Genomic DNA, 69,015 nt, shown 5'->3' with positions numbered 1-69,015 from the left:
GCCTCCAGCCCGCAGCACTCACCAGTTGGAACAGCACGCCTGTGATATTCTCCAGCTGGGGCTCCAAGTTGACACCTCCACAGCCACTGAGAGCCAGAGCCTCGGCCAGCTGGCAAATGCACTGTGTGCACAAGGACAGAGTGAGGACAGGTCGTCCCAGCCCTTTCCACAGCCTCGAGGGAAGTGCTCCTTCCTCATGTCTTCGACGTTGGTCCAAGCCCTTACGATTTCACATGACCCTCTCGAGCCTTTGAGGCAGGACCAGGGTGCAGCTCTCCCGTCGCTTGACACAACCAGGACTGGACCGTTCCCCTCACCCAAGACGCTGCCCTTATTTTCAAAGAACCTCATTACTCCAAGAAAACCTTAAGGGAATCCAACACTGCAAGTGTTGGCTGACCTGAAAGAAACAGGAGTCAACCTAAGCATCCATCAACAGACAAATGGATAAAGAAATTGCGGCATATATTAAAAAATGGAATATGATGTAGCCGTTAAAAAGAATAAAAATTCTTTTATTTTTAATAAAATTTTAAAATGCAAATAAAAATCCTACAACATGGCCCTCACAGAGGCAGAACTCTGAGATGGCCCCCAAAATTCCAGGGTCCTGGTACACACACATCTTCTGTCAGTTACTCAGTTACGCAGTAATGGGTGTTGATTGGAAGGGATTTTGCAGTTGGCATTTATATAGGGGGATGATCCCTGTGGGCTTGACCTAACCACATGAGTCCTTCTACATCTGGGTCTAGAGGTCAGAGGAAGGGAAGGCAACGAGACTCAAGGGCGAGAGGGATCCAATGAGGAAGCATTGCTGGCTCCGAAGCTGGAGGTGCCTCGGGGCAAGGAACATAGTTGGCCTCCCTGAGGTGAGCATTGCCCCTGGCTGATATCCAGCTGGAAAACAGGGAATTCAGTCCTACAGTCATGAAGAGTATGTATTTTGGTAATGTGTGACATGTCAAGAGAAAACGGATGCAGCTCCACACTGTGCTTTCACGGCCATCGTCCTGACCGAACCTCGTCTCACTCTTGAGAGGCCGGCACGCTGTTACTGTTTTACAGACGAGAAGGAGCAGGCTCGGGAAAGGCAAGGGATCGGCTCAAAGTCTCACCCCTGGTAAATGTCACTTGAACGCCAGTGGTCTGCACAGGCAGCCTGGCCACACTGCCTCCCATGCATTCTCCTTTCAGGGCTGCTGTGAAGACAGAGGTGTAAGAGCACCTTGCAAAGACCTGCACACAGGAAAAACAGCTCATTGCTGAGTTAAGGCGGTGAGTGTCCTTAGCGAGTGCCCTGGCTCTCAGGGTCACCCTCCAGGAAATGGCCAAGTGGTGCCAGGATTCGTGACAGCTCCATGATTTGTCTCCCCATCGTCTTTTGCAGTTACTGCTGAGAAACGTAGCTTGCTTGTCCATCCAACACACAAGGCATGTCCTATGGAGACGCCCAGAAACTTCTACCCACGCACAGTGGTCTTTGACGAAGGGGGCAGGGTCACTCAGGACACGTGCGTTCTGACCAGCCTAGGCCTTGAGCCAGTGTGTCAAGGTCACACAGAGGTCTCCTGGGTCACACTGCTCCCTTTCTCTGCGCCTCTTCCTCCCTCAGAGCCCTTTCTCACATCCCTATTCCCCGCGGAAATCTGCACTCCCCATCACCCCAGCTAAACCTTGTTCTTAGTCATTCTTTCTTACTAAGGCATAAACTGCAGCGGCATAAAGCAGGAGTTCTGCATCTGGGGATTAGGGATGAGTTTCACAGGGCCTGAGACTCTCTGGGATTGTGTGCAAAATCTTGTGCAAATGTGCCTTCACCTGCTTCTCAAAGGGCCCTGAGTCTCCAAACGGATTGAGAATCACCAGTTAAACAATTTTCCCAAAGTTCACACAACCTGGCTCTTTAGTGCTTCTGTGTGTTTTATAAAACATGACTGCACCCCAGTCCCCGGGCAGCAATCATTGCAGGCTCTGCAGGAACACACAACAGCAAGCAGCCATGAAATGGGAGGATGCTCCAGCCACCGGAGCATTTCCAGAGCACAGGGAGGGCTTTTCTCTGCCCCTTGATTTCACTCCACAGGAGTCAGCACCTTCTCATCTACCCAAAAGGTGGCCCCACCAGCTGGCCCTGCAGTGAAAAGGTTCTCCATGCTCATGCTGTTCCCTCTACTTCGTTTTTGTTTGGGAGCTGAGACTGCACCACTGCCCTCCAGTCTGGGAGACAGAGTGAGACTCTGTCTCAAAAAAAAAAAAAAAAAAAAAAGACAAAGAAAAAATGGATATATTTATGGTGCACAAGGTAGTGTGTTTTTCAAATACGAACACACTGAGTTATGTAACGTGCATGGCCTCACACACTTACCATTTTTTGTGGTGAGAACACTTCAAACCTACTCTCTTCAAAATTTTCCTGTCTGCACTGTGGTGTTGTTAACTCTAATCACCACGTTATACAGCAGATCTCTGGAACTTCTTCCTCCTGCCTAACTCCGACAAGCATCTCCCCAGTTAGCACCCCCAGCCCTTGATAACCACCATTCTACTCTTTGTTCTTATGAGTTCAACTTTTTCAGCTTCCACATGTAAGTGACACTGTGTGGTTTTGCTTTTCTGTGTGGTTTCTGGCTTATTTGCTTAATGTTATGAATGCCCTTCATATTCATTCATGTCACAAAGGTCCTTCTTTTTTTTTTTTTTTTTTTGAGATGGAGTCTCGCTCTGTCGCCTGGGCTGGAGTGCAGTGGCCGGATCTCAGCTCACTGCAAGCTCCGCCTCCCGGGTTGACGCCATTCTCCTGCCTCAGCCTCCCAAGTAGCTGGGACTACAGGCGCCCGCCACCTCGCCCAGCTAGTTTTTTGTATTTTTTAGTAGAGACGGGGTTTCACTGGGTTAGCCAGGATGGTCTCAAACTCCTGACCTCGTGATCCACCCGTCTCGGCCTCCCAAAGTGCTGGGATTACAGGCTTGAGCCACCGCACCCGGCTTTTTTTTTTTTTTTTTTTTTTTTTTGAGACAGAGTTTCACACTTGTTGCCCAGGTTGGAGTGCAATGGTGCCATCTCAGCTCACTGCAACCTCCGCCTCCCCAGGTTCAAGCAATTCTCCTGCCTCAGCCTCCTGAGTAGCTGGGATTACAGGCGTGCACCACCACACCTGGCTAATTTTTGTATTTTTCTCCTGCCTCAACCCAGCCCGAGTTAGAATGTTCCCAGTATAATTTGCCAAAAATGCAATGCCAAAAAAAAAAAAAAAAAACACCCATTAAAGACCTTTACATTTTTTCTTGTTAACTTTGGTGTTACATATTTCTTAAAACATTTATTTATGGCTGGGCGAGGTGGCTCATGCCTGTAATCCCAGCACTTTGGGAGGCCAAGCAGGCGGATCACGAAGTCAAGAGATCGAGGCCATCCTGGCCAACATGGTGAAACCCCATCTCTACTAAAAATACAAAAATTTGCTGGGCTTGGTGGTGCTAACCTGTAGTCCCAGTTACTCAGGAGGCTGAGGAAGGAGAATCGCTTGAACCCGGGAGGCGGAGGTTGCAGTGAGCCGAGATCGCACCACTGCACTCCAGCCTGGTGACAAAGCAAGACTCTGTTTCAAAAAAAAAAATAAAATAAATTGTATTTCTGTACAACTGTAGTTCCAGCAATGAACAATCCAAAAACGAAAATTAGAAAATTATTTCACTCAAAATAACATCTCAAAGAATAAAATACTAGGAATAAATTTCACAAAAGCAAGACTTGTACAGTAACAACTTTAAAACATTGTTGAAAGAAATTAAAGATGACTTTAAATAAATCAAAGCTATTCCATGTTCATGGATGAGAAGACTAGAGATTATTGTCAATATTCCTAATTGGTCTACACGTTTAACCCAATTCCTATCAAAATCTCAGCTGCCTTTTCTGCAGAAATTGATGAGCTGATCCTAAAATTCATATGGACATGCAAAGGACACAGAATAAGCAAAACAATCCTGAAAAAGAAGAACAAGGCTGGAGGACTTATCTTCCTAATTTCAAAACTTACTACGAAGTAATCAAGTGAGTATGGTACCAGCATAAGGACAGATGTATAGGTCACTGGAGTATAACTGAAAGCTGAGTGCTCATACCAATAATTGCAGAACTTTGGGAGGCTGAGTTTGGGGGATCCCTTGAGGCCAGGAGTTTGAGACCAGCCTGGGCAACACAGAGAGTGAGAACTGTCTCTACTAAAAAAAAAAAAAAAAAATTAAATGGAAGTGTGTGCTGGAGAGAGAGCCCTGTGATCCAGGGTTTGGTCTTTGGAGGCAGACTGCCTGAGTGATCGTTTCAGGCAGTCTGAATTAAATTAATTTAATTTTAATCAGCTAATTAATTTTTAAATTTAATTGTAATCAATTAATTAATTTTTAAATTAATTTAATTTTTTAAAAATTAGCCAGGCATGGTTGTGCGTGCCTGCAGTCCACCTACTCAGGAGGCTGAGGTGGGAGGATCTCTTGAGCCTAGGAGTTTGAGGCTACAGTGAGCTATGTTTGGCTGCTACACTCCAACCTGAGCAATGGAAAGAGAACATGTCTAAAAAAAAGTAAAAAGAAATAAAAGCCAGGTGTGGTGTCTTTTGCCTGTAATCCCAACATTTCAAAGGGCCATGAAGAGAGGAGCCTTTGAAGCCAGGAGTTCAAGACCAGCCTGGGCAACACAGCGAGACTCTGTCTCTACTAAAATAAAGTAAAATAAAATAAAATAAAATATTAGCCAGGAATGGTGACGCACACTTATAGTCTCAGCTACTTAGGCAACTGAGGCAGGAGGATGACTTGAGCTCAGGAGTTTGAGACTACAGTGAGATATAATCATACCACTGGCACTCCAGACTGCACAACAGAATAAGACTCTGTCCCCCCAAAAAATGGTTAATTAATTAATTGAAAAGTAATTGAAATCCCAGAAAGAAATCATTACATTTAAAGTCAATTATTTGACAAATGGGTCAAGAAACTTCATTTGGAAAGAAATAGTCTTTTCTTGATTTTGTTTTTGTAGAGACAAGTGTCTCACCATGTTGCCCAGGCTGGACTTAAACTCCTGGACTCAAGCAATACTCCTGCCTTGGCCTCCCAAAGTGCTGGGATTACAGGCGTGAGCCACTGTGTCCAGCCAGGAATAATCTTTTCAACAAATGGTGGTGGGGAAATAGGATATCAATGTGCAAATTATGTCTAACACCACACACAAAATTAGCTGAAAATGGATCACAGATCTAAATGTAAAAACTAAAACTATAAAACTCTTAGATGAAAACATAGGAGTAAATTCTTGTGTTCTTGTGTAAGGCACTGATTTTTTAGATACAATACCAAAATCATAGTTCAAGACAAGACTGAGCAACCTAATGAGACCTGGGAAAGGAGGAAAGGGGGGAAGTGAGAAAATGAAAAAAAATGGCAAGTTGAACATCAGCTGAATTAAACACTTTGGCACATCAAAAGAGACTATATATTTTTTTTTATATATTAATATATATTTATTTATATATAATTTTATATATTTATTTATATATAAAAATAAATAAATATATATATATATATATATATATAATTTTTTGAGACGGAGTCTCGCTCTGTCACCCAGGCTGGAGTGCAGTGGCGCGATCTTGGCTCACTGCAACCTCCACCTCTTGGGTTCAAGCGATTCCCCTGCCTCAGCCTCCTGAGTAGCTGGGATTATAGGCGTGCACCACCACACCGGGCTAATTTTTGTATTTTTAGTAGAGACAGGGTTTCACTGCTGAGACCAGCTCGGTCATAGAGACCCTAACCCAGTGGCACTAGAGGAATTAAAGACACACACAGAGAAATATAGAGTGTGGAGTGGGAAATCAGAGGTCTCACAGCCTTCAGAGCTGACAGCCTCGAACAGAGATTCACCCAGATATTTACTGACAGCAAGCCAGTGACAAGCATTGTTTCTGTAGATTGTAGATTAACTACAAGTATTCCTTATGGGAAATAAGGGGATGGGCTGAAATAAAGGGATGGGTCTGGCTCGTTATCTGCAGCAGGAGCATGTCCTTAAGGCACAGATCGCTCATGCTATTGTTTGTGGTTTAAGAACGCCTTTAAGTGGTTTTCCACCCTGGGTGGGCCAGGTGTTCCTTGCCCTCATTCCGGTAAACCCACAACCTGCCAGCGTGGGTGTCATGGTCATCATGAACATCTCACAGTGCTGCAGAGATTTTGTTTATGGCCAGTTTATGGCCAGATTTTGGGGCCTGTTCCCAACATGCCCCTCCTTCTTTGTTTTGCAAAGCCATAAAAGTAAAGACAGCTTTGTCACAGTGAGCTACTGCTTGCAGGAGTCAAGATCCTCATCTGCAGACAAAGACAACACAGATTAAAAGCACAATCATCATTGAAATCACAGAGCTTCTAAGGATTTTTATCCATTTTAATGAGTTACTAGCTGCTAATCCGTCTGCAGCTCCTTCAAGCACTCCAGTTCCTGGCATTAAGGTCAGGTGTGCCTGGGATGCTTTAAATACTTGTCCTTTTAATTTTGCAATATCCAAAGACAAATCTGTAGAGTGTCCTTCTAGATGCTTTTTTATTCTTTCCCAAATTTTTGTCTTATTAAGAGCTTTTAATAGTTTCACAAATCCTTATGTTTAGCTCCTAGAGTGGGCCATATCATTTGAGGTTGAGGTGCCACTATACCGCCATGTTTACAGACAATAGGAACTCTTGCCATATTTCTTATCATTTCTACCATCTGACCATTTTATTCAGACCAGCTGAGCATAGTGTGGCAGACTGAAAGGTGCAATTCAAGCTAAATGTCCCCTTAGAGGACCAATCAATAATGATTCCATAGGAATCGTTGTGTAGCACCTCTGCCTGTTCTGCAATGCAATCTTCCTAAACAAGTATGTTCATTTTTTCTGGTCAGGTCCAATTCTGTTTACAAGTAGGTTTTTGAGGGCTGTTTACTTCAATTACAGGAGCAGATTTATTATGGTAAATACTGAGACCAGAAAGCATGTGTAACTGCGTCATAGAGTGATTACATCCAGGCATTATTGCCAGCCAAGATTGATAAATATGCCCAATAAGTATAATTGCTCTCTGTGTCAGCCCTTGTTGAAGGAACACCCAGGGCAGTGGTGATCACCACTATCATAGCTACCATTCAATTATTCATTGTGACTGGTTGTCCCGCTTTCCTCAGGCTTTCTCCTGCTCTCTGTGACGGCTTCTTGATCTGTCCCCAGCTGGGTGGCTGTGTTTGACGGGTGTTGCTTGTGACAGCTGGGGTCTTCCTCAGCATCAGTCTTGACATGGCTACAACCAGGCAGTCTTCAGGATCCTCCTGGAGTCTCTTCCTCGGCATCTGACTCATGATAAGGTTTCATGTGTCTTGATGATATCCAAATTGGCTGTTGATTTTGGCCTGGAAAAACACAAGCATAACCTCTACCCCAAGTTATTATTTTACCTATTTCCCAACTTTTTGTTATCAGATCTCTCCACCAAACCGGTTGTTCTGCTTCTGTCTGCAGCTGGTTTCTGTCGATGCTGTTCAGCTGCTGATAACATCTGGCCTTTGGGCAGGCTCAAAAAATTTAAGGTTAATAATGCTAGATTCAACTGGATATGTGGTGTCCCATCATCCCTGTTTCTCCCCCTTTGTTTTTGTCATCAGTTGTTCAACTGTATGAAATCGTAACTGAGCATTTTCAATTAACTGTGTGGAATGAACCACGTATGAAGACTCAGAAATCACATTAATAGGCATATTAAAAGCAGGTATAAGTTCTGTAGGCTTAACAATGGCCGCCATCAAAAATCATATCCTAAACCTCGGCAGGAACTTTGTCCTTCCACTCGAAGAGATTCCTCCAAACCTTGCAAATTTTTTCCTAGTCCCATACCAGGGACATACCCCATTTCATGCATCATATGTTGACTTTGAGGGCTGTGTAATTGCTCAGGAATTAGAACTTGTGCTCCCCATTGTTGTAATAAATCTCTTCCCCATAAATTTATAGGTACAGAAGTTGCAATTGGCTGAATAGTCCCAGGTTGTCCATCGGGCCCTTCACAATGCAAAACATAACCACTTTGATATACTTCAGGGGCTCTACCAACTCCAACTGTGTTAAACTGAGCAGGTTGAATCGGCTACATGGACGGCCAGTGCTGTAGAGAAATGATTGAACTATCTGCTCCTGTATCTACCAAACCTTTAAATTTCTTTCCTTGAACAGTTATTTCACAGGTAGGACGTTTATCAGTAATTTGATTCACCCAATAAGCTGCTTTGCCTTGTTTATTTGTGCTTCCAAATCCTCCTGTTCATTTAATTTCACTTTTCCCCATTTCCACATACGGCACCATCAGGAGCTGTGCTATGCGCTCTCCTGGCTCTGCTTTCCAGGGAACAGAAGTAGATATAACAATATGAATTTCCCTATTGTCATCTGAATCAATGACTCCTGTATGTATTTTTACTCCTTTTAAACTTAAACTAGACCTTCCCAGAAGTGATCCTATCGTCCCCAGTGGCAAGGGTCCATAGACTCCTGGTGGGACCTTTTGCAGGGGTTCCCCAGGCAGAAGGCTCATAGCTTTTGTGCAGCATAAATCTACTGCAGCACTACTGGCTGTGGCAGGGGACAGACATTGTACAGGGTGGAGGGAATGGCCTGAGCCGGAAATGTCCCGGTTTGGAATGCGGCCGGGGACGGGCCCCTCATGGCGTTTCCCAAAATCGGGTTTCCATCTTTATCCAACTTAGAGTGACACTGATTAGCCCAGTGTTTTTCTTTTTTACGTTTTGGACATATTTCAGGCTTAGCAGTTTTCTTTTTTCCCCTGTCTAGCGGCCTGACTCACTGATTTTTTTTCTACATTCTTTTTTAGTATGACCATGCTTCCCACAGTTAAAACAAGCTCCAGGAAATGGAGTATTTCCTTTATCCACTTTCAGTCCTGACATAGTTTGCACCAACAAAGTAGCTTTATGCAGATTGCCTCCAATACTGTCACAGGCCTTGATATAATCAACTAAATGTGCTTTCCCTCGAATAGGTTGCAGAGCAGCCTGGCAATCGGGATTAGCATTGTCAAAAGCTAATAACTGCAACACTATATCCTGAGTAGCTGAATCTTCAATCACCTTTTTAAGAGACTCCTGTAACCAAGCTATAAAATCTGCATATGGTTCTTTGGGTCCTTGTTTTACAGCACTAAGGAAGGGTATTGTTCTCCTCCTGAACTGATTTTTTTCCCAAGCTCTAATGCACACAGGAGAAATGAGCTTGACCACTATATTCTATGGCATCGACCTGCATGACCACTTGTGCATCTAAACCAGCCCAGCCACCGACCCCCAAAAGTTGGTCTGCAGTTATATTAATTTGAGGTTGGGCCTGGGCGTTGTGAGCAGCCTGAATGGAAGCTTCATCTGCCCACCAAGTTTTAAATTGTAAGAACTGAGCAGGAGTTAGACAAGCTCGAGGAAGAGCGTCCCAGTCAATAGGAATCATCCAACTGGAAACAGTAACATTCTTTAGCAGTCCCATTACAAAAGGAGAACCTGGTCCATACTGATTAATAGCTTGTTTAAATTCTTTGACTAATTTAAAAGGAAAAGGCTCAAATGTAGCTACAATATTTCCCTGTTGATCTGGAGGTTGTATTCTAACAGGGAACTGCAAGCCTCTAAATCACCCTCTCTTCTAGCTTGCTGAATTCCTTCCTGAATAGAACTGAGAGCAGTAGCTTGAGGTGCTGCTTGAACAGTCACTGGGGCAACTCCTTTTTGCCCAGCGTCCTCTGGAAAAGAAAGATCTGGAGGGTCAAGCCAATCTTTTTCTTCAAAATAAGGAGGGGGTACAGAAGGGTAGGGATGAACCTCTTCCTCCTTTGCCGCTTTAGCTTTAGCTGGCAAAAAACCCTGCTCTGTAACCTCTTCTGTTACTTCATTATACTCTCCTTCCTCCTTATCATTAGTGTGAAAAGGTTCCAAGGTGGAATGAACCAAAGCCCACACTTGTCCCATTGTTACCCTGATGCTTCCGAGCTCCCCTTCTTACCCACCACGGGGATTGCTCAAGAGTACTCAGGTGGAGGCCGAGACGGTGGATCATGAGGTCAGGAGATCGAGACCATCCTGGTCTACATGGTGAAACCCCGTCTCTACTAAAAAATACAAAAAAAAACTAGCCAGGCGAGGTGGCGGGCGCCTGTAGTCCCAGCTACTCGGGAGGCTGAGGCAGGAGAATGGCGTGAACCCGGGAGGCGGAGCTTGCAGTGAGCCGAGATCGCGCCACTGCACTCCAGCCCGGGCGACAGAGCGAGACTCCGTCTCAAAAAAAAAAAAAAAAAAAGAGTACTCAGGTATCCTCCGGCTTAGTGCCACATTCTCCAGCCATTGCTCCAGCAACCCTCCGACCCGGGTTTGAGCCCCACATATGGGTACCACTTGCCGAGACCAGCTCAGTCATGGAGACCCTAACCCACTGGCACTAGAGGAATTAAAGAAACACACACAGAAATACAGGGTGTGGAGTGGGAAATCAGGGGTCTCACAGCCTTCAGAGCTGAGAGCCATGAACAAATATTTACCCACATATTTATTGATGGCAAGCCAGTGATAAGCATTGTTTCTATAGATTATAGATTAACTAAAAGTCTTCCTTATGGGAAATAAAGGGCTGGGCCAAAATAAAGGGATGGGTCTGGCTAGTTATCTGCAGCAGGAGCATGTCCTTAAGGCACAGCTCGCTCATGCTATTGTTTGTGGCTTAAGAATGCTTTTAAGCGGTTTTCCTCCCTGGATGGGCCAGGTGTTTCTTGCCCTCATTCTGGTAAACCCACGACCTTCCAGTGTGGGCATCATGGCCATCATGAACATGTCACAGTGCTGCAGAGATTTTGTTTATGGCCAGTTTTGGGGCCAGTTTATGGTCAGATTTTGGGGCCTGCTCCCAACATTTCACCACGTTGGTCAGGCTGGTCTCCACCTCCTAGCTCCGCAATCCGCCCACCTCGGCCTCCCAAAGTGCTGGTGTGAGCCACCACGCCTGGCCTAAGAATATATATTAATGTCCTATAAGCACATTAAAAAGTGCTCAACATCATTAGTCACTAGGAAAAAGTAAATGGATCCACAATGAGATGTCACTTCACACCCACTAGAATGACTATAACCAATCAGCAGATAACAGCAAGTGCTGGAGAGGATGTGGAGAAATCAAAATCCTCATTCACTGCCAGTGAAAATATAAAATGGTACAGGCCAGGTGCAATGGCTCACACCTGTAATCCCAGCACTTTGGGAGGCTGAGGCAGGTGGATCAGGAGTTCACGACCAGCCTGGGTCAGGAGTTCGATACCAGCCTGACCAATACGGTGAAACCCCATCTCTACTAAAAATACAAAATTACTTTTTCACAAGATGGCACCGAAAGCAAAGGAAGCTCCTGCCCTTCCTAAGACCAAAGTCAAAGCCAAGGCTTTGAAGGCCAAGAGGGCAGTGTTGAAAGGTGTCCACAGCCACAAAAAACAGAAGATCTATATGTCACCAACCTCCCAGTGGCCCAAGACACTGCAACTCTGGAGGCAGCCCAAATATCCTCGGAAGGGTCCCCCAGGAGAAATGAGCTTGACCACTATGCTGTCATTAAGTTTCTGCTGACCACTGAGTCGGCCATGAAGAAGACAGAAGACAACAACATGCTTGTGTCCGTTAAGGATGTTAAAGCCAACAAGAACCAGATCCAACAGGTGGTGAAGAAGCTCTGTGACATGGATGTGGCCAAATTCAACACCCTGATTTGGCCTGATGGAGAGAGGAAGGTGTATGTTCGGTCGGCTCCTGATTACGATGCTTTGAATGTTACCAACAAAATTGGGATCATCTAAACTGAGTCCAGCTGGCTAATTCTAAATATATGTATATCTTTTCACCATAAAAAAAAAAAAACAAAATTAGCTGACTGTAATCCCAGCCACTTGGGAGCCTGAGGCAGGAAAATCACTTGAATCCGGGTGGCAGAGGTTGCAATGGGCTGAGATTGCACCATTGCACTCCAGCCTGGGCAACAAGAGTGAAAATCCACCTCAAAATAAATAAATAAATAAATAAATAACATGGTGCAGCCACTTTTTTGGAAGATAGTATGACAGTTTCTCAAAATGTTAAAAACAGAATTGCCTTAAATCCAGCAACTTCACTTCTAGGTATGTACCCAGGGAAAATGAAAATGTATGTCCACACAGAGGCTTGTATGTGAATGTTCATGGCAGCACCATTCACAAGAACCAAAAGGTCAAGACAACTCAAAAGGCCATCAACTGACAAAGGGATTAAAACATGGAATATACAACGGAATACTGTTCAGCAAACAAAAGGAAGTTCTGATACATGCTACTACATTGATCAACCTCAACAATGCAATGCCTCGTGAAAGAAGCCAGATGCAAAAGAACTCACATTGCCTGATTCAGTTTATATGAAATATCCAGAAGAGCCTAATATAGAGACAGAAAGTAGATAACTTGTTGCCTAGGGCTGGGGATGAGAATGAAAAGTAACTCTGACGGGCACGAGTTTCTTTCTGGGATGACAGAATGTTCCAAAAGTAGATGTTGGTGATGGTTGCACAATTCTGTAAATATACCAAATACACTAAAAATAATTGAAATGGACCAGGGGTGGAGGTTGACATCTGCAATCTCAGCACTTTGGGAGGCTGAGGCAGGAGTGTCACTTGAGCCCAGTAGTTTGAGACCAGCCTTGGCAACATAGGCAGACTCTATCTTTCCAAATAATTAAGAAATGTGTTGGGCATGGTGACACACACCTGTAGTCCCAGCTATTTCGTCGGCTGAGGCAGAAGGATCACCTGAGCCCAGGAGGTCTCAGGTCTTAGTGTGGCCATGGAGGACAGCCCTCCGTGATCCTCCCCCTTTCTGAGATCCTCCTCCTGCCCCCAGTGCCCTGTGTTCAAGCCTGAGCTCACCCTGTAGTGTCACGCTCAGCCCCGACTCCCCTGCCTGGTGTGCGTCGCCTGGCCTAGGAACCAGGAAAACCTACCTGCTTCCAAGACTCAGCTCAAGCACCTCTTCCTGCTGGCTGTGTGGGGTTTTGTCTGTTTATTTTGAGACAGAGTCTAGCTCTGTCACCCAGGCTGGAATGCAGAGGCGTGATCTCAGCTCACCGCAACCTCCGCCTCCAGGGTCCAAGTGATTCTTGTGCCTCAGCCTCCAGAGTAGCCTGTAGGCACCAGCCACCACATCCTGCTAATCTTTGTATTTTTGGTAGTGACAGGGTTTCACCATGTTGGCCAAACTGATCTCGATCTCCTTCCCTCAAGTGATCCACCGGCCTTGGCCTCCCAAAGTGCTGGGATTACAGGCCTGAGCCACCACGCCTGCCCCTGCTGGGTATTTTCTGATACTCCTCCTCTCCCTACCTCCTGGGGACCCCACAGCCCCTGAAGAGCCTTCTGCCCCAGGGCCTCGCCCCACTGTTTGGACCTGTATGTTTCCATGGCTGCCTCGCCCTCTTAGACCACAGCCTCCTGCAGAGTAGGGCCCCGTATCTCAGTTGGCTTTGCACTCCCAGTGCCTGGCACGCAGCCTGGCTCCCGTGAGCCCTCAACAACCCTTGAAAATTCACTGGAATCCTGGACAGCGCCAAGGCAGCGCAGGGAATGGGGGCGTGATCTGCTGCCCTCTCCTGGCAATGTGAAGCATTGTCCTAAGCACAGACACCTCTCTCCGCTTTGCAAAAACAACTGCAGGATAGGGAAGCCGGAAGAGGAGCTGATGGAGGATGGGGGATATGGATGCTGTCTAAGGAGACAAACTGGAATGAGGGGTTGCTGAGACTCTGCCGTCTCCCACACTTTTCCCACGTTTGTGGATGCAGGGGCTAGGTCAGTGCTTTCAAAGGAGGATGCATCCTCAGAGAGGCTCTGGCTCCCCCCACCAAACCCTAAACTCTTGGATGAGATCTCGCTTGTCAATATATGCTGTTGCCGTGTTGTAACTATCACTGCATCTTTAATTCCCTTCAGTGAGCGATCACGGAGTTTTTTCCACCGTTGTTGTAAAGTGTGTTTTGCTCTTATGTGTAAAAAGACTGTGAATTTAACCACTGGCTTCTCCTGATACTAACTCGGCTTCCTACTGCTGAGAGGATGTCTCTGACATTCCGGGTTTCTCAGCTTTCTATCAAAACCCAAATACAGTCATTCCGCAGTATCCGTGGGGGATTGGCTCCAGGACCCTCTCTTGAAGATACCAACATCACAGGTGCTCAAGCCCCTAATACAGAATGGCATAGCGTTTGCAGACAACCTCTGCACACCCTGCAAGCTCGCTCTTTCTCTTTTCTTTCTTTCTTTTTCTTTCTTTCTTTCTTTTTTTGAAGGAATATAAAACTATTTATTGACCACTGTTCACCAGTATTTACAATAAATTAAACAATATATAGTACAATAACATTCTGCTTGCTACAGAGTTGTTTTTCCTGGCTTTTGCTGAACCAATCAAGAAAATACTGAGTCTACATGTAAGGAATGAGTTGGGGTGTGGTAGCGCTCCTCACACGGGGACACCAGCTGCAGGAGGTCTGTCCTTTGCAGACCCCTGACCCAGGGACAGATGAATGAAGTATACTGACACACAGATCTTCTGCTCTGCCAGTCCAGCTGAGTGTCTCCGAGTCGCTTACAGACTCCAGCAGAGTCCTGTAAACAGCTGCCACTTGGCCCTGACCAGCTAGGGAGACTGGCATTTATTGGTAAAGATTAATTGACAAAGACGTGAGTCAACACCACTAGAGGGTAATTGACATTGTGGACTTCCTGAGTAGAAAGCACTTAAGCTCCCCGTACATCAAAGGTTAGTCTTAAGACCACATGAATAAACAAGCTAGCTAGATAACTTCCCCACATTCTTTTGTTACTACTTTAATTTATTTAACTAAAGGTACAGGGAACAGGCTGCCTTTAGCCAGATGTATTACCAAAGTTATGCAAACTTCTCGGCCTTCCAAGAAGATTTGCATCTATCTCTATAACGATCTCTAATATTTTTCCCACCAGCCTGATTGAATCCCTACACTGGGGTAAAGAAGAAACATGCAGGTCGATAGTTTTCATTCCAAAAGGTTGTTCACACATTTATGGCAGCAGGTCCTAGATTGCCGACACCTCTAACCATCTGAGTAGGTTTTTATGAGCCAAGTCTTATATATTCCAAGAATCATGACCTTTTAGTCAATATAGCAACAGAGATTTCAGCTTTCTTTTAAGGAATGGCCCTCTGGAGAAACTGTCAAATGTCCGTTTAACTCAGTTTTGTTTAGCTAATTAAAACACACTGGATTTGTCTCGTTTTCTCATCTGGATGGGGAAACCTCCAGTGATGGCAGTGAAAAAAAAAATCCTTTTAGGAATTTTGCAAACAAACCATTTCATTTGTGATATAGATGCTTTAAAATTAGCCAATTTAAATGGTCCTATTAAGTAGAATTACTTATTTCACTTGAAAAGTATGGCTTCAGGAAAATTTTCACTTTAACTTGAAGTGATTATCTTGTAGCTTGCTTAGAATACTAACATCTCAGAAACATGGGTTTACCTGTGGTTTTTGTTTTGGTGAATTTTTTTTCAAAAATTTTTTCGAAAAAATATTTTGAAAAAATTTTCAAAAAATTTATATGTGCATTTTATGTGTACACACACACACCAAAAAATAAAAATAAAAATCTAGAATTTTCCTTAGGCTTATAAGAAAACAAGGTCGGCCAGGTGCAGTGGCTCATGCCTATAATCCCAGCCCTTTGGGAGGCCAAGGAGGGTGGATCACCTGAGGTCAGGAGTTCAAGACCAGCCTGACCAACATGGAGAAACCTCCCCTCTACTAAAAATACAAAAATTAGCCAGGCATGGTGGCGCATGCCTGTAATCCCAGCTACTTGGGAGGCTGGGGCAGGAGAATTGCTTGAACCCAGGAGGCAGAGGTTGCAGTGAGCCGAGATCGCGCCATTGTACTTCAGCCTGGGCAACAAAAGCGAAACTCCGTCTCAAAAAAAAAAAAAAAAAAACACAAGTTCTGATGGAGTAATGACTGAAAATTTTCCCCAACATATAGAAAAGTTGTTCTCTAATGCAGAAGAAATAATATACCATGGTATCAAATGTTCTTTTCTAATATAGGAAGCAACTACGGAAATCTTTTATTTGTTCAAAGTAACCAATATTATTGATGGAAAAAAAAAAAACCAACAACTCTTCCAACACTACTTTCAAAACAACATATCAAACTTGATTTTCATTAGCATGTAGTTATTTTGTCACATTAGTAAATCAAAAAGCAAGACCCAAATGTTTCATATTACATATGTGAACAATTATTGAGCTTCATCTTCTGGACAAAAAATGCCAAGTTAGTCTCTCTTCATAAAAAGCAATTACTGGCTCATGCCTGTAATCTTGACACTTTGGGAGGCCGAGGTGGGCTGATTGCTTGAGGCCAGGAGTTTGAGACCAGCCAACCCAACATGGTGAAACCCCATCTCTACTAAAACCACAAAAATTAGCCGGGCATGGTGGCGAGCACCTGTAATCCCAGCTACTCGGGAGGCTGAGGCAAGAGAATCGCTTGAACCCAGGAGGTAGAGGTTGCAATGAGCCAAGATCATACCACTGCACTCCAGCCTGGACGACAGAGCAAGATCCTCTCAAAAAAAAAAAAAAAATTACCATTGAGAAAACTTCACACTTGCCTCTTTTGTCAGCATGAAATCTGCCTCACCTGAATCTTTCCACTTCATGAGAAACATTAATTTTCCACTGCCATCTGTGGCACCAATTATTCTTTCAGGATCAAGACCTATGGCAAATCCTCTTGGTTTGTCAGCAGCATCTATCTCTTTTCTTCTATGATTTGCTGACATCAGATTCACTGTGAGATACAGATTTTCTGGCCAGGCATGGTGGCTCACGCCTGTAATTCCCGGCTCTCAGGGAGGCAGAGGCAGGAGGATAGCTTGAGCCCAGGAGTTCGAGACCTGCCTGGGTAATATAGCGAGACCCCGTTCTCCACAAAAAGGAAAAAAAAAAAAAGAGAGATACAGATTTTCTTTTTTTTTTTTTTTTTTTTTTTTTTTTGAGATGGAGTCTCTCTCTGTCGCCCAGGCTGGAGTGCAGTGGCCGGATCTCAGCTCACTGCAAGCTCCGCCTCCCGGGTTCCCGTCATTCTCCTGCCTCAGCCTCCCGAGTAGCTGGGACTACAGGCGCCGCCACCTCGCCCGGCTAGTTTTTTGTATTTTTTAGTAGAGACGGGGTTTCACCATGTTAGCCAGGATGGTCTCGAACTCCTGACCTTGTGATCCGCCCGTCTCGGCCTCCCAAAGTGCTGGGATTACAGGCTTGAGCCACCGCGCCCGGCCTCAGATTTTCTTTTTGTACCATCTTTTTCTTTACCAGCTTTTTGATAATTAAGAAAAGCTTCAATTAACTCTGGACAAGTTAAATTTTAAAAAAACATTTTTCGGCCGGGCGCGGTGGCTCAAGCCTGTAATCCCAGCACTTTGGGAGGCCGAGACGGGCGGATCACGAGGTCAGGAGATCGAGACCATCCTGGCTAATACGGTGAAACCCTGTCTCTACTTAAAAATACAAAAAACTAGCTGGGCGACGAGGCGGGCGCCTGTAGTCCCAGCTACTCGGGAGGCTGAGGCAGGAGAATGGCGTAAACCCGGGAGGCGGAGCTTGCAGTGAGCTGAGATCCGGCCACTGCACTCCAGCCTGGGTGGCAGAGCAAGACTCCGTCTCAAAAAAAAAAAAAACATTTTTCAAGTGAAAAAACATGCCACAGACTAGAAGATAATTACTATATATATGTGTGTGTGTGTGTGTGTGTGTGTCAAAGCAAATCTTATCTATAATATATCAAGAAATCTCACAAATTAATAACCGGACAACAAAATTCTTTTTTTTTTTGAGATGGAGTCTCACTTTGTCACCTAGGCTGGAGTGCAGTGGTGTGATCTCGGCTCACTGCAATCTCCACCTCCCAGGTCCAAGCAATTCTCCTGCCTCAGCCTCCCAAGTAGCTGGGATTACAGGAGCCCACCACCATGCCCAGCTACTTTTGTGTATTTTTAGTAGAGACAGGGTTTCACCATGTTAGCCAGGCTGGTCTCGAACTCCTGACCTCAGGTGATCCACCCGCCTCGGCCTCCCAAAGCTCTGGGATTACAGGCATGAGCCACCGCGCCTGGCCAACAAAATCCTTTACAAGGGGCCAAAGATTTAGACAAATCTTTCACAAAAGAGGCTATCCAGATGGCTAATAAGTATATGAAAAGTGTTCAACTTAATTAGCTATTGAGAAAATACAGATTATGTATTACGTATCTAGCCCTACATCCCCCAGGTGCACTAGAACGAAAGGGACTGACAACACTACGTGTTGGCAAGAGTGTGGACCAACTGGTGCTCTTGTACACATTCGGTGGGAGTGTAACCTGAACCACAACTACAGGCAATTGTCAGTATCTACCAAAGCCAAACATAAGGAAAACCCAAATCCAGCAATTCCATTTCTTAGGTATCTACCAAACTGAAATGAGCATGTATGTTCATCAAGAGTCACATACAAATATATCCAAAGAAGCTTCATTCACCACAGCCAAAAACTGGAAGCCCCAATGTCATCAACAGTAGAACGGATACAGTGTGGGGTGTTCAAACCATGGACGATTACAAAGCAGTGACAGGTAATGAGCTACTCCTGTCTGCCACGAGATGGATGAATTTCACAAACATAATGTGGAAGGAAGGAGGACAGTCATAAAAGAGTCTATACTGTACGATTCCTCTTGAAAGATGTTCAAAACAGATAAAACTAATCTATTATGACAAAGGTCAGAATAGTGGTTACTGTTGGAGATGACGATTGACTGGGAGGGAACATCCAGGAGCCTGAAAGGTGCTGACGTTTTCTACATCTTCATCTGGGTGACAGTTTTGTGGACACATACGTATGGAAAAAGTGTATCAAGCTATACATTTAAGATTTATGGTTTGTCTCTTTTAAAAGTAAGTAAATATAATTTTCCATATTTCAAGCTCTTTGTCAAGTTCTAGCTCTTTGTGAGGCCTTCCCAGAATACCTTTCCCAGATGCTGCTATTCTGCACTTGGAAACTGTGCCCCACTGGCTAGCCCTGGGTTCTGCTCTACTTCTCTGTAGAGGAAAGCTCCTTAAGGGAAGATTCTGTCCCAGACTCTGCACTCCACAGCCTCTGGCAGAGACCTAGGAACCTAGTAGGTGCTCAGTAAACATCTTTCCACCGGCTAGCCATCTACAGGAAGTATAAATTTGTGGGGGCAAGCCCTGAGGACAGGTGCTGAGGGATGTTCTCCATCATTCTCTTTCCTTTCCCAAGTGGTTGGGGTGCCACATAATTAATCAGTGAAGCCCCTGACAAACAAGAGCCCCTTTAAAAAAGGATACCCCTCTTCTCCAAGGGTGTATGAGTCTAACGAGGGACAGATTGTTCTATCCAGGAATCTACGTGAGAATCCCCACCCCTGGCCAGGGCTTCCAGCAACCTTTCTCCCCGTGAGGAAATTAAATCTGAGGAGGTAAACCCAAGGGAAAACCAAAATAATTTCCCCAGAGGAGGCTACTTGTAGAGAGAAGGGCCATCTAACTCTCATCCGTGAGCCTATGTGAAGAGTTACACTCAGAGATACTCTGAATCACATTTTGGCTAAATGCTAAAGGGCTACATATTAAAGTCAATATCTGACTAAACAAAAACTATTACCAACTATTACCAAAAACTATTACCACAACAAAGAATGAACTTCCAGGACACAAGAATAAATATGAATTCTCAATAAATTATTATTGCTATTGCAATTCATACCTTTTCTAAAAGTTAGCAGACTGATCATAGAAGTTTGATGTTATACTGAAGGAACAATAATGTCTTAATTTCTCAATAACGACAGCTGCTGGATTGCCCCTGTGCTCACTGCAGTGCACATTTATGATCTTAAATAAACATTTACTTTCCACTGAGGACGACGGAAGGTAAGACTATTTTTCCCAAGTGGCAATCCAAGTCCTAGTTATGCGGGCATAATTAGATATGATACTAACCTAGACACATACATGATGCTTTTTCATATGTAAAATTGTGTTTATTTTTTGGTAGAGACAGGGTATCACTATGTTGCCCAGGATGGTCTTGAATTCCTGGCCTCTAGCAATCCTCCTGCCTCAGCCTCCCAAGGTGCAGAGATTACAGGCATGAGCCACCGTACCCGGCCACATGATCCTTGATCACACACAAGTTCAAGGAAGACAGAAATAATGCTGAAATCAGCCTTTGGCTATTTGGCCCTCTGAAGATCCAGGCCAAAGCCACATTTCAGCACATCCACAGATACAGTAGGCTGAGGATTTGCTTCTTCCTATCTCTCCAAGAGCAAAACAAAAATATGTGTATTTATTAGAAGCAAGAATGAGATTTTATAAAAGGAAACAAAATTTCTTCCAGCACCAAATATCCCATCACCTTCCCTCAAGGAGATCAGCTAATGGTGGGATTCATGCAAGTGCTGACACCAAGTCTACCTTTAAGGAGCTTTCAGTCTTGTTGGAATGACAAAATATCAGCAGGTGAAGCTACTGTGAGTTACATGAGATAGTCAAGTTCATAGTCAAGTGTCAGGAGCATAAAGCACAGATGTAACTTAACATGAGAAGAGAAGCACTCCTCTGAAACTCTCGATAAGCAAAGCCTTATCTAGACCAGTGGCTTTTTCAACTTCAGGGCTGGAGACTTCCACATACTAAACTGCATATTCCAAGGCTGGGTGCTGTGGCTCATGCCTGCAACCCCAATACTTTGGAGGGCTGAGGCGGGCGGATCGCTTGAGCTCAGGGGTTCGAAACCAGCCTGGGCAACACAGTGAGACCCTGTCTCTACAAAAATAAAATTACTGGGCGTGGTGGCATGTGCCTATAGTCCCAGCTACTTGGGAGACTGAGGTAGAAGGACTGCTTGAGCTCGGGAGACTGAGGCTGCAGTGAGCCATGTTCATGCCACTGCACTCCAGCCTGGGAGACAGAGCTCGAGAGCCTGTCTCAAACAAACAAACAAACAACACGACTGCATATTCCAGCAATCAACAGACTGAAGTGTGGCACACACACTACCACTCACCTACTCCCTGTGTACCACACACAAGTTCAGGTACTTCACACGTCATATCCTATTGCCAGTCGCCGTGGCTCACACCTGTAATCCCAGCACTTTGGGAGGCCAAAGAGGGAGGATCACTGGAGCTTGAGTTCAAGACCAGTCTGGGCAATACAGGGAGATCCCATCTCTACAAAAAAAAATTTTTTTAAGTTAGTCAGGCATGGTGGTCTGTGCCTGTGTAGTCCCGGCTACTCCAGAGGCTGAGTGGAAGGATTCGCTTCAGCCTGAGAGGCAGAGTCTGCAGTGAGCTGTGATGCACCACTGCATTCCCGCCTGGGCAACAGAGTGAGACCCTGCCTCCAAAAAATAAATCACCCATTTAATCTTCAAAGAAAACCCCTAAGAGAAAGGCATTATCGTGACAGCCATTTTAGGGACAAGGAAACCTTCCTCCAGGACTCACACGGTGAGTTCAATGATGAAGCTGAGATGTGAATCCAGGTAAAGAGCCCGTGCTGGAGTTGGAACCCAGGAGAATCCAATCCAGAGCCGATGAGCTTAACCTTCACATGGGTCTTCACTGTGCACAGGCCTCATCTAGGGGCCCACTATTTTTAAATTGTATGAAAATGGAACTAAAATCACTCACATAAATAAACTTTTTTTTGTTTTTTGGTTTTTTTTTTTTGAGACGGAGTCTGGCTCTGTGGCCCAGGCTGGAGTGCAGTGGCCGGATCTCAGCTCACTGCAAGCTCCGCCTCCTGGGTTCACACCATTCTCCTGCCTCGGCCTCCCGAGTAGCTGGGACTACAGGCGCCGCCACCTCGCCTGGCTAGTTTTTTTTGTATTTTTTAGTAGAGACAGGGTTTCACTGTGTTAGCCAGGATGGTCTCAATCTCCTGACCTCGTGATCCACCTGCCTCAGCCTCCCAAAGTGCTGGGATTACAGGCTTGAGCCACCACGCCCGGCCATAAATAAATGTTTTAAGAAATAGGTAATAGCTTTTTTGGTCAGAGTTTCTATCTTCTCAATCAACAGATACCAAAGTTAACAAGAAAAAAGGTAAAGGTCTTTAATGGGTGGTTTTTTGTTTGTTTGTTTTCGGCATTACATTTTTGGCAAATCATACTGGCAACGTTCTAACTCGGGCTGGGCGACAGATTTCCAGGTTTCATTGCACCGGTATGCTGCATAACATGTATGCATACATGAACACACACACACACACCTATATGCATTTCACAGTCTTTTGAACGATCCAAATATTATATAAATTCTTTGGATGTTAAGTGCATTGGCAGCCTAGGAAGGTCAAAATATGAACTGTAGAAACAAGGGGTCTTGATGTGGAAATGATGGGCCCAGAGTTTGGGATCTGAGCCAGGTCAGCTCTAAGAGCTTCCATGTGACAAGAACAAAGTTTCCGATCCCAGCAGGAGTCACCTACAGATAAGGTGGATGAGAAAAAGTGTGCTGACTTCCTTCTGCAAAAAAAAAAAAGTGGACATTTTGGAAGAATTTCGAGTGGTACCAGTTAAACATCTTTAATGAGAATACTAACTTAAATGGCCTGGGGAAAGGGTGAGGAGATACAGGAAAAAGACTAAAACACGAGCACACGTTCTATAGTATGTGTACTTTTTATGACCAGAAAAATATCACATAAACGACATGGAAATATTCTTTTTTTTTTTTTTGAGAGGGAGTCTCGCGCTGTCACCCAGGCTGGAGTGCTGTGGCCGGATCTCAGCTCACTGCAAGCTCCGCCTCCCGGGTTCACGCCATTCTCCTGCCTCAGCCTCCCGAGTAGCTGGGACTACAGGCGCCGCCACCTCGCCCGGCTAGTTTTTTGTAGTTTTTTAGTAGAGACGGGGTTTCACCGTGTTAGTCAGGATGGTCTCGATCTCCTGACCTTGTGATCCGCCCGTCTCGGCCTCCCAAAGTGCTAGGATTACAGGCTTGAGCCACCGCGCCCGGCCAAGACATGGAAATATTCTAAGAGAAACAGTAAGTTCCTGCTCCAGGATTCAAGACCCCAATGCCTGTGGTCCCCTAGTTTCCTCCTTCAGTGTGTGGGGACAGAGCTTCTCACTGGGAATCTTGCCCTCATGCCCTTCCCTGTCTCAGAGACCTCTGTTTTCTTAGTCCTTTGTCCCCATCTCCACCGCAGCGCAGCGCCTATCAGATCACATTACCGACCGTTATTTACCAACTGCGGAGTTGGAGGCGAGCAATGTGCTAGCTAGATACCATTACACAGATTCCCTGTTTTTAACCATTAAATCACCCTCTTTTACAAATGTTACTATCCCTGTTTTACAGACAAGAAATCGAGACATAAAGATTAACTAACCTGCCCGAAATTAAACAGCTCACATAACACATGGGTCACCCACCTCCTCTTACTCCAAAGCACATGCTCATTCCACTAGGGTAGTAGGCTATGTGTTAATGTCCAGGCAGGCAATCTGAAGGGCTCCATTAAGTATGTGCTGGACAGAATTAAAGAAGGGGTCCTACACTGTCTGCTTCCGATGAGAAAAAGACGCAGAAAAGAAACCGCCACACGTGGAGTATCAGTAGGTGCAAGCCAAGGACAGTTTGCGGTAAACTGCCACGCCGGAAGCGAGCACCCACCAGCCTCGTCTCCCGGAGTTTGGGTGGCCCCTGGCACTGTTACTTCTGCAGAAAAGTAATGGATTGAACCCGTGTAGAGGCAGCGCCCCCCGCCCCGACTCCTCTGAAGTTGTCTCCAGTCACCTAAAGAGACGTCTTCATTATGGCTCAACTCATTTGTACTGTAAATTGCTGGGGCGAAGGGCTGTTTCTTCCGCATCCCTTTCAAGTTCCCTCGGCAGGGACTACAATAAATCATCACATTATGATGCTGAAAGTTTATCTCTAAAAAGCTTTCAATTTAGTTTGATGAGACAATGGCGTACAACAGCACAGTGCCGGGCACATAATGGGAAGTCCAAAAATATAATTATTATTGGAATAAAAATTCACGCCGGGCGCAGTGGCTCACGCCTGTAATCCAAGCACTTTGGAAGGCCAAGGCGGGCGGATCATTTGAGACCAGAAGTTCGAGACCAGCCTGGGCAACATGGCAAAACCCCGTCTCTACTAAAAATACAAAAATTAGTCGGCGCGGTGGTGGACGCGTCGTCCCAGCTACAGAGAGCCAAGATCGCACCACTGCACTCCAACCTGGGAGACAGAGCGAGACCCTGTCTCAAAAAAAAAAAAAAAAAAAAAAAGTCAGCCAAGACTTGGAAAAGTTAATTTAAAAAAGGAAAATTCATGCAGCCAGTAACTATTGGACACCACTCACCGGGCACTACGCTAAACTGGGGTTAGGTGCTGAGCAAAACCAGGCCCCTCTCTAGATGGCTCTGTAGGTCCCACGACCATGGCTTAGGTGACACGGGCAGTTGCGCGCTCCACAGGCTGTCGAAAAACACTCGGAAAACTAACACTGAGAGGAAAAGACTCCTTCTGTGGGCCTTTAGGAAAACCGAGTGACTTTTTTCGTGAGGGGCACCCACGTGTGTAAGCATTCGCAGAAGCGGCAGTTGTATTACCGCCGGGAAGGGTCCCCTGAGTGCGTGCCCCGTCTGAGTTCCGAGCTGGACGGGCCGTGCCTTGCCAACCCCGCTGCTCGCGGCAGCTGCAGGTGCTGGGGTAGGCACCGCTGCCTGACCCGGGCTTCCCGGCTCTGGGGAAATCGAGGTCGCTTTCCCCGGCTCTCTGCAGCGGGGCAGCGTTGTCCACTCCCTCCCCCTCCCCGGACGCCCTCGCCCTCTTTCCCCCAGGTAGGGAAGGGTCTACGCGGGTCATAGCGGAGAGGCCACGCCGCCCGTGGTGACGGCCGGTCCCGGGGAGGGGGCGCCGCCACTGCCATCCCGCCACCCGCGCTCCCCACACCCCGCCGCAGGCGCAGCGGACTGGTGGAGTGATGTCGGGAGATCGATCGAGAAGAATCTGGAAGAATCCGGTTAGACAGGGAAGCGGGCGGGGATGGGAGGGAGGGAGGGAGGAAGGGCCAGGGGAGGCCGCTGGGGAGATCCCCGGAGTCCGAGGGTCCCAGGAGAAGGGGGAGGGGGCAGACCGCCAGAAGGAGGCAAGAACCAGAAAAAAAAAAAAAAGAAAGAAAAAAGATTCCGAAGCGCCCGCAGCACTAAGCCCGAACCGGCTCAGTCCCGCCGTCTCTAGAAAGTTCTGCACCCCGCCCCCTCTGTCCGCGCTCCCGCTCCTCCCAGCCCCTCCCTCGCGGCGGGGCGGGACCAATCGCTCCCAGAGCGGCTCCTGACCCACCTACCCCCGCTCCCGCGCCGCGTGCAGAGGTGCTCGAGCCTCCTCGCGGTCCGCAGCCAGTGCCGCCGCGCCCGGCCTCCCGCACGCGCCGCAGGTAGCGCCCCCGCCAGCGGCCCAGGGTGCGCTCGCGCCGGTGCCAGCTCCCGGAGAAACGGCGCGCCGCGCGGAGATGACAGCCGAGGAGATGAAGGCGACCGAGAGCGGGGCGCAGTCGGCGCCGCTGCCCATTGAGGGAGTGGACATCAGCCCCAAACAGGACGAAGGCGTGCTGAAGGTGAGGGGCGGCGGGGCCTGCGGGGGCGGCCGAACCTGGAACCCTGCGGGCCGCCCTTCCGTCGCGCCCGGAGCCCGCGGCCGGGCACGGGTCGAGGCGGCCGCTTCTGCAGCCTCGCGGCCGTCCCGCCGGGGGCCGGTGGCATCGCCGTCCCGTACCGAGCTGCGTCGTTTGAGGCACCGAGGCCGACCATGCGCTCAGCAGGGGGGCGGCCTAAGTGCGCGGACCGAGGCCCCAGGCTTCCCAGCCCCCAGCGCCCGGACCGGGGCAGGAGGTCAGGATTGCAGTGCCCACCCCGGCGCGCGCGGGGCGGTGGAGAGGGGCGGGGCGACCACCGCGGGCACGCGAGCCGCAGCCCGGGGCCAGGCTGGGCCTCCCGCGCCACGCCGCCCCCGACCCCCGCGGCGCTGCCAGCCGCGGGGGCCGCCTCGTTGGTGGCGGTGCCAGGGCTCGCCCACCCGGGCGGTGGAACACGGGCCAGGACGGGGAGCGACTCCCCACGGTGCTTTCCTGGCCCGGCGGCCTTTGTGCGACGCAGGCGCGACAGGGTTCCGGCGCCCTCCCGGGGTCCCCTGCCGACGCCGGGACCCAGCGAGGTCCCCACTCGCCGCGCGCGGCGCCCCCTCCCTCGGCCCCGGGGAGGCCGGGCGCGGGGCATGCCGGGAGCTGTAGTCCCCTCCCCCCCGCTGCCTCCCCGAGCCGGGACTGCGGGGTGTGGGGCGGAGACGAGGCGCTCTGCTGTGGAGCCTGCCGCCGAGTGACCGCTCGACTACAAATAGCCTGGGGAGCTGGGGGGAGGGCATCTTGACCTGGGCCAGGACAACCTGCCGTGGGTCGGAGCAGGTTGGGGGAGAGTCCGGAGATGAATTCCCAGCCCGTGTTTTATGCCTTCTCCCCATCCGCTGCTGCCCCTCATCCTGGCTTCCCACAGCTGAGCGCCGCGTGTGTGGCACCCGCTTCAGGGGGCCTTTACCTGGTCCGGAAGTGCGTCTGTCGTTGCACCAGATTATTGGGGACCTCGAGCGTCTGCTCCAGCGGCTCTCCTGTGGCATGTGGCTTCCCCTTCTCGCTCCAGCGTCCTGCTGTTTTCTATGAGATTGTTATTCCAGGAAGGGTGATTTCCCTTTTGATCCGCCATTCCTTCCCTTTTACCTTTCTACTCCTCAAAGACCCTGTCCATTCTCCATGGAAGCTTTCCCTTAGAGGGTAACCACACACCTACCAGGTGGCGCTAAAGAAGCCTGTGCGTTTCTGGGAAATACTCCAGCCCTGGTCTTCAAGAGCCTACCAGTGAGGAATACTCAGCTCCCAAGTCAGAGTTTAAGGTCCCATGGAGAGCGTCTGGGTTCACTTATAACCTGGTTTCTTCCTTACCTGTTTTGAACTGTTTCTATTCTCTTCACTCATACTCCTCTCGTTCTCCTGTCTCCAAACCAGACCTTCATCTGATGACCACTGGCATGAAGGGAGGAGGAGGAAGTGTGGCATAAATACTTCCCCCTTGGCCGATGCGAATAATGATCTATTATTCAACCCTTTACTGGTCTAATCTTCCAACAACTGTAGGAGATAGGGATTATCATCACTGCTTTACAAATAAGGTGTGGAGAATTTTTAAAACTTATCCATACAGCGGAAACTTGAACTCAGATCTCTCAGCCTTTTGTCTCCTTTTTCAAACCAAGTCTTGCTGCACCTGAAGAAAGACAAAGGAGGTTAGTTGACTCCTAAGTCAAGCTGCGAGTAGCTGAATCTGGAGGGACAAGTAGGCAGAGGAGGATGAACACAGAGAAGTCCCTTTATGTTCCCTCTGGAGGCTTGCAGGCAGTGTTGGTGCCCCTTTCGGCCCCAAACCCTGGGTTACTCACTTTCTCCCCCCTTCCTCCCAGGTCATCAAGAGAGAGGGCACAGGTACAGAGATGCCCATGATTGGGGACCGAGTCTTTGTCCACTATACTGGCTGGCTATTAGATGGCACAAAGTTTGACTCCAGTCTGGATCGCAAGGACAAATTCTCCTTTGACCTGGGAAAAGGTAGGCGTGGTCAGTGGGCTGGTAGGATAGGTTCGAGGTGGACACAAGCTGTCACAAGCAGAAACCATTTTCTCAGGACCAAGCTCAGGGAGGAATGGTTTATCACAGTCTGTTAACTCTTTCGGTCACTCTTTTTTTTTCTACCGTTCTGTAACTATACTGATCTCTGTCTCCCCTTCTCCTCATCACCTCCCAACACCTTACTCCCCCTTCAAAGGTGGACTGTCTTGCATCTTAAACTCTTTTGTTCAGGGTCAGGTGATCTTTTACAGTTCTTAGACCTGGTAGCACTTAATGCAACCAGGTATCTCACCCTCTGGTCCCATTTCTAAAGGATGTTCAGCTTCCCCATGAGTGTGGTGCACTAACTCTTCAGGAGCACTGTTTGAGCCCAGAATCACAACCCTGCTAAGGTGGTCCTGTTTGCCTCTGTACCTGCAGGGGAGGTCATCAAGGCTTGGGACATTGCCATAGCAACCATGAAGGTGGGGGAGGTGTGCCACATCACCTGCAAACCAGAATATGCCTACGGTTCAGCAGGCAGTCCTCCAAAGATTCCCCCCAATGCCACGCTTGTATTTGAGGTGAGTGTCCGGCCACTGAGATCAGGCTAAGAGCCAGGCCTTATCTCAGCCCAATGCCTGGCTGCCCTCCAGCCCTTCCTGCTTCTTGGAGACAATGTAGCCAAGGCTGAGGGCCTGGCCTTATGGGAGGAGAAATGCAGAGGGCTCTGCTGCTGCTAGTAATGGAAGTAACCGAAGCTTCTTCGGGTAGCAAGAGGCAGGCACAAGCACCTCTCCAGACTCAAAGCATGGTTGGGGTTAAGACATCTTTATCTCCAGAGCAGTACCCAGAAGAATACTGAAAGGAGTCGGGAGGTCAGAAACTATGGCCCATTATAAATGGCAGTACAGAATATTGGTGCTCTAGAGATCAGAAGAGGGAGCAGTAGCTCCCCTGTAGGTCAAGGGCTGAGAAAAGGCTTCACTGAGGAGATAGAACTTGACATTGTTCAATCTGAAAATGGTTGAGCCAATCCATGGGCCCCTGAATACTGAGAAACTGCTGAGAGATGTTGGGTAATCATTTCTAATACCTACCAGATTGGGCTTATCAGGTAGTGTGAATTAGGATTATCTGGAATGCATCCCAATATGTCCTTGTTAGTAGAGCAGGTAGCAAATAGATTGCTGTCCTCAGCTTAACTGAAATCTATGTAGTCTGCCCGCCTCTTCCAAAGTTGAGATTAGGGCAGCCCCCAAGAACTTCCAAAAAGTGCCACTCTACCCAACTCCTCGTGGCTGCCCTTGTGGTCAGATCTGGCCTGGCAGTTAGTAGGGACTCTCCTGGATGAGAAAGACTGTTTCACTGCCCGTGAGTCAGTATGGGAAAGAATTGTGTTACATCCTGTCCCACAGGTGGAGTTGTTTGAGTTTAAGGGAGAAGATCTGACGGAAGAGGAAGATGGCGGAATCATTCGCAGAATACGGACTCGCGGTGAAGGCTATGCTAAGCCCAATGAAGGCGCTATCGTGGAGGGTGAGACAGTAGTCTGGGCTTTCAATTCTAATTCTGATATTTAGGTCTTGTGTGGCTTTGGGCAAGTCACTTCCCTTCTCTGAGCCTATTTTCTTGTCCATAAAATGAGGGGTTGGACCATATTCTCTTTAAATCACTCCAGATCTGAGAACACAGCTAGGAGAATCTTGGGGTGATGGAGTGATGTAGGGAGGCTGATGGCATCCTTCCTCAGTCACCTGCCCTCTTACAACTCTGATACACTGCCTTTCTTTCACACCAGTTGCACTGGAAGGGTACTACAAGGACCAGCTCTTTGACCAGCGGGAGCTCCGCTTTGAGATTGGCGAGGGGGAGAACCTGGATCTGCCTTATGGTCTGGAGAGGGCCATTCAGCGCATGGAGAAAGGAGAACATTCCATTGTGTACCTCAAGCCCAGGTGAGGGGTGGGCACTTTGTAGAGTAGGCAGGCAGGCAAACCAAGATCCAGGATATAAAATGAATTGTAGAACCAGCTGTTTGTATCCTTTTTAACTCTGGCCACACCAAACATACACTATTATGATATCCTCAGTATACTTAGAAGTGTGGCCACAATTGTCTACATCTCCTTGGATCTAAGCCCAGTGTTTTCAGTCATAGTTGCTACACTTTCTCTCCTCTGCCATCAAGATTTTCTTCTCCCATTAATTTATTCAGTCATTACTGAAACAGCTACTACATGCCAGGCACTACTGAAAATTCTTAGGGGTTCAGAGACTAACAGAACATTGCTTCTGCCTTCTAATTCTAGCTCCCTGTTTAGTGAGGTGCCATTTAAATTAGTAATCATACTACTGCCTGGCAATAAGTTATTAGAAGGGTATGAAGGATGCTGAGGGACCATCTGATGGTGTGAAGAGGCCAGGGAAGATTTGCCAGACGTTTGAACCGACTCTCAAGGGATGGGAAGGCATTTTCCAGGAAATGGACAGGAAGCCTTTTCAGCCTGGAGCAGGTTAAGTGTTGCCAAGACGACACATAGTGTTTTTCACCCCTCCAGCTATGCTTTTGGCAGTGTTGGGAAGGAGAAGTTCCACATCCCACCAAATGCTGAGCTGAAATATGAATTACACCTCAAGAGTTTTGAAAAGGTAAGTTTGCTCGGGGTCTTCCCATCTAAAGTCAAGTTCCACCCTGTACGTACTCCGGGGTAACTGACAACGTTGTTTCTCTCCTGGGGTGTGGCAGGCCAAGGAGTCTTGGGAGATGAATTCAGAAGAGAAGTTGGAACAGAGCACCATCGTGAAAGAGCGGGGCACTGTGTACTTCAAGGTGAGCCAACAGTCACTGTCCTAAGGACACTCCCAGGAAGAGTGGCTCGGAGCCTACCCTTCCCTTGGTGACTGAGATCATTTTCTGCCAAGAAATGGACAGGTTGGCACCTGCCATCTTCACTTCGTATATGTGAGCTTGCTGGCCTTGCCAGCGGGAGGGGTGGGAGCAGGAACCTCTTGTGGCCATGTGTCACTGATGTCTGCAGGGTATAAGAGCTTGGTACCCCTGAACCTGTGCCAGGTGCCTGAGCCTTTGTCCCATTCTAGGAAGGCAAATACAAGCAAGCTTTACTACAGTATAAGAAGATTGTGTCCTGGCTGGAATATGAGTCTAGTTTTTCCAGTGAGGAAGCACAGAAGGCACAGGCCCTTCGACTGGCCTCTCACCTCAACCTGGCCATGTGTCATCTGAAACTACAGGCCTTCTCTGCGGCCATTGAAAGCTGTAACAAGGTGAGGCCCCCTCAGAGGGCATGGAAGCAGCATTCACAGGCAGAGTTGAGTGCCAGCATGTCTGAAACTTCCCCTTGGTGACTAGGGCAGGGAAAGCAGGGTGGATCAGTGGGAGCTCTGAGGTTACAGGCCACAGGCCTGGATGCAAGTATTCATAGCAAGCACCTTAGCTTTAGTGGTGGGAAGCAGTTGGCACAGAAGTAGGAGGACACAGGGAGTGGGAAGAATCACGTAAGAGTTTTCTTCCACCTTGGTTCTTAGCCTGTCCGCTTACCTACTTGCTTTATTCTAAAGTGAATGTTATGTCTGAAGTCTTTTTTTTTTTTTTTTTTTTTGAGACGGAGTCTTGCTCTGTCGCCGGGGCTGGAGTGCAGTGGCCGGATCTCAGCTCACTGCAAGCTCCGCCTCCCGGGTTCACGCCATTCTCCTGCCTCAGCCTCCCGAGTAGCTGGGACTACAGACGCCCGCCACCTCGCCCGGCTAGTTTTTTGTATTTTTTAGTAGAGACGGGGTTTCACAGTGTTCGCCAGGATGGTCTCGATCTCCTGACCTCGTGATCCGCCCGTCTCGGCCTCCCAAAGTGCTGGGATTACAGGCTTGAGCCACCGCGCCCGGCCAGTCTGAAGTCTTTTTATTTCATCCAAAGACCTGCTGTCTTCCCTCTCTGCCTGTTGGATTAAATGAGGTTCCTTCCTAGACCTTGGATTGTTCCATTTAATGCCCCAGGCCTTGTTCTTCCTGGGGTGGAGGCAGCCATTTGCAGTCCTGCTGGGGGTACCCTTGGAACCCAGTCTTGGCCAGATGAGCTACAAGCCCTGAGCTCCCACGATGTTGCTTCCTCCCTGCATCCTTTAGGCCCTAGAACTGGACAGCAACAATGAGAAGGGCCTCTTCCGCCGGGGAGAGGCCCACCTGGCCGTGAACGACTTTGAACTGGCACGGGCTGATTTCCAGAAGGTCCTGCAGCTCTACCCCAACAACAAAGCCGCCAAGACCCAGCTGGCTGTGTGCCAGCAGCGGATCAGAAGGCAGCTTGCCCGGGAGAAGAAGCTCTACGCCAACATGTTTGAGAGGCTGGCTGAGGAGGAGAACAAGGTGAGGATTGGGGTGGGGAAACAGTGGGAATAGCATCCCTCCACGGAACCTGGCTACTGTGGGCTCTTGGTGCCTTTGGTTGTCTGTGCCGATCCCAGAAACCAAAAGTTGCCCTTTTCCCTGGAGCATTAAGGAGCATGTGTTCCCTGCTGTTGAGGCCGTGTTCTGTGATCAGTGCTGGGAACCTACCCACAAGCCCCAGAAGTGGGACTGGTTGCTCTGAGTGTAATTCCCGATTTATGTTTTCTTGTGGGCCAGGCATGGTGGCTCACACCTATAATCCCAGCATTTTGCAGGGCCAAAGTGGGAGGATCACTTGAACCCAGTAGGTAGAGACCTCAATGACTTATGATGGCACCACTGCACTCTATCCTGAGTGACAAAATGAGACCCTGTCTAAAAAAAAAAAAGCTAGATGCTTTTTGTGTGTGATTAAATAAATGATACATTTACATAGTTAAATTCAAACTGTACCAAAGTATATACAGTCAAACGTCTGCCTCCCCCACCAGAAGCAGCTGACCCTTTAGGTTCTTGTATGGTCCCAGTGTATTGCACCAATGCACAGGCAGACATTCATGTTGCTTTCTCCCTTTCCCCCAACAAGAGGCAACGTGCTCTATGATTTGGCACATACTGTGCTTTTTTCACATGATAGTAGCTGGAGGCTTATTTTACATCAGTATTTAAAGAACTTTTACATTCTTCCTTAGGCTTACATAGTATTCCATTGTGTGGATGTGGCTTATCTTAGTCAGTCAGTCCCCTTTTAGTCTTCCAGTGTTGTTGGTGTTTTTTTTCTGAGACAGTTTCACTCTGTCACCCAGGCTGGAGTGCAGTGGCACGATCTTGGCTCACTGCAAACTCCGCCTCCTGGGTTCAAGCGATTCTCCTGCCTCAGCCTCCCGAGTAGCTGAGATTACAGGTGCCCGCCACCACACCCGGCTAAGTTTTGTATTTTTAGTAGAGATGAGGTCTCACCATGTTGACCAGTCTGTCTCGAACTCCTAACTTGAGTGATCTGCCTGCCTCTGCCTCCCAAAGTGGTGGGATTACAGGTGTGAGCCACCATGCCTGGCCGGTCTTAAACAGTGTTCTAAACCAGCACTGTCCAGTAGAAATATAGTATCAACCACATGTAATTCAAAATTTTCTGGTAACCATGTTAAAAAGGTGAAAAACAAATGGAATTAAATTTTAGTTGCATTTGTGTATTTTTCAAACCATCTTCAAAATCCAATGTATATTTTGCACTAAAAACACATGAGTTTGAACTAGCCACTTACAGTAGTGGCTACCATATGGGACAATGCTGCTTAGAACAGCATTGCAGTGAATAACCTTGTGAGTTCATAATTTGTACATATACAAGTGTTTAGTTTTGTTTGAGACAGTGTCTCTTGCCCTGTCGCCCAGGCTGGAGTGCAGTGGCACAGTCTCAGCTCACTGCAACCTCCGCCTCCAGGGCTCAAGCAATCCTCATCTCAACCTCTCGAGTAGCTGGGACTACAGGTGCATGCCACCACACCCAACTAATTTTTGTAATTTTTGTTGAGCTGAGGTTTCACCATGTTGCCCAGGCTGGTCTCAAACTCCTGGGCTCAAGCAATCTGCCCACCTCAGCCTCCCAAAGTTCTGGGATTACAGGTGTGAGCCACCAGGCCTGGCCTATACAGATATATCTTTAGGACAGATGTAGGAGAATGAGTGTATCTGTGTAATTCTGCTAGAAATTAAGTGTGTGTTTTTTCACTTGGGATGTCAGCCTCTTTGCTGTTCCTCTTCCTTGCAGGCTAAGGCAGAGGCTTCCTCAGGAGACCACCCCACTGACACAGAGATGAAGGAGGAGCAGAAGAGCAACACGGCAGGGAGCCAGTCTCAGGTGGAGACAGAAGCATAGCCCCACTCCACCAGCCCTACTCCTGCGGCTGCCTGCCCCCAGTCTCCCCCCTCCACCCTGTTAGTTTTGTAAAAACTGAAGAATTTTGAGTGAATTAGACCTTTATTTTTCTATCTGGTTGGATGGTGGCTTTAGGGGGAAGGGGGAAAGGAGTAGGCTGGGGGATTGAGGTGGGGAATCATTTTAGCTGGTGTCACCCCCTCTTCCCTTCCCCCTTTGCACATGAACATATGTCCATCCATACATATTCATCAGAATGTTAATTTATTATTTTGCTCCCTCTGTTAGGTCCATTTTCCAAGGGTAGAAGAGGCAAGTGGTAGGGATGGGGTCTGATAATGAACCCAGGGTGGAGAGGGAGACTCCTGGGCAGCCGTTTTCCTCATCCTTTCCCTCTCCCAGTCCATTTCCAAACGTGGCCTCCATGTGGGTGCTAGGGACATGGGAAAAACCACTGCTATGCCATTTCTTCTCTGTTCCCTTCCTCACCCCCAACGGTGTGGCTGATGTCTTCTGGTGTGATGGTGACCACCCCTTGTTCCCTGTTCTGGTATTTCCCCTGTCAGTTTCCCCTCTCAGCCAGGTTGCGTCCCAAAATCCCCTCAGCCTCTTCTCCGCACGTTGCTGAAGGTCCAGGCTTGCCTCAAGTTCCATGCTTGAGCAATAAAGTGGAAACAATAAAACCTGGGTGTCAGACAACCCTTTTTGTTCGGCCTTGGAGGGCTGGGTATGGGTGGGTACATAATGGGTAGTGGCAAAATTAAGGGGTCACCCACTTAGTCCCAGTTGAGCTTAAATTTAAGTGCAGCATCTCAAATAGACACCGTAGTTGGGCAGGAAGCAGCCCCACTATGCAGGGCTTCCTGAGCACTGCATAGGCTGTGGCTGGGACTTGCATCTATGTACTCCCTCCCTCCAGCAACCTGGCAGTTTTTAGTGCCTCTGGTTTTCTTCCCTGACACTTAGGAAGAGGAAAGTATAAAGATCTAGAAGACTGGGACACTGTGCATGTTCATTTTGAAGTTGCAATTGGTCTTCTGCCTACCTCTGATCTGGCAGAGGTATCTGAGCATTTTGGTTTCTTAACAAGGTAAAACTCCTGGTGTCACTAACCTCGGTCAGGTAACTTTTACATGATTAAGGTCGAGAGTAAAGAGTGGTCATGCCAGCTTCCTTCCCAGCCTTAACAGGAAACGGCTTGTGCTTTTTTTCTAACTATGCTTTGACCCTTAACTCCTACGGCATGACGGGGCCCTGGGAGAAGCCAGGCAGCACAAGCCAGTCATGCTGAGCTGCCTCCAGATGATCCTGGCTCCAGGCCACAGCCCGTGTCTGCCCTCATCCCTCTCTCCCACTGTGGGCTCTCCAGTCCTTTCCTGACAGTGATGTGGTTGTCTGCTTAGCCACATGCCTGTATAGTTCCTTCCAGAAGAAATTTATAATGGTGGAAGATTGATTTCTGTGAACATTTTCACCAAGTCATACAGCATGGCTGATGCTGGAGCCAGGATTAAAATTGGGGTGTGCAAGTCTCCCAGTGTGAGTATCCCTTGAGCCCAAGACACCAAGGATGCAGAGAGCTGTGACTGTGCCACTGCATGCCAGGCTGGGCAAGACAGTAAGGCCCTCTTTTTTGAAAAAGTCCCAGTGTAACTACTCTCTTACTGGGCTCACCGCATATCACAGCCCTGTGTTTGTGGTTTGTGTCTGGGTCCTCTTGGTATTTCAGAAGTAGTAGATTCTTACCCCTGCAGCCAACAATCATCACTAACTCATTAAGCATTTATGGGGTAAGCCTAGCACTGTACTGACAGCATCACATGAGTTAAACTTAATCTTTGCAACCATCCTACAAAGAAGGTATCACTCTAATAACCCTATTTACAGATAAGAAAACCAAGACTCAGAAGTGAAATGGAAAGGTATGCCTGAAATGGGAGGTCTCTGAATTAATCCAGACTCTCCCATGAGGTTCATTTGGCTGTGGGCAAGTCTTGAGCTTCTTTCCTCATCTGTAAAAATTGAAAGCATTCCTAAGGTTTCTTCCAGCTCTGCATCCTGTAGGATTCCAAGAATGTAAAACTGCATTTAACTGTGGAACATTTAGAGATAAGTCTTAGTTTATGTAACATTAAAACTGTCTAGTGAGGATGTTTTGTTAAAATGCCTACAAGTCTAAGCCTAAAAATAATCGTACCACATACTCAAGTCTGCCCTGGGTCAGTGCTACAAGTTCATTTCCCAGTCAGTTGTCCCTTCCTACCAACACTTAAATTTTTCCATATGCAGAGAAATGTGCCCGAATAAAGAAAGGCTAGTAGCAAGCAGTACTGTGAGCTGTTAACAAGCTTTGCAAGTGGTCTCCAGGAAAAATTAAAATAGGGTTTATCTTGTCCTAGTGCTGGTTCTAACATCGAGTTCTATGCATTTTTATCTTCCAAGTATTTCTCCTCCCTCCACACTAGTATCACCCCCTCCCATCACCATGCACTCCAGCCTGCTCTCCTGCAAAAGGCTCCTATCTTGGATTCCCTCCTGCCCCACCTGCAGTTCACTCTGTACTGCATCCAAATCGTGTCCCTCCGAGTACTTCAATCACTTTCGATGATTTCCCATCCCATTTAGGCTAAAGAATCCTTATGGCCCACAAAACCCCACGAGGCTTGGCAAAGTGCACTTAACACTTGCCCTCTATACCAGCTCTGCCACTCTGAGGGTGAATGGTGAACTGTATTCCATTTCCACTGGAGAAAAAATATGTGAAAGGCACTTCATGCAGGACTAGTAAAGTGTAGTATCTTTTTTTTTTTTTTTTGAGATGGAGTCTCCCCCGTCACCCAGGCTGGAGTGCAGTGGCGCGATCTCCGCTCACTGCAAGCTCCGCCTCCCAGGTTCACGCCATTCTCCTGCCTCAGCCTCCCGAGTAGCTGGGACTACAGGCGCCGCCACCACACCCAGCTAATTTTTTTGTATTTTTAGTAGAGACGGGGTTTCACCGTGTTAGCCAGGATGGTCTCGATCTCCTGACCTCGTGATCCGCCCGTCTCGGCCTCCCAAAGTGCTGGGATGACAGGCTTGAGCCACTGCGCCCGGCCTAAAGTGTAGTTATCTTTTTAGAAAATGTCATTACTGGAAAAGAAAGTTAGAAACCAGAACTACTCATACCTTATTCCTGTTACGTCTCAGTGACTAATTTTCCCTTTCCAAATGCAAAACACCTCAGAACCTTACAAGTTGAAATGACAGTGCACTAAGGGCAGTGCTGAATAAAACCAATGTATGAATCTGGACATGGTAAGTAAGGAAAATTTGTTCTCTTTCTGGAATTCGTTATTGCTACCTTATGGCTACAGTTCCCCAGTTGTTTGCCAACCTCAGATAATGTGGATGCATTAACTATCCCCCGTTAGAAAACCTAGGAATAATAAAAACATTAATTTATCCAGTACTAAATGACACTATACCAATTTTTTTAATTTTTTTTTTTTTTTTTTTTTGAGACGGAGTCTCGCTCTGCCGCCCAGGCTGGAGTGCTGTGGCCGGATCTCAGCTCACTGCAAGCTCCGCCTCCCGGGTTTACACCATTCTCCTGCCTCAGCCTCCCGAGTAGCTGGGACTACAGGTGCCCGCCACCTCGCCCGGCTAGTTTTTTGTATTTTTTTAGTAGAGACGGGGTTTCACCGTGTTCACCAGGATGGTCTTGATCTCCTGACCTCGTGATCCGCCTGTCTCAGCCTCCCAAAGTGCTGGGATTACAGGCTTGAGCCACCGCGCCCGGCCTTTTTTTTTTTTTTTTTTTTTTTTTTTGAGACGGAGTCTTGCTCTGTTCCCCAGGCTGGAGTGCAGTGGCGCAATCTCGGCTCGCTGGAACCTCCACGTCCCGGGTTCAAGCAATTCTGTCTCAGCCTCCCAAGTCGCTGGGACCACAGGTGCATGCCACCACGCCTGGCTAATTTTTGTGTTTTTAGCAGAGACAGGGTTTCACCATATTGATCAGGCTAGTCTTAAACTCCCGACCTCAGGTGATCCACCCACCTTGACCTCCCAAAGTGCTGGGATTACAGGCGTGAGCCACTGCACCCTGCCACGCTATACCAATTTGAGACACAAAGTGAGAGTGAATGGTCTCAGGGATGATTAAGAAAAAGCAATGCCTTTGTGAATGTTGAGGGTCCTTTGGCTAGAAGAGAGGATCAGCCTGTATATTCCATATTCCATAGGATCTTCAGTCTCCTGTTTTAGAAGTGCATCAGACATAAACTGATTTGTATTTTTTTAGGTGAAACAAAGTTAACCATTTTAAATTCAAGTTTGGTGGCATTTAGTCTTTACAGTGTTATCTAGTTCCAAAAGGTCCTCCTCATTCTTTTGTGTTTTAACCCTATCTCCCAGTGTTTAAGTGACACAGTGACAATGAACTTATCCATCAGTAGTCCTGAGCAGACAACCCTGATGAGTTAGTTCTAGGATCAAAGCTTCCCAGAGTTTGTGGTGCATTTTAATCGGGGCAAACTTGAGGAAGGCAGTGAAACTAAGTAGAGCTCTGAATAACAGCATTTCACTCAGTGCAGAGCTGTCCCACACTACTCTGCCCAGTTTCTAGGTCAAAAAACATACCTTTCTGACACTTTAATATGCTAAGGTGTACCATGAATGAGAGAGGGGAGGGGGAAATGGTGATATAAGCCACACTGAGCCCATTAAGAAGCCCTGGGCCCTGCCCCCAAGGTGGTGAGGCTCTGGGCCTCATGTTTTGAAAAATCTTTGGAGACCCTGTCTTACCTGGGCACCCTGGGCAAACAGAAACCACTCTGTCTACTGTTGGAGGATGAAGTAGACAATCTTCCTAGAAATGCTTCCCACTTAATCCCCCCATTCCGGCCTATGGAGATTTGTATTGTTTGTAAAGAATATGCCACCCATACAACTGTATCCATGTCACCTAACCAGGAAGATACCCTAAGTAGACAGTGCTGGGGAGTAAGATAAAAACCAGCAGAAAGAGTGCTTGGCTTAGACAAGATGGAGTTTTAGATGGTGCCCAAAGAGACCTAGCAACCATCCAACTAGAAAGGGGTCAAGGCCGGGCGCGGTGGCTCAAGCCTATAATCCCAGCACTTTGGGAGGCCGAGACAGGCGGATCACGAGGTCAGGAGATCGAGACCATCCTGGCTAACACGGTGAAACCCCGTCTCTACTAAAAACTACAAAAAACTAGCTGGGCGAGGTGGCGGCGCCTGTAAGCCCAGCTACCCGGGAGGCTGAGGCAGGAGAATGGCGTGAACCCGGGAGGCGGAGCTTGCAGTGAGCTGAGATCCGGCCACAGCACTCCAGCCTGGGTGACAGAGCGAGACTCCGTCTCAAAAAAAAAAAAAAAAAAAAGAAAGGGGTCAAGACCAGGAGTGCTCTTTGTGGAGCCAGGGATCTGTCCATATGGCTTTGCAATGCCTAGTCATAAAAAACACTCACTGTACTTAAAGTAACGGACGCAAGGTGGGGAGAGACCCAGGCATGGAAGGACTTAATTTGTGCCCTATTTCTTGGAGACCTATCTTTTCTGCCTTTCTCACTTTATTTGGCTCTCTTGACAAAAGCCAAAAAGCATGGTATAGAAGTTGTGATCATAAAGCTGGGCACGGTGGCTCATACCTGTAATCCCAGCACTTTGGGAGGCTGAGGCGGGAGGCCGAGCACTTTGATCACCTGAGGTCAGGAGTTCAAGACCAGCCTGGCCAACATGGTGAAACCCCGTCTCTACGACAAAAAAAAATTAGGTGTAATCGTGGACACCTGTAATCCCAGCTACTCGGGAGGCTGGGACAGGACAATCACTTGAACCCGGGAGGCGGAGGTTGCGGTGAGCCAAGATTGTGCCATTGCACTCCAACCTGGGCAAGAAGAGTGAAACTGTCTCAAAAAAGTAAAAAAGAAGTTGTGATCATAATTACATGACCTTCATGGCAAATATACTCTACAATTAAAAACAGACACCCCGTGTCACAGAAAGATCCAGACCAAGAAACCCAAATGATGAGGAAGATAAAACTGCAGGCATTGGGGAATCCTGAGTTGGGTTCTGATCTTAGATAACTGGGTCAGGCTAAGGCACCTGATGACAGAAGCTGGGTGATCTCATCCCTTGTTCTGAGTTATTTAGTAATATATTTCTTTTAAAACCACTTTAGAGGTAAACTTTTTTTTTTTTTTTTTTGAGACAGAGTCTCACTGTTACCCAGCCTGGAGTGCAGTGGTACCATCTTGGCTCACTGCAACCTCTGCCTCTTGGGCTCAGGAGATCTTCCTGCCTCAGCCTCCTGAGTAGCTGGGACCACAGGCATGCACCACCATGCCCAGCTAATTTTTGTATTTTTGGTGGAGTCATGGTTCTGCCATGTTGTCCAGGCTGGTCTTGAACTCCTGAGCTCAAGCGATCTGCCTGCCTCAGCCTCCAAAAGTGCTGGAATTAACAGGCATGAGCCTCCACAGCCAACCTAGAGGTGAATATTTTGATACTGGTTTTGGTTTTCCCACCCCTTAAAACCTAATACGAAGCTCAGGGTTTGAACTTGGATGAGAGAATAGAGATGGGGTAGAACATGGGGTGAGGGAGCATATACCTGCTCTGTAAATGAGAACATGTATTCAGAGCACCAGGAATACCTGCGGGACCCAGTGCCTTTTAATGGACCTGGCCATCCCACAGTACACAACCAGAAATATGAGCTTGTAACACAGTTCAGCCTCAGAATATATCTCAGTCTCCAGCATTTGTCCAGACTTCCTCCAGTTTACTGTTCTGACCTGCTGTTCTTTCTTACCTTATCTAGCTGTCAGATCCACTGGGACATCTAGGAAAAAATCTGCCACCCGCTTCCCCCAAAAAAAGGTCTTGCCCTCCAGCCTCCTCCCACTATGTACAGACATAGAAAGTAGGGACAAGCCAGGCATGGTGGCTTACACCTGTAATCCCACCTACTCCTACTCGGGAGGCTGAGACACGAGAATCTCTTGAGCCTGGGAGGCAGAGGTTGCAATGAGCCCAGATCGCACCACTGCACTCCAGCCTGGGTGACAGAGCAAGACTCTCAAAAAAAAAAAAAGAAAAAAAGGAACAGCCCCTGGTCCAAAATCCCAGATAAGGTAGATATCATTTTTTTTGAAACACCAAGTGTGAGTCAACCTGGGTTTATAGACCTAAATCTAAAACTGTATTGAACACCTGTATGATTTCATAAATATTGTCCTGATTGATGAGGCACCCCAAAGAAAGAACTGGATTCAACATGGAAAGAAAGAATCCCAAGAAGCCAGCCATGAGAGTGACAGTCCCATCTGTGCTAGAAGAGTAAGGCCCCTGAGGGTAAGATGCATGAGCTTTGTGCTGGGGGACCACAAGACAGAGCAGATCCAGAATCCAGGCGACTGTCACTTCCAGTCTGAAAACTTTCCTAGGAACTATGATAGTAAATGATGGAAAAGCCCTAGGGTTTGGGATCAAACAGTTCTGGTTGGAGCACGCACCCCGCCTCACAATCCTTCCTTCTGCCGTTTTACTTAATCTTGCTGAACCTGTTTTCCTCTACCAAAAAAAAAAAACAAAACAAAACAATACAAGCTCACCTAGTGGCTGAACTAATTATGTGAAATATGTGAAATGTGCTTTGCAGCAGGTGGCTTTTAAACTATGGACCAGAAAACACACACACTGTAAAAAAAAAAAAAAAATTTTTTTACATTACAAGCCAGTATACACATATAAGTATATACAATTGAAACAAGGTTTCACAAAAACTATACTTACCTTACTACTTGGGAGTCACTTGATATATTCTATTGTATTTAATTTTTTATATGCTGATTGCAACTCACTACATTGTTTTTACTCTTAATGGGTAGCTAGCTGTTTAAAAACACTTTTCAAAACCATGCAATTATCAGTGATTACGAAGATTAGTAAGATTCTCAGGAATGGTCTGATGGCTAGGAATTTTCATTGCCAGGGAAACAAAGCAAAAAGGTCAAGGTTACTAGGTCAAGCCCTTGAGAGCCCTGTTGCCAAGGGAACAGATCGGCCACGTCAGGGTTGGTTTACCCATGGGCTGCAGCCCTGTGGAGAAAAGGAGTGGGCCTGTCACTCACATCAGAGGTGGTAAGCCCGCCTCCAAGCCCGGAAGACCCGCCTCCTCTCTGAGGTTAAAGGAGGAAGGCAGAGATTGGAGGTTCAGGCAGTGACGTAACTTGCTGCTTTAGGTGGCCTTCCGCTCTGGCGGCTGTCGCGACGGGGGTTCAGGGAACATTTATTGGGGCTCACCGCTCCCTCTGCTCTTGGAGGTGCCATGAGATCGGTTAGCTACGTGCAGCGCGTCGCGCTGGAGTTCAGCGGGAGCCTCTTCCCGCACGCTATCTGCCTTGGAGACGTTGATAACGATACGGTAGGTGCATGCGCACTGCAAGAGACAGCCTGGATCTGTGCAGGGACGGCGCAAGGGAAGTGGAACAGGCCGCCCGAGCGTGCCACGTGAGCGTGAGCATGCGCGCTGTGGCTAGGATGGAGCGCTAAAGAGAAAAACTTTATTGATAGCTTCAGTGTTCGTGGTTGATTTTGTTCCCTGGGAGGGTGGGTTGGTTGGTTGGTTGGTTGGTTTTTGAGACAGAGTCTCCCTCTTTCACCCAGGCTGGTGTGCAGTGGCGCGATCTCCGGTCACTCCAACCTCCACCTCCCGGGTTCAAGCGATTCTCCTGCCTTAGCCTCTTGAATAGCTGGGATTACAGGAGTCCGCCACCACGCCCAGCTAATTTTTGTATTTTTAGTAGAAACGGGGTTTCACCATTGGCCAGGCTGGTCTCGAACTCCTGACCTCATGTGATCCCTCCTCGCCCTCCCAAAGTGCTGGCATTAGAGGCGTGAGCCACCGCGCCCGGCTCCTGGGAGTATTTTTTAAGTGGGATAGATAGTTGATCCCTCGGCCTGATTCCGTCAAGTGTTCACTGGAGGAGCCTGGTAAACTCTGGTGGCCGTTTTCTGGATCACTGTTTCTGAGTTAAGCCTCCTGCAGTGGCGTCACCTCTCAAATCACTTACTTTGGCTGGACGCAGTGGCTCACGCCTGTAATCCCACCACTTTGGGAGGCCGAGGCGGGCGGATCACCTGAGGTCAGGAGTTCGAGACCAGCTTGGCCAACGTGGTGAAACCCCGTCTCTACTAAAAATACAGAAATTAGCCGAGTGTGGTTGTGCGCGCCTCAGATCCCAGCTACTTGGGAGGGTGAAGCACGAGAATCGCTTACACCCGGGAGGCGGAGTTTGCAGTGAGCCAAGATCCCGCCCACTGCACTCCAGCCTGGGCCACAGTGCAAGACTTCGTCTGGAAAAAAAAAAAAAAAAAAAAAAAAATCACCTTTTTTTTTTTTTCTTTTTTTGAGACGGAGTCTCGCTCTGCCACCCAGGCTGGAGTGCAGTGGCCGGATCTCAGCTCACTGCAAGCTCTGCCTCCCGGGTTTACGCCGTTCTCCTGCCTCAGCCTCCCGAGTAGCTGGGACTACAGGTGCCCGCCCCCTCGCCCGGCTAGTTTTTTGTATTTTTAGTAGAGACGGGGTTTCACCGTGTTAGCCAGGATGGTCTTGATCTCCTGACCTCGTGATCCGCCCGCCTCGGCCTCCCAAAGTGCTGGGATTACAGGCGTGAGCCACCGCGCCCGGCCTAAAAAAAAATCACCTTTAAAAGCCGCCAAGTGGAAATAACAATGCCGCTCTCCCTGTGGCTCCGCCCTTTCGAAGACTTCTCAGAACCTCCTCCTACCCTCACAGAATTAAGCACACCGTCTGTGCTTAATATAGGCATTAAACTAAAAGTCTGCTGCTGTTAGGCTTGGCCCACTCGGCTGGAACAGATTGGGGTATTTCCCTGCCTCGCTCTCCCGCCAGGGTAACAATCGCCGCCACAACCCAGTGTTAATAACGTCCGGTTTCTTCAGTGCCTGCTTCATGGTAGATGCGGGTGCCTGGCGACTTGTGCTACACCTTGGTTGAATTACAGAAACAATCTCCACCAACCTTTTCTCTCCTCAGCAGTCGTTCCTCTTTATTTTTTTTTTTATTTATTTATTTTTGAGACGGAGTCTCACCCTGTCCCCCAGGCTAGAGTGCAATGGAGTGCAGTGGCTTGATTTGGGCTCACTGCAACCATTGCCTCCCGGGCTCAAGCGCCTCAGCCTCCCAAGTAGCTGGAATTACAGGTGCCTGCCACCACGCCCGACTACTTTTTGTGTTTTTAGTAGAGATGGGGTTTCACCATGTTGGCCAGACTGGTCTTGAACTCCTGACCTCGTGATCAGCTCACCTCGGCCTCCCAAAGTGCTGGAACTACAGGTGTGAGCCACCGCGCCCAGCCCTTCTTCTCATTTTTTAAATAAATTACCACAGGTCAAGCTGGTAAAACAATGCCTGGCACACAGTTTAGTGCTCTTAAGTGTTCGTGGTGGTGTGAGCATTTTATTCTGTTTTTCTGCAAATCTTTATTGAGCTGCTCATTATGCACCAAGGACTCTGCTACATTCTGGGAATTCAAAAATGAAGGAGAGAATTCCAGTCCTCAATAGCTCATAATCAAGTTGTGTAATAGTCACCGGGTAATAAAATGTAATGAGATGCATTGACTGAAATATGTGGAGGATTCTCCGGTGGAGCATTAAAGGGAATAGTGTCTGATGCTCTTTTTTTTTTTTTTTTTTTTTGCAGACTTTATCTTTTTTTTCATTATGTATTTCATATTTCTAATGCAAAGCACTGGATTGCCCCCTTCTACCCTCTGCCCTGTCTCCCTACGGGGTCTCCCTGCTTCACACTTCCTTCACTGTCCTGTGCTTCTTTCCCACCGCCCCCTAGTGCTGTGATGGAGAAGGTATTTTAAGAGGCTTCTTTTGACTCTACCCCCTCTGGGGAGGAAAGAATTATTCTCATAAATTTGTATTGTGTTTTCTGGGCTTTCGTGTTTCTTCATGAACTGCCAAGCCGTCCAATTTTATGAGAAAATCAGGGGAGGAATTTTTTAATTTTTTTTGTTTTTTACAGAGACAGGGTCTCACTCTGTTGTCCAGGCTGGAGTGCAGTGGTGCAATCATAGCTCATTGCAGCCTTGAACTCCTGGGCTCAAATGATCCTACTGCCTGCCCCAACCTCCTGCGTAGCTGGGACTACAGGTGCCTGCCATCACGTCTGGCTGATTTTTTTTAATGTTTTGTAGAGATGAGGTCTCACTGTGTTAACCAGGCTGGTCTCAAACCTCTGGCTTCAAGCAGTACACTGGCCTCGGTGTCCGAAAGTGCTGGAATCACAGGTGTAAGCAACCTCTCCAGGCCACGTTTTTAAACAGTAAATTATCAAAGCACCTTCAGATATACATTATTTTCCATTTTATCTGATTGCCTTCTTTGTTTAAAAGCATTCCCTTTTTTTCATAGCTTTATAGCACCACCTTTTTTGAAATTGTATTTGTCTAAACGAATTACACTATTATTCACTTCTACAATATTAGATATACTATCATTTTTTTCACCTGAGTTGTAAGCTCCATAAGGATAGGAATGTTTTAATCTGTTTTTTCCACTGCTATATTCTCAACACTTAGAACAGTGTAGGCACTGGCCGGGAGTGATGGCTCACGCCTGTAATCCCAGCACTTTGGGAGGCTGAGATGGAAGGATCATTTGAGTCTAGGAGTTCAAGACCAGCCTGAGCAACACAGTGAGACCCCATCTTTACAAAAAAATGAAAAAATTAGCCAGGTGTGGTGGTGCGTGCCTGTAGTCCCAGCTACTCCGGAGGCTGAGGTGGGAGGATTACTTGAGCCTAGGAAGCTGAGGCTGCAGTGTGATGCAGTGAGCCATGATCACACTACTGTACTCCAGCTTGGGCAACAGAGTGAGACTGTCTCAAACAACAAAAAAACAGAAAGAAAAGAAATAAGAAACATCAACTAATAGAAGGTTTGATTTAAAAAAAACTAGTTTTATGCTTCTGTGATCTGATATTCTCACCAGAAACTCCCATAACAGTTATAACAATTAAAAAAGAAATCAAAGATTTTTTTTTTTTTTTTTGAGACGGAGTTTCACTCTTATCCCAGGCTGGAGTGCAGTGGAGTGCAGAGGTTCACTGCAACCTCTGCCTCCCAGGTTCAAGCGATTCTCCTGCTGGGATTCCAGGCATGAGCTACCACGCTCAGCCAGAAATCAAAGATTCAAATACATTCCAATTCGTTTCTAACTTTTCCTTACTATTCACCTGTTATCTCTGTTGCCTTTAGGACTAAATTTCTTGAGAGTATAATATTAGTTCAGTGTGTTCTGGGGACAGGAAGGGGATGTTGGCTGTACCCCAAGAGGAGATCATAAAGCAATTTGCGGAAGTGGGGTTTGAAGCCACTTGGTTAACATCTTGAGCCCCTGTAAAGGGCAGCTACCCAGATACAGATGGTGGAGAGGCTCCATACAGGGACCTCCCTTCCCTAGAGCTTAGCCATCACTTGAGGGCCCTGGAGGCCCAGAGTGGGGAGCGGCCCCTTCAGGCTCTACCCCCTCAGGCCCCACCATCCTGTGTGGTTCCCACATACACCTCAAGATCAAAAGGCCTTGCTAGAGGAGGGAGGGCCCCAAGAGTTCACTTTGTCTTTTTATTTGGCCCTTGATTAAATATGAGGTCTGAAGTTAGATTCTCCAAAACTCCACCATCTTGGGCTGTTTTCAAAACGTGTCCCATTTGTAATGGGCAAATGCAAAGAGCCGAAGTCAGGCACGTGTAGCCTAGAGCTATTCAGGTGGCATACTTTTCTGGGGTGGGCCATAAATTGTGTGTAGCCTCAATTTCTGTAACCTCTCCTACCCCCTAACACACACACCCCCAGATGGAAATAAAGAACTGGGAAACTATAGCTGTGTTGGCCCCAAAAGATTGTGTGTTATGTTTTTTGAGACAAGGTCTTGTTCTGTCACCCAGGCTGGAGTACGATGGCACGATCATGGCTCACTGCAGCTTCAGCCTCCTGAGCTCAAGTGATCCTCCTTCCTCAGCCTCCTGAGTAGCTGGAACTACAGGTGTGCACCACCACACCTGGCTAATTTTTTTTTTTTTTTTTTGAGAGACAGGGTCTCACTCTGTCACCCAGACTAGAGTGCAGTGGTACAATCTTGGCTCACTCACTGCAACCTCTACCTCCTAGGCTCAAGCAATTCTCCTGCCTCGGCCTCCCGAGTAGTTGGGATCACAGGCATGCGCCACCATGCTTGGGTAATTTTTATATTTTTTGTAGAAACAAGGTTTCACCGTGTTGGCCAGGCTGATCTTGAATTCCTGAGCTCAACCAATCCACCTGCCTCCACCTCCCAGCTACTCCGGAGGCTACAGCCTCCGGAGTAGCTGGGACTACAGGCATGCACCACCACACCTGGCTAATTTTTTCATTTTTTTGTAAAGATGGGGTCTCACTGTGTTGCTCAGGCTGGTCTTGAACTCCTAGACTCAAATGATCCTTCCATCTCAGCCTCCCAAAGTGCTGGGATTACAGGCGTGAGCCACCACACCTGGCCTCACCTGGCAGATTTTTAAATTTTTTGTAGAAATGGGATCTTGCCATGTTGCCCAGGCTGGTCTCTAACTCTTGGCCTCAAGTGATCCACCCACCTCCACCGCCCAAAGCAGTGGGATTACAAGTGTGAGTCGTTGCACCTGGCCAGACTTTTTTTTTTTTTTTTTTTTTTTTTTTTTTTTTTTGAGACGGAGTCTCGCTCTGTCGCCCAGGCTGGAGTGCAGTGGCCGGATCTCAGCTCACTGCAAGCTCCGCCTCCCGGGTTCACGCCATTCTCCTGCCTCAGCCTCCCGAGTAGCTGGGACTACAGGCGCCCGCCACCTCGCCCGGCTAGTTTTTTTGTATTTTTTAGTAGAGACGGGGTTTCACCGTGTTAGTCAGGATGGTCTCGATCTCCTGACCTCGTGATCCGCCCGTCTCGGCCTCCCAAAGTGCTGGGATTACAGGCTTGAGCCACCGCGCCCGGCCCAGACTTTTAATAAAGTTGATGAAGAGGCAAGTTGAGGTCTTGTGATTTCTCTTGGTTAGGCTAAGTAGAGAAGAGCTTGAAGTGGTTCAGCAGAGTCCCATCCTAACACTTTCTTCTCTCTCCATTTGAAGTTAAATGAACTGGTGGTGGGAGACACCAGCGGGAAGGTGTCTGTGTATAAAAATGATGACAGTCGGCCATGGCTCACCTGTTCCTGCCAGGGAATGGTCAGTATTCACTTCCCTGGGCCTGGAGGGGGGAAGGGATCCCTTCTGTCCAGGGACAGCCTAGGATGATTCCCACACAGGTGCTCACCCATGTGTCCTGCCTCCCCAGCTACTGGGCCCGGCCACTGACTTGCAGCCAATTTGATTCAGGGAGGGCAGCCCCCAGCCAGGCTCGCATCTGTCCTCACACACGCATACATGTGCTGGGGTGTTTTTGTGTAGCGGAGTACTCCTTGACACTTCATGGACGTTGCCTAAGGTGGTCTGATCTTCTCGTCAAAAATGGGGACAATAATTTGAATAAGTCTAGAAATATGATAACCTAGCTCTATTAAATATAGAGTTCCTATTTTATTTAAGTTCAGATTGTCTTAACCACCTCAGGTCTTCGTGTTGCTGTCTGGGTAAACCAAACCTATAGCACAGTAGCTCAGTTAATAAAGATTATCACCATAGTTCATATGGCACAAGTTTTCAGTGAATGATGGTGGTTAGAAAACCTGCCTGCTCCTTGCTTCACAGAGATCGGGGAGTACTGGTCTCCCTTGGCGCCTCCCTGAGCCGCCCTTTCTCTCTTACAGCTGACTTGCGTTGGGGTTGGAGATGTATGTAATAAAGGAAAGGTAAGAACTATAGGGGACCTTTCTTGCTTCCTAGCTCACAGCGGAAATCAGTTGAAGGTTGAAGGCCTCAGCTCTGACCTCTGTGATCTGATTATCGGGCTTGTTTCCAAAACTCCCTCCCCAGTCCGTCTCTCCTATACCTCTGTTTGTCCTAGAACCTGTTGGTGGCAGTGAGTGCTGAAGGCTGGTTTCATCTGTTTGACCTGACACCTGCCAAGGTGTTGGATGCTTCTGGGCACCACGAGACACTAATGGGAGAGGAGCAGCGTCCAGTCTTCAAGCAGCACATCCCCGCCAACACCAAGGTCATGCTGATCAGCGACATCGGTGGGCATGCCTACCTTTCAGGCAGCCAGGAGAGTAGGAGTCAGTGGGTGCTAGAGCAGACCCCAAGGGATGGGGGTGAGAGGGAGAATCCGCATTCATTACTGCATTGGTTAGGTACTGGGCTCCCATGAGAAGCCAGGCATCGCTCAAGGCCCTGGAATAGCCGTAGTGAATAAATAGACCAAAATTGCTGCCCTCCTGGGCCTTATTATGAAGAGACAGAAAAGAAACAATATAGGCCAGGCGTGCTGGCTCTCGCCTGTAATACCAACGCTTTAGGAGGCTGAGGTCGGAGGATCACTTGAGGACAGGAGTTCCAGGCTGCAGTGAGCTGTGATCTTACCACTGCACTCTAGTGTGGGACCCTGTCTCTCTCTTTTTTTTTTTTTTTTTTTTCCTGAGACGGAGTCTCGCTCTGTCGCCCAGGCTGGAGTGCAGTGGCCTGATCTCAGCTCACTGCAAGCTCCGCCTCCCGGGTTCACGCCATTCTCCTGGCTCAGCCTCCCGAGTAGCTGGGACTATAGGCGCCCGCCACCTCGCCCGGCTAGTTTTTTGTATTTTTTAGTAGAGATGGGGTTTCACTGTGTTCGCCAGGATGGTCTCGATCTCCTGACCTCGTGATCCACCCGTCTCGGCCTCCCAAAGTGCTGGGATCACAGGCTTGAGCCACCGCGCCCAGCCTGGGACCCTGTCTCTCTTTAAAAAAGAAAGGAAAACAAAAGAAACACTATACATGTTGTAAGATAATTAAGTGGTATATTAGAAGGTAGTAAGTGCATGGCTGGATGCGATGGTTCATCCCTATAATCCCAGCACTTTGGGAGGCCGAGGCGAGTGGATCACTTGAGTTCAGGAGTTTCAGACCAGCCTGGTCAACACAGTGAAACTCTGTCTCTACTAAAAATACAAAAACTAGCCAGGCCTGGTGGCAGGCACCTGTTATCCCAGCTACTCAGCAGGCCGAGGCAGGAGAATCACTTGAATCTGGGAGGTGGAGGTGGCAGTGACCCAGGATCATGCCACTGTGCTCTAGCCTGGGCGCCAGACTCCATCTCCAAAAAAAAAGAGGATAGTAAGTGCAGCCGACCATGTGGCTCAGACCTGGAATCCCAGCACTCTGAGAGGCTGAGGCAGGCGGGTCCCTTAAGCTCAGGCGTTCGAGACCAGCCTGGCCAACGTGGTGAAACCCCATCTCCAGTAAAAACACAAAAATTAGGCTGGGTGCAGAGGCTCACGCCTGTAATCCCAGCACTTTGGGAGGCCGAGGTGGCCGGATCACGAGGTCAGGAGACCGAGACCATCCTGGCTAACACAGTGAAACCCCATCTCTACTAAAAATACAAAAAAAAAAAAGCCTGGTGTGGTGGCAGGCACCTGTAGTCCCAGCTACTTGGGAGGCTGAGGCAGGAGAATGGCAGGAACCTGGGAGGCGGAGCTTGCAGTGAGCTGAGATCACGCCACTGCACTCCAGCCTGGGCGACAGAGCGAGACTCCGTCTCAAAAAAAAAAAAAAAAAATAGCTGAGCGTGGTGGCATATGCCTGTAATCCCAGCTACTCTAGAGGCCGAGGCAGGAGAATTGCTTGAACCCAGGAGGTGGAGGTTGCAGTGAGCCGAGATTGTGCCACTGCGCTCCAGCCTGGGTGACACAGACTCTGTCTCAAAAAAAAAAAATAGTGGCCGGGCGCGGTGGCTCAAGCCTGTAATCCCAGCACTTTGGGAGGCCGAGACGGGCGGATCACGAGGTCAGGAGATCGAGACCATCCTGGCTAACACGGTGAAACCCCGTCTCTACAAAAAATTACAAAAAACTAGCCGGGCGAGGTGGTGGGCGCCTGTAGTCCCAGCTACTCGGGAGGCTGAGACGGGAGAATGGCGTAAACCCGGGAGGCGGAGCTTGCAGTGAGCTGAGATCCAGCCACTGTACTCCAGCCTGGGCGACAGAGCGAGACTCCGTCTCAAAAAAAAAAAAAAAATAGTAAGTGCGGTGGAGAAAATAATCGCAGAAAAGGCTAGAGTGTCGAGGTAGAGGTAGCAATTTTAAATGGAGTTGTTAGGGCTAAGTCCTCACTGAGAAGGTAACATTTGGTTAAAAAAAAAAAAGTGGCAAGCAAGGGAACCATACAGATAGGGGGCTTGTAGGTGGTGGGAGATACATGGGATGAATTGGGACACTTGAGTTGCATGTTTGAGAAGTATGAAGGCAGAGAGCGGATAGGAGCTGCGGAACAGATGGACCAAATGGATGGGCAAGATGCTGCCAATGCAGACGGGCGGGCGCTGACTGAGTGTGAAGTGAGCAGCACTGCAGATCGGGCATGAAGCCACACTGGCTAGAAGGTGCCACTGTTAGCAGAGGAGCCGGGGCTGCTTGTGGGACTCCAACACCCATCTTGTCTTTCATGCCCACAGATGGAGATGGGTGTTGTGAGCTGGTGGTGGGCTACACAGACCGTGTGGTGCGAGCTTTCCGCTGGGAGGAGCTAGGTGAGGGTCCCGAACATCTGACAGGGCAGCTGGTGTCCCTCAAGAAATGGATGCTGGAGGGTCAGGTAAGCAGCTGACTCCAGAGCAAGGCCCCAGAGAGCTGGGAAGAAGGACTCCTGGAAGAGGCAGTGGGAGAGCAGTCATGGGACAGGGCCAGGGTGGGGAGAAGTGAAGTCACCTTGTCAAGAGAGATCCAAAGACCATTTCGAATCAGGGGCTTAGGGGAAATTGCTAGTAACAGGCAAAGAGAAAGGCATGTTGGGCTAAGAATGAGGACTGTGAAGGTAGGTGTGGAGTGGGCCACATCAGGACCTAGACCCCAGCTGGGTCATACGCAGGGGAAAGCATGTGGTCTGTGTGGAGAGGACAGTGCCAGGCAGGAGCCCTGGAAACTCAAAATCCTTCCTCCTGCTGCTACCCTTGAAGCCCAGAGGGCTGTTCCCAGGACCCCTGCCCCGCCCCAACCCCCTGCCATTCTCTGCAGGGTCCCACTTCCTTCTGTCTCCCTCTCCCTTTAATCCCATTCCCTGGTGCAGGTGGACAGCCTCTCAGTGACTCTGGGGCCACTGGGTGTTCCTGAACTGATGGTGTCTCAGCCAGGCTGTGCTTATGCAATTCTACTGTGTACCTGGAAAAAGGACACTGGGTCCCCTCCTGCCTCTGAAGGGCCCACGGATGGCAGTAGGTAAGGGGGTACAGGCCTGTGGATGGTGTGGGGGTGCGTGGAAGCAGGATGGGCTCCCAGATGGCACGTGGTAGTAAAATGGGTCTGCAGTTGGCAGAGCTGCCTCATCTAGGTCCCAGCCCAAGCACCTTTGCCCCACTGGGGAAGATGACGTTAGGACCAAGGGAATCCTGGGCTGTCACTTTGTAGCACCTGAAAGAGGTCCTGAGATTCCAACCTGGCAGCCCCATCCCTGTCTTTTCTCTTTGCCACATGGGTCAGATAGGGTCAGTGGTAGGTTTCTTTTTTTTTTTTTTTTTTTTTTTGAGACGGAGTCTCGCTCTGTCGCCCAGGCTGGAGTGCAGTGGCGTGATCTCGGCTCACTGCAAGCTCCGCCTCCCGGGTTTACGCCATTCTCCTGCCTCAGTCTCCCGAGTAGCTGGGACTACAGGCGCCCGTTATCTCGCCCGGCTAGTTTTTTGTATTTTTTAGTAGAGACGGGGTTTCACCATGTAGACCAGGATGGTCTCAATCTCCTGACCTCGTGATCCACCCGTCTCGGCCTCCCAAAGTGCTGGGATTACAGGCTTGAGCCACCGCGCCCGGCCTAGTCAGTGGTAGGTTTCTAAGCTGATTCAAATCCCAGACGCTCTTGCAGGGATATAGGCTACAAAGGGCTGGAGAACTCAGCTCACTTGGTCTCTCGCTTGATCCTTCCACCCTTCTGTACACAGGGAGAACCCAGCTACCCGAGATGTGGTGCTGCACCAGACATCTGGCCGTATCCACAACAAGAATGTCTCCACTCACCTAATTGGCAACATCAAACAAGGTGAAAGTGCGGTAGGGGTGAGGGAGGGAGATGAGGGGCAGTCGTCAGTTCTGGAAGAGTGGAGATCTATAGCTTGCCCCTCATTCCGAGCCCTGTCCTTTCCCTGCTGCTGCAGAATACCCCTCTCCCCGTAGGCTCTGACCTTGCCTTGCCCTTGACGTTTTCTTCCTCTGGTCCTCCTGTCCTACCCACAGGCCACGGCACTGAGAGTGGTGGCTCTGGCCTCTTTGCCCTGTGCACCCTGGATGGTGAGCAATGCTGGGATGGGGCGTGGGGGCTGTATCCCTGTAGGGTCTGCTCGGGGCCTATCCCACCCGTGCTCAGCCTGCCTCTCCCCCGACAGGGACACTGAAGCTCATGGAAGAAATGGAAGAAGCAGACAAGCTGCTGTGGTCAGTGCAGGTGGATCACCAGCTCTTTGCCCTGGAGAAACTGGATGTCACCGTGAGTGGAAAACCTGGCAAAGCAGAACATTCTTGCGTTTTCCACATGGAGAGATGAGATTTGGAATAATCAGGCTATTCTCACATCCCAGGGAACTCCCAACCTTTATCTTTAGTCTCTGTGTTTTTTTTTTTTTTTTTTTTTTTTTTTTTTTTGAGACAGGGTTTCCATCTATCACCTAGGCTGGAGTGCAGTGGCATGATCTTGGTTCACTACAACCTTTGTCTGAAGCCATCCTGTCACCTCAACCTCCTGAGAAGCTGGGATTACAGGCGTGTGCCCCCACACTTGGCTAATTTTCCTAAACTTTTTGTAATGATGAGATCTCACCATATATGGTTTCAAACTCCTGGGCTCAAGCAATCCTCTCGTCTTGGCCTCCCAAAGTGTTGGAATTACAGGCGTAAGCCACTGTGCCTGGCCTTAAGTCTCTTTAGATAGGTCTAAATCCATCTGAAGCGAGTTTGTTCCCTCTTACTCTACCGTATTTAACGCTATACCGTGCTGTTAGAAGTCTGTCATTTCCATAACTTCAGCAGAAGTAATAGCCCCAAAGAAAAGTTACTGTAAGAGCCTGGAAGTATGTTATTTGTCCCAACTCCAGAGGCGTATTTTGTAGGTTTCTCTTGTCCATATATAAATCTCTATTTAATGTCACTATGGCCCCTGAATCAGCAGGTAGGGGCTACACTTTATATTGCCATCAGGCATGCTTGTTGGTTTAGGAGAAGAGGCAGACCTGGGTTTGAGTCCTGATTCTGCTGCCTCCTAGCTGAGTGGCCTTGGGTGAGTGACTCTATTTCTATAAGCTGAGGTTTCCTCAGTATACTACTTCCTACGGTGGCTGTGAGTATTATGTGACAGCTCATTTGACAGTCCCGTTTACTACCCAACCCGTGGGTGAAATTCCTCCCCAGCTGGCTGTTTGTCATCCAGAGTCCCGTGCACAGCTCCTTTATGTTCCTTGTCTCTGGCCTTTTCCAGGGCAACGGGCATGAGGAGGTAGTTGCATGCGCCTGGGATGGACAGACGTACATCATTGACCACAACCGCACCGTTGTCCGCTTCCAAGTGGATGAAAATATCCGTGCCTTCTGTGCAGGTGACCCCCGCCCCCATGGCCCCTTTCCGACCACACTGAAATTAGACAGGTGTGTTAGATATGCCAGGGAAGCGTTTGCCCCTCACTTCCCTTTCTGCCATATCCCCTGATGGAAGTCTTCATTCACCAGTGAGTTCTTCAGCTCTTTTGTTTGGGGGTGAGGGGTGGTCACTACATTGCCATCTTGACAATCGTAAATAAGAAATAAAAGACAGCAGCCTCTCCACCACGGAATTTTTTTTTTTTTTTTGAGTCGGAGTCTCGCTCTGTCGCCTGGGCTGGAGTGCAGTGGCTGGATCTCAGCTCACTGCAAGCTACGCCTCCCGGGTTTACACCATTCTCCTGCCTCAGCCTCCCGAGTAGCTGGGACTACAGGTGCCGCCACCTCGCCCAGCTAGCTTTTTGTATTTTTTAGTAGAGACGGGGTTTCCCCGTGTTAGCCAGGATGGTCTCGAACTCCTGACCTCGTGATCCGCCCATCTCGGCCTCCCAAAGTGCTGGGATTACAGGCTTGAGCCACCGCGCCTGGCCACCGCGGAATATTTTAAAGAATGGAATGAGTTTTATCATCTGTCTGGGATGTGTGAAGACATCAGGAAGTTCTTTTCCACCTGAGCGTGCCAGGTCTCTGTGGAGAAAGGTCTCCTAGAACATTTTCATTCGTTCCAAATCAGGGGCCTTGGGAGGCAGCACTCACTCTCTGGGTGACTGCGGGATGCCTTTGGAAGGAGGGATCGGCACCTAAGAGAAGCCTTACTTTCTGATCGTGTTCTGCTAGTCTCGCCCTTGGGCGAGCAAGGCCGTCCGTCATCACTCCAGGGATATCACTGAGATGGGAAAATCAACAGATAACACCTTTTTGGATTCTGTTCTGCCTGGGTTTTGTTGCTATGGTTTTTCTACATCTGAAGTGAGTCAGGTCTTTTCCCATCTTAATCTGTTTTACTGAGTTCCTAACAGAGAACAAATAGAGAACCTTTAATTTTTTTTCTGACATCAGTGGGAGGATAGGAAGTGCTGACTCGAAGGTCTGTGTCTTGCTGTCTGCCCCCCACCACCAGCACTGAAACTTCCTGACCTTTGTCTCCCTGCCCACGTCTTCCAGGCCTGTATGCCTGCAAAGAGGGCCGTAACAGCCCCTGCCTCGTATATGTCACTTTCAACCAGAAGATCTATGTGTACTGGGAGGTGCAGCTGGAGCGGATGGAGTCTACCAATCTGCTGAAACTGCTGGAAACCAAGCCGGAGTACCACAGCCTGCTGCAGGAGCTGGGTGTGGGTGAGTCCCAGAAAAGCCAGTGGCCCAGGTGCCCAGGAGACCCTCAGCCTCTTACCCACCCCTTCTTGGCTCGCAGATCCCGACGACCTCCCTGTGACTCGTGCCCTGCTTCACCAAACGCTCTACCATCCAGACCAGCCGCCACAGTGTGCTCCCTCAAGCCTCCAAGATCCCACCTAGCCATACTGGCCTCAGAGCTGGTGAAGGATTCTTCCGAACCCCCACCCTACTCCCTAAAGGTATCTGTGATATTGGCAGGATAGGGAACATGCATTACAGAAATGCAGGATTTGACTCTGGGCGTGAAAGAGGGCAGCAACGCTAGGGTGACCATGAACTATATAGACCTCGCAGTCTTTTTGGTGAAAGAAGAGACAAGTGGACCCTCTCCCCATTTCCTTGTGGACCTCACCCATCACGCCAGCAGGGTCATAGAACCCTGGCCTTGTTCCCTTGTTCCAGATCATCTGGGACATGTCCCACTTCCCACTTCGACTGTGTTGAAAACAGAGACTTGTTTGCGTGGCCCCAACACCCATAAGGAAACCAGGCTTTAGGCCCAGGGGAGTAGTGGAGGTACTTAAGATGGTACACCCCATCTTAAGCTCTGTCTTCCATGGCACGATTGCAAGTTCTTGACATTAGTAATTGTTAAAGGAATGGCAAACTGTTTTGCTTTGAGGGATCTTTCTGCAGTCTGGTCTCACCCATGTTCCTAGCAACCCTGAGGTGATTTTCCTCCATGTACCAAAGCAGCTAGCTGGGTCAGTGCTTTCTCGTGTTGCCATATTCTTCAGGTATTAGTGAGCTTCAGAAGCCCTGCTCCCGTTTTTCCACCCACCCATTCCCCCGTAAAAGAGCTTATTGTCTCTAAGACAACAGACATTTAAAATGTGATGCAGGTTTATGATCCAGACCACAATCAGAATTATAGCTTGGGTCATTTATGTGCCGTCTGTTCTTGATTCTCTGTGCTCTAAGTCAGTGTTTTTCAAACGGTGGTTGCAGTCCCTTGGTGGATCATGGCCAGCATTTTTAGAATAGGTAGAATAGAATAAAGTAAAATAGAAAACAGCAGAATACATTGCTCGCAGTGTAGGTGAGTATTGTTTTGTTACAGTCATATGTGCGCGTGTGTACTGAGTGCCATGTGAAATGTATTCCTGCTGTGGTCAGAGGAGTTTGAAAGCCATTGCTTTCAGATTGCTCTCCATTACACTGACCCTAGTCAGGTGGGTCAGCCTGGGCGAGGGCCCACATTTCCATTTCCTTTCTGTAAGGGACCACGGGCAGAGTTATCATTCAGCTCTTGACAGGCAGGGAGGAAGACCAGAGAAGAACATCGACATAGAGAAACAAGAGTTTATTCCAATAGAGAAGCAGCTGAGCCAAGGGCTTGCCACTGGGCCTGGGGTCTGCAGTTACAGAAGCAGCAGGAGGCAGACAAGGAAAGGCACAGCACAGGACCCAGGAAAGCGGACCTTGTGGAGCAAGGCAGTGAGGGAGAGGAAAGCGTTTAGGATTTTGAGACCAGGTACTATGGCACACGTGATCAGTGAGCCCCTCTCCTTTCCTTCTGAGGGCAGGGGAGGCAGCAGAGAAAGGTCAGGCCAGGTGTCACAGGCAGCTACTTGCATCCCGGTTCTTCTCTAACCCAGTCTACCCCAGGCTCAGGACTCTGTCTCAGCCCAAGGGTCCCACCCAGTTCAGGTTAGCTCTACCACTGTCTTTCTCTCCCCGTTTGTTTGTTTGTTTTTGGAGACAGGGTCTCACTCCTTCGCCCAAGCTGAAGTCCAATGGCACGAACTTGGCTCACAACAACCTTGTGCCTCAGCCTTCCAAGTAGCTGGGATTATAGGTGAGCACCACCATACCTGGCTAATTTTTGAATTTTTTAGTAGAGATGGGGTTCTGCCGTATTACCCAGGCTGGTCTCAAACTCCTGACATTAAGTCATCCGCCCGCCTCAGCCTCCCAAAGCGCTGGGATTACAGGCATGAGTCATTGCGCCCGGCCTCTTTCTTTACTCCTAATCCATGATTTGAGAGACTCAAACCAGCCAGAAAGACTCTCAGGGGTCTGGTGTCTTAAGCTTCGGGTTCTTCTCTTCACAGTGAATTCAAAAAAGCCTCTCTCTCCTGACAGACCCCAAACTTTAAAAAAAAAAAAAAAAAAAGCCTCTGTCTTTTTGCTTTGGCAAAGCCTGGCAGGGGATTAGAAAGCCACTGATTCCAGGACAAGGCGAGCTTAAGCTCAAGAGACCAGAGATGGGGATGGGAAGAAGGCCTAACGAGGTGGGTAGTTCTAGAAATCAGAAAGAATACTAAATAGGTTAAGTCTGAGTGGTGACAGCCTCACTATCCTGTCTGCCTCGTAGGAGCAGTTCTCTACAAGGCTCTGCCACACACACACCCAAAGTTCAGGGGCTCGGTGGGTACAAAAAGCAAGTGGAAAAGGATAAATACCTAGCGTTCATAGCAGAAGTATGTCCAAGGTTTTGCACAGGGTAATCAAACAATAACTGGCTTCAGACATTTGCAGCCCCAGAAAAATAACTCATAAAAGCTCTCAGCCTTATGAGATGGACATTCCTATACTAACTCCATCTCTTTGTTGTATTGAATTCTGTCTCATGTTTCTTCCCCCACATCTGTGCAGATGTGCACAGAATCCAAGAGGCAGACACCAGGAGGTCCAGGGACCCGGGTTGGTGAGGCGTGGCAGTCTAGTTGGGGGAAATAATGAGCCCCAGGTGTGGGGAGAGACATGGTGGTGTGGGAAGTTGAGTTACGTCTGGGGTAGAATTGGGTGGTGGGCAAGGACAGCAGTCAGCAGAGCCTTCGACCCAGCCCAAGCAGGCACCCCGTTTTGCTTAGCCTCCCATCTGTGGTCCTGATTGGGCTTTGCTCTTCTTGGGAGGGAAATGAATGAGAATCCTGGCATCGTGGGCGCTCTAGTGAAAACTCCTCCTGGGGAGTAGGACAGCTGCTGAGAAGCAGAGAGGAATGTGGCCAGCTGGGGGAAATGGGACAGCAAGGGTCAGGGTGGTGATTGAAAGGACAGACACCGTAGTCCCCAGCTACCTGGCTTCAAGAGCACCTGTTCCCCACACGCCTCTTCTGCTAAGGCAAGGTCTTTCCCTCTGGGGACTGACTGAGACAGCAGTCACTGGCCAGACTCTTGGTACAGAGGCAGGAAGGGTAGCTCTGAGAAAGGGGCTTTCAGCCGCAGCACTCCGCGCTCCAGGTCGATGCAGCACTGTGGGGTGTAGAGCAGTCATGCCAGGTCACCTCAGCCCGTCACCTGCCTCCCACTTCCCACAGCTTCCACCTGCCTTCTGCTCTCCCCCTTATCCCCATTTCCCTTGACTCCTGTTGGAGGGGGTGACCCAGTTCTCTTGACTTGTCACTGGGTGGTAAGTAAGGAACCTCTAAGGAAGCAAAGGGACAATTGCCAGTCTCTAAGTCACTCTCATCAGAGCCTGGTCCAGGCTTCCACACCTGTGCCTTCTACTGCTTTTTCCCAGTGCTTTGGATCAGGCCCTGAGTGTGGGTGCCTTACCTTAAGAGAAAGCAGAGTCTGCAGGCCCAGGCAGAATTCAGGACTCTCAACATCTGCAGGAACCATTTGAAAACAGAAGAGGCTGTGTGTTCCCAGTGGTCATGCTGCCCTCCTCTCAGCCCTCGCTCCTTCTCTGCCCACCCCATCCCCAGATCCAAGGGCACTGGCACAGAGAGGAGGGGTGGTCAGAACATCTCTGCAGACTCCTTGTGCTGCAGGGACCGAAAGTCTCTGCCTTTGCCCCACCCTGAAGAGAAAGGTGAGAGGTGAGCACCAGGGCTGTTGCAGAAGCGGGAACTTACCCACCACCTGTGCCGAGCACACCACGGTCTCCTGCCCCAGCTGTAGCTCTAACTGCTCCACCTGGGTTGGGGGCCCAGGGGCCAGGTCCCCAGCTGAGGCTTTTAGGACCTTCTTCTCTAACCTGTGGTTGGGAAGCAAAGGTTATGGCTACCACAGCCCCCAGGGGGCTTCACCCCATTAATCAGCAGACGTCCCTCTCTACTATGGGTTCACCTCCAACCCCTGACCTCATGTGGGGTCTAAATCCTTGCCCTCTCTGCCAGAGTGTTCTAGCCACTCTTTTGTTAAATAACAGCTTTATTAAGATACAATAGGCAACTGTCGTCACTATCTAATTTGAGAACATTTTCATCAGCCCAAAAAGAAACCCTGTCCCCCATTTGGCTTTTTGGGCCACACTCTTACCCCAGACGGCTGAGACATCCAGCAGAGATCCGATTGTATTGGGTGCCTGTGTCCACGGCCACTCTAAGCAGCAGGTCCTGGCACTAAGAAAGAGGGATTGTGCTGAATCAGTGAGTCCCTAGGAGAACGGGTTGGGAGTGGGTCCTTCAGTTTCCCAGCCCATTGATGATTCCCTTTTAGAAATGAGTGGAGAAAATGAACTGTCTTTAAAACAGGCTTTTATCGGGGCCAGGCGCAGTGGCTCACGCCTATAATGCCAGCACTTTGGGAGGCTGAGGCGGGTGGATCACCTGAGGTTGGGAGTTCGAGACCAGCCTGACCAACATGGTGAAACCCTGTCTCTACTAAAAATACAAAATTAGCTGGGCTTGGTGGCGCATGCCTGTAATCCCAGCTACTCGGGAGGCTGAGGCAGGAGAATCGCTTGAACACAGGAGGCAGAGGTTGTGGTGAGTCAAGATCGCACCATTACACGCCAGCCTAGGCAACAAGAGCAAAACTCCATCTCAAAACAAACAAAAAAACCCCAAAAAAACAAAAACTGGTTTTTATGAGACTCATACAATAGGGGCAGAACTCCCAGATAAATCAAAAAAGGAAGTGGGCTAGGTGAGGTGGCTCATGCCTGTAGTTCTAGCACTTTGGAGGCAAGAGGATCATTTGAAGCCAGGAGTTCAAGACCAGCCTAGGCAACACAGCAAGACCCTGTCTCTACAAAAAATAAAACGGAAAAAAAAAAAAGTGGTTATATGTGATGAGTTCATAAGTTTGGGGAAGATCTGCCAAAAATGGAGAAATGGTGATCTATTTAGAGGAATCCTTGGGAGTTCGATGGCCTCCTGGTTCGAAAACTCCAGGTTAGGAATAGAGGAAGGATGAGAAGACTGGAATCCTGTTAGGAAACTCAGCTATGGGTAACCAAGAAGTTTGCCATTGGAAACAAAGGAAGACAAGTTCACCTACTTTGGGACGTAGACAGACACTTTGATATACACTTGGATATACACACAGGTCATTTTCTCGTTCCAAACATTCGTTGAGTATCTGCTATAAGATATGTTACTGGAAGGTACATCAATGAGTGCTATTCTTTAGGAGTCTAAAGGAGGTAAAATACAACTCTACTATATGGCAGAAAGTTGTTTTTTTTTTTTTTTTTTTTTTTGAGACGGAGTCTCGCTCTGTCGCCCAGGCTGGAGTGCAGTGGCGCGATCTCGGCTCACTGCAAGCTCCAAGCTCCGCCGCCTCCCGGGTTCACGCCATTCTCCTGCCTCAGCCTCCCAAGAAGCTGGGACTACAGGCACCTGCCACCACGCCCGGCTAATTTTTTTTGTATTTTTAGTAGAGACGGGGTTTCACCATGTTCAACAAGATGGTCTCAATCTCCTGACCCGCCCGCCTCGGCCTCCCAAAGTGCTGGGATTACAGGCGTGAGCCACCACGCCCGGCGGCAGAAAGCTTTAAGGTCTATAAAAGGAATGTGAATGCCCTGGCCTCATGGCCCACACCTATGTATAATCCAAATACTTTGGGAGGCCAAGGTGGAAGGATTGCTTGAGGCCAGGAGTTCAAGACCAGCCTGACCAATGTGGTGAAACCCCCATCTCTACTAAAAATACAAAAAAAAAAAAAAAGAGCCAGGTGTGATGGCGCACACCTGTAATTTCAGCTACTCAGAAGACTGAGGTGGGAGGATTGCTTGAGTCCAGGAGGTTGAGGCTGCAGTGAGCTCTGATCATGCCACTGTACTCCAGCCTAGGTGACAGAGTAAGACCCTGTATCTAAAAAAATAAATAAAAGGACTGGAAAAGTCAGGAAGCGCAGTGGCTCGCACCTGTAATCCCAGCACTTTGGGAGGCCAAGGTGGATGGATCTCCTGAGGTCAGGAGTTCCAGACGGGCCTGACCAACCTGGAGAATACCCCGTCTCTACTAAAAATGCAAAACTAGCCGGGCATGGTGGCATTTGCCTGTAATCCCAGCTACTCGGGAGGCTGAGGCAGAAGAATTGCTTGAACCTAGGAGGCGGAGGTTGCGGTGAGCCGAGATCACACCATTGCACTCCAGCCTGGGCAACAAGAGTGAAACTCCGTCTTAAAAAAAAAAAAAAGGGCCGGGCGCAGTGGCTCACACCTGTAATCCCAGCACCAGGAATTTGAGACCAGCCTGACCAACATGGTGAAACCCCGTCTCTACTAAAAATACAAAAATTAGCTGAGCATGGCAGTGCGGGCCTATAATCCCAGCTACTTGGGAGGCTGAGGCAGGAGAATTGCTTGAACCCAGGAGGCAGAGGCTGCAGTGACCCGAGATCATGCCACTGCACTCCAGCCTGGGTGACAGAGCAAGGCTCCATCTCAAGAAAAAAAAAAAAAAAAAAAATTTAAAAAAGGGATGTGAGTAACATGCCTTAGAGGTTGGGAGGGAGGAAAGGCTGTTTCCTACTGGGGAAATCAGAAAAGGTTTCAAGGAGGAGGTAACATCTGATCTGGGCTTTAAAAGCTTGCAGAATGCGGACCCAGAATGATTGGAGAGCAAGAAGACAGCAATCCAGGTAGAAGCAGCACAGAGCAAAGACGGTGGCCCAGGACCAACGGGAATTTATTGGGAACGTTCGGTAGTGACTGAGTGGTTACATGGTTCCAGAGATTACAGGACCAATGCCTTAGAACACATGAGTTTTTTCCAGAATTACGTTATCCATGCACGCACACCATTCGTCTGTGTAGAGCACACTGAGGAGTACTTAATTTAAGTACTGTATTTTGACCAAGGAAAGGGGGCAGAGTAATGATGGTGACAGATGGAGTTGCACCGAGGAAAGATGGGTTGGGGCAGGGAGGATGGAGGTAGAGGATCCTGGTTAGGTCCAAGCTAGGGAGAGAGCTGTCCTTTCTCCCTCCTTCCCTCTGCCATCAGGACAGAAAGGAGAGCAGGTGAAGCGAGCGCAGGCAGGGTTGTTAATGAAAGTGTGTCCCTGGGAGGCCTCTCACCTTGCAGTTGACCAGAAGAGCTGGAATCTCTGTTCTGCTGGTCTTCCTCCTGATCTCCTGGCCATGAATCAGGGCCTGCACCCGGGGAGACTCCCTCTGAAGCCAGTTCGGGTTTCCCTCTACCAGGCGTCTTTGTATCACACTGTGCGGCTGCTGGCTCCATCACGAAACAATGAAGGTAGGCAGTTCTAAACCCAGGTATCCAGGCTGCTCAGTTACCCCACTTAGATATCCCAGAATGCTCCCCCAACCCCCCCACCCCAGACCTGAGCCTTGTCCTAGGAGTTGGCCCTAGGGTCCCAGCAGTCAGATAATGAGAGCAGAGTAAGTCCCAGTATCAAATCATGCCATTTTCCTTGGACACCCATAGATTGCTCAGCAGTGAAGAAATGGGAAGAGGAGAACGGTCCATTCTTGGTTAAACTGACTTAGTAGCTAAAGGGACATTTCAGGAATTAGTATGCTTGGGGGAAATTTTGTCTCAAACTTACTTTTTTTTTAACTAGGAGGTTTATTTTTTTTCTTCCCCTCTGACCTCACCCTGGGCTTCGAATCCCAGGGTTGGTGGTGTGATGAAAAACAGTAGAAGCTCTTAAGAACTACGCCAGGCGTGGTGGCTTACACCTGTAATCCCAGCACTTTGGGAGGCCAAGGTGGGTGGATCACTTGAGATCAGGAGTTCGAGACCAGCCTGGCCAACATGGTGAAACCCTATTTCTACTAAAAATACAGCCGGGCACGGTGGCTCACACCTGTAATCCCAGTACTTTGGGAGGCGGAGACGGGCGGATCACGAGGTCAGGAGCTCGAGACCATCCTGGCTAACATGGTGAAACCCCGTCTCTACTAAAAATACAAAAAAAACTAGCCGGGCGTAGTGGTGGGCGCCTGTAGTCCTAGCTACTTGGGAGGCTGAGGCAGGAGAATGGCGGGAACCCAGGGGGCGGAGCTTGCAGTGAGCCGAGATCGCACCACCAGGCTCCAGCCTGGGCGACTGAGCAAGATTCCATCTCAAAAAAAAAAAAAAAAAAATACAAAAATATAAAAATTAGCTGGGTGTGGTGGCACGTGCCTGTAGTCCTAGCTACTTGGGAGGCTGAAGTGTGATGATCACTTGAACCCGGAAGGCAGAGGTTGCAGTGAGCCAAGATCACACCACTGCACTCCTGTCTAGTTGACAGAGCAAGACTGTATCTCAAAAAAACAAAACAAAACAAACAAAAAACTCTTAAGAACTAGGATGCTGGGAGTCATCTTTGACCTGTCCCTCATCTACAACCACTCCCATTCCATCCAGTCACTTTCCAGATTCTGCAGGTTTTGCCTCCTGTGTAGAATCAATCTGTCCCTCCTTTCCTTCTCTCTCTTCTTTCTTTTTCTTTTCTTTTGCCTTCTGTTCTTTCAAGACGGGATCTTGCTAAGCTGCCCAGACTGGACTCTAATTCCTTGGCTCAAGGCATTCTCTAGCCTCAGCCTCCCAAGCAGCCGGGACCACAAGCGTATGCCGCAGCACCTGGCCTCCATCCTTCCTTTCTGTTACTGCGTGTGTTCCACACTCCCCGCAGCTCTCTTGGATCCCTCAAACACCTTCTTAAGTTCATAACCTGTCTCCAGACCTGTTACCTTTCAAATACATCTGCTTGGAGCTTCAGACTGGAAGCTAAAAACCTTGCTACTCCAAAATGTGGTCCTCAGATCAGCAACTTTAACATCATTTCGAAGCCTCTTAAAAATGCAGACTCTCATACCTACTGAATCAGATGTTTCATTGTGACAAGATCCCCAGGTGATTCATGTGCAGGTTAAAGTTTGAGAAGCACCAAAGTAAAACAGGAAACTAACCATGTACTCTCTTATTTAAAATGCATCAAAGACCCCCTACCCCACATTGCTTGCATACTAGAGCTCAAGCTTTTGAAGGTGATCCACAGCTCAGATGACAGGGCCGTGCCTCCTTCCCTGCCACTCTGTTTATGGGCCCCAGAAGCACCACTCGTACCAGGCTGCTTTTTGCCTCCATGCCTCACTCCTCTCTCCTCTCTTCCTGAAACTCCTCTTCCCCACTCTTCTTGAGACTAGACTGAATAACTGACTTAACACACTTTATTTGAGAGAGAGGTTGCATCTTAAGTTTGGGATTCTGTGTACATCTTATAATGCAGGATGTACCTTCTCCAGGGTACCCTCTCTGAGCTCTTCATGCTTCTCTCTCCATGCACCCCAAGCTGGGGTCCCTTGTCTTAGCTCCCTTTGCCATGCTTCTCACAAATGTTATGTATGCATTTTACTCTCCCATTAGCCTGGAAAGCCCCTGAGTCTACCTCACTCATTTTTGTATCCCAGGGCATGGCTCAGCATCTAGTAGGCACTCAATAAATGCTTGCTGCAGACTGACTCTCTCCCAGGCTCTACGCACCTCTCCACCTGCCCTCTCTCCTTGGGAGCCTGGGATTGTTTTTCTGCCCTTAGATTAATGAGGCCCTTGGGGTTGCTCCTGGCAGCGAAACTGCCAGCAGGAGACCCAGTGCTGGGAAAAGTTCAGCGAGCTCTGGGACTGGCTGGAGAGACTGGCCCTGCACTTCCCATCTTCCACCTTCCCACGATGGACACAGGCTTCAGGCCCCTCCCACTGTTGTGCAGTTTGCTCCACAGCCATCCCAGGGAGGGAGACAATGGGGTCTCCCCTACCTGTCGTGCCTTTGCTCCCAAAGCCACAGGAGGTAACTGCTAGAGATCAACTGGGGACATCCTAGGCAGAGGGGAGAGGTGAAAAGCCCAGGACTTTCTCGTCAGAAGGCGGGACCTGCCACTCTGGGATGGCAATGTCAGTAGAGCACCTTCTCCTGGGGCCGAACAGATGGAGGATGGTCCCCAGTAGGTTCTAGCCGTTGAGAACCAGGGAACCCACGTCCCTGCTCCATTCCCGTTTTTCAGCTATGCTTGCTGCCACTGCAAGGAGGAATAAGCCACTGGCAGTTCCTTGAATTGAAGTCTCAGTGCAATCCCTTTTCCTTGTTGGGAGCTAGGGAATTGTCAGGCCTCTGGGCTGTGGTCCTGGTGTGGGCAACCCAGGCTGAGAGGAGTCTGGAAAGGTAGAGCTAAGTAGAGAAAGGTAACAAGGCGGTGCACTGGCCTTCAGCTTCCCTGGGAGTAGCAGTTGGTGGAGCGCAGGCCGGCAGATACGCTTCCAACCTCTCCGTACAGGCCTGGTTTGAGTACCTCTTCTCAGACTAGGAGAGGGGACTGGGAACCGAATGCTCCCAAGCCTTTCCACAAAGGATTTCCTCTCTCCCATGGGTCAGAGGACAGGAATATTTCTCAGACTAAATGGAATAATAGCTGGAGGAATAATCATAGCATTTAGATAGCGCCTGCTATTACGCACTGTTCTAAGTGCTTTAAATATATCAGCTCTAACAACTCTCCCAACAAACCTATGATTGCTTTTATTCTCATTTAACAGATGAAGAAACTGAGGCACAGAGACATAAAGTCAATTGCCCAAGTTAGTAAGTGGCAGAGCCAGGATCTGATCCCAAGCGAAATGGCTCCACGGCCCGGCTTGTCAGCACTCAGAGAGGAATGCCTGGATCTGCAACTGTCCCCCGCCCACTCACATCCTACTGTTACTCCCCTGCCCATTCCTCTGAGGCCAAAGCTGCTGCAGACGGATGGGAGGAGAGGAGCCTGGAAGGTCTATTCCACTTAGGAGTAGGGGGAGCAGCGTTCAAGGCGGCCAGGGGCCCCTGGCAAGAGCCACACACAAGCCCGATGCCCGGGGAAGGATGGAGACCCCCCGTGCTTTGATTCTGAGGAGAAAGGACAAATGGATAGACAGCCCTGGTGGAGGGAACCTGTGGTTCAGGGGGAGCCGGAAGTCACAACCCTAAACTGGACAGTCCTCCGGGCCCTCCCAGTTTTAAGTGACCACTCTAGAAGGTTCCTGTGTTCCTGGAAGCCCCCACTCCTAAACAGCCTAGCTCCTCACCACCCTCAAGTTTTGGGCCATTAGAGGGAAAAGGCAGGGAAGCTAAGCAGTGAGAATAGGACCCCTCAGAGCCACCAAACCATGGTAACATCCGCAGTGAAGAGCCTCAAGTTGACAGGATGACCTCTCCCCATCTCAGCAAGGGAGCGGGACCTGAAAGCTGAGGGTCTGCACTTTCTGGTCCTGCCTCTCCTGCTCAGGATCTGAGAAGTGGAAGGAAAGGGCCAGGGGACGCTGGCGGGGGAGGGGGGACGCCTCACCAAATCCTTGGAGGTGCCGAGCCTCTTGAGGCTGTCCAGCGGGAGCAGGTCGGCCGAGTCCTTGTGCAGGAACTGGGTGGCCTGTTTGAGCCGGCGCTGCTGGCTCAGGTGGGCTCGGTCTCGAAGCTGTGCCTCCTGCCCCCTCGTCCTGGCTTCTCCCTCATCTCTCCTGGCTTCCTGCTTGGTGCTCATGGCCCCTGCTGGAGGAGTGGGCCGGGGGCTGCTCAGGGGGCGCCACCGAGTCCTCTCTGCTTCTTCCTGCCTGTCTCCGTCCTGTGCTGCAGCTCTCCTTCCAACAGGAGGGTCCCCGCGGGAGGGAAAGAGGAAAAAAATCAATAATGTTCAGGAGCAGCCGCGTCGTCTCCAATTTCCCGAGATTGCTGTAGAGGGAGTGAGACTCCGGCTGGAAAAACCCAGTCCTAGAAGAGAGGGAGGGTTGGCAGGGCCCACAGCTGGCTGACTTGGCCGCGTCCCCAACGCTGGGGTCCTGTTCAGAGCGGGCGGTGGATGGGGCATGTGTGTGTGTGTGTGTGAGAGAGAGAGAGAGAAGGAGAGAGAGACAGTGATGTAAACTGTCAGGGTGCCTGTGCCAGGTGGTTTGCAAGGAAGCGCCTGTCACTGGGTGGGGGCAGCAGCCCTAGTGCCCTCCCAGCGTGTGTGGCCCCTGCCCTCTGCATCCCTCCCAGGCTTCCCAGGGCCGCCCAGCTGTTTCCTTTGCCTGGCGTTCTCTGCAGCCCAGGGCTGGCGTGCAGGCCGATAACTGGATTCAGATCAGAGAGGGGCAGCATGAGAGTGGCCTTCCCTCCTCCCATCCCCCCAGCTTTACCTCCTTAGGTCTCTTCCCTCCCGCCTAGCAGATGTCAGAGTCTTTAACTAATTTACTCTGGATTCTGGGTTCCAGGGAATGGCAGGAACACCTCTGAATCTTCCCACGAGTAGAAATGGTCCCTGGCATCTCAGTCTCCTTCGTATGACTCTCCTCAAGTCCTGACTCTTTAAAAAATGTTACATTTCAAGCCTGTAATTCCAGCTCTTTGGGAGGCCGAGACGGGCGGATCATGGGGTCAGGAGATCGAGACCATCCTGGCTAACCCGGTGAAACCCCGTCTCTACTAAAAAATACAAAAAACCAGCCAGGTGAGGTGGCGGACGCCTATAGTCCCAGCTACTCGGGAGGCTGAGGCAGGAGAATGGCGGGAACCCGAAAGGCGGAGCTTGCAGTGAGCTGAGATCCAGCCACTGCACTCCAGTTTGGGCGACAGAGCGAGACTCTGTCTCAAATATATATATATATACACATACACATATACAGAAGTTATAACG

The 69,015-nt window shown here is 48.8% G+C and overlaps 3 protein-coding genes, 1 long non-coding RNA gene and 1 pseudogene across 7 annotated transcripts; 3 read left to right on the top strand and 2 right to left on the bottom strand.

The window, feature by feature from the left end:
- The first annotated feature begins 11,458 nt into the window (after nt 1-11,458).
- Nucleotides 11,459-11,931, top strand: LOC117091124 (annotated as a pseudogene).
- A 10,357-nt stretch (nt 11,932-22,288) lies between these two features.
- LOC117090700 lies at nt 22,289-24,263 on the bottom strand. Its single transcript, XR_004440100.1, has 2 exons — nt 24,002-24,263; nt 22,289-22,725 (listed from the first exon to the last, which is right to left on the bottom strand). It is a non-coding gene; the product is annotated as an uncharacterized LOC117090700 (long non-coding RNA).
- A 1,271-nt stretch (nt 24,264-25,534) lies between these two features.
- On the top strand, nt 25,535-34,832 carry FKBP4 (FKBP prolyl isomerase 4). The gene is made up of 10 exons (XM_033223219.1): nt 25,535-25,832; nt 27,722-27,866; nt 28,308-28,450; nt 29,285-29,405; nt 29,668-29,824; nt 30,428-30,518; nt 30,616-30,699; nt 30,969-31,154; nt 32,010-32,249; nt 34,042-34,832. Exons 1-10 carry the CDS (start codon nt 25,728-25,730, stop codon nt 34,147-34,149), a joined length of 1,380 nt encoding a protein of 459 aa, XP_033079110.1. The 5' UTR covers nt 25,535-25,727; the 3' UTR covers nt 34,150-34,832.
- Nucleotides 34,833-42,353: 7,521 nt separating this feature from the next.
- On the top strand, nt 42,354-57,130 carry ITFG2 (integrin alpha FG-GAP repeat containing 2). Of its 3 annotated transcripts, XM_033223216.1 has the most exons (12): nt 42,354-42,581; nt 48,331-48,426; nt 49,008-49,049; nt 49,205-49,376; nt 51,788-51,927; nt 52,399-52,547; nt 53,261-53,358; nt 53,553-53,606; nt 53,702-53,802; nt 54,787-54,904; nt 56,010-56,183; nt 56,260-57,130. In XM_033223216.1, exons 1-12 carry the CDS (start codon nt 42,486-42,488, stop codon nt 56,361-56,363), a joined length of 1,344 nt encoding a protein of 447 aa, XP_033079107.1. In that variant the 5' UTR covers nt 42,354-42,485; the 3' UTR covers nt 56,364-57,130. The 3 variants fall into 3 exon arrangements, with proteins under 3 accessions (XP_033079107.1, XP_033079105.1, XP_033079106.1); XM_033223214.1 differs by having other exon boundaries at nt 56,010-57,130; XM_033223215.1 differs by lacking the exons at nt 48,331-48,426; nt 49,008-49,049 and having other exon boundaries at nt 42,358-42,581; nt 56,010-57,130.
- A 399-nt stretch (nt 57,131-57,529) lies between these two features.
- On the bottom strand, nt 57,530-68,234 carry NRIP2 (nuclear receptor interacting protein 2). Of its 2 annotated transcripts, XM_033223218.1 has the most exons (6): nt 67,693-68,234; nt 63,445-63,597; nt 60,453-60,535; nt 60,047-60,168; nt 59,745-59,797; nt 57,530-59,441 (listed from the first exon to the last, which is right to left on the bottom strand). In XM_033223218.1, the coding sequence occupies exons 1-6, from the start codon at nt 67,882-67,884 to the stop codon at nt 59,349-59,351; spliced, it is 696 nt and encodes a 231-aa protein (XP_033079109.1). In that variant the 5' UTR covers nt 67,885-68,234; the 3' UTR covers nt 57,530-59,348. The 2 variants fall into 2 exon arrangements, with proteins under 2 accessions (XP_033079109.1, XP_033079108.1); XM_033223217.1 differs by lacking the exon at nt 57,530-59,441 and having other exon boundaries at nt 59,496-60,168.
- Between the last annotated feature and the right edge of the window lie 781 nt (nt 68,235-69,015).

Source organism: Trachypithecus francoisi, unplaced genomic scaffold, assembly GCF_009764315.1.
Source record: "Trachypithecus francoisi isolate TF-2019V2 unplaced genomic scaffold, Tfra_2.0 Lachesis_group11, whole genome shotgun sequence".
Lineage (NCBI taxonomy): Eukaryota > Metazoa > Chordata > Mammalia > Primates > Cercopithecidae > Trachypithecus > Trachypithecus francoisi.
This window is presented reverse-complemented; position numbering and strand designations above follow the sequence as displayed.

Bases quoted from the DNA above. Each gene is read 5' to 3' on its own strand.
- FKBP4 (XM_033223219.1), top strand. From the start codon at position 25,728: ATGACAGCCGAGGAGATGAAGGCGACCGAGAGCGGGGCGCAGTCGGCG. The intron at 27,867-28,307 runs GTAGGCGTGGTC...CTGTACCTGCAG, and splicing joins CTCCTTTGACCTGGGAAAAG to GGGAGGTCATCAAGGCTTGG. The intron at 29,406-29,667 runs GTGAGACAGTAG...CTTTCACACCAG, and splicing joins TGAAGGCGCTATCGTGGAGG to TTGCACTGGAAGGGTACTAC.
- ITFG2 (XM_033223214.1), top strand. From the start codon at position 42,486: ATGAGATCGGTTAGCTACGTGCAGCGCGTCGCGCTGGAGTTCAGCGGG. The intron at 49,377-51,787 runs GTGGGCATGCCT...TCATGCCCACAG, and splicing joins CATGCTGATCAGCGACATCG to ATGGAGATGGGTGTTGTGAG. The intron at 51,928-52,398 runs GTAAGCAGCTGA...TCCCTGGTGCAG, and splicing joins AATGGATGCTGGAGGGTCAG to GTGGACAGCCTCTCAGTGAC.
- NRIP2 (XM_033223217.1), bottom strand. From the start codon at position 67,884: ATGAGCACCAAGCAGGAAGCCAGGAGAGATGAGGGAGAAGCCAGGACG. The intron at 63,598-67,692 runs GTGAGGCGTCCC...TGATGGAGCCAG, and splicing joins TCGGCACCTCCAAGGATTTG to CAGCCGCACAGTGTGATACA. The intron at 60,536-63,444 runs GTGAGAGGCCTC...CCTCTTTCTTAG, and splicing joins CTCTTCTGGTCAACTGCAAG to TGCCAGGACCTGCTGCTTAG.